A 71,931-nucleotide genomic window follows, 5' to 3' on the forward strand; every position below is an offset into this window, starting at 1 on the left:
ATTTGTAGTTTCCAGTGTGTGGCAGAAGTAGGTGTAGCATCTCTGATGCTTGACTCAACTACTCTTCAGTTCTGAGCATCAAAAATCACTTTCACCAGTCAAGCCATTGTCAAGAGCACAGCCCCTTCTGTGGCTAAGTGGGCATGTCCGGGAAGTCTTGCCCTTGGGGTTGATAGAGCAGGAATGGGGGGAGGATAAGAGAGCTGCTAAGTGAGAGGGCAGGACGGGGTTCCAGAGGAGGAGCAGCAGAACAGGGCAAATGCAGGGGAGAAGCTAGAGAAAGGCAGGTAGACATGTGGGCCAGTGATTGGCCTGTCTGTCAGCAACCCACAGCATTGATGCCCTGGTGTGAGCTCGAAGATACTGGGGTTTGAGATGCAGCTGCCCCCTGATCCCTTACAAGTCAGATGATGTGGTGGTTTGAATAGGAATGGACCCCATAGGCTCATATATTTCAATGCTTAGTCATCAGGGAATGGTACCATTTGATAAGGATTAGGAGGCATGGTCTTGCTAGAGTAGGTGTGGCCTTGTTAGAGAAAGAGTGTCACTAGAGGTGGGGTTTTGAGGTTTCAAAAGTCCTAACCAGGCCCAGTGGCTCTCTCTTCCTGCTGCCTGCAGATCAAAATGTGAACCACTCAACTACTTCTCCAGCACCATGTCTGCCTGCATACTGCCATGGTCCATGCCATGCTCCCCACCAAACTCCCCATCATGATAATAATGAACTAAACCTCTGAAACTGTAAGCCCAGTTAAATGCTTCCTCTCAGAAGAGTTGCCTTGGTTATAATATCTCTTCACAGCAATAGAACACTGACTAGGGCAGACAATATTGTACAGGGACAGCTGGTTCTTCTAGGTGACAGGTGAAAGGTAGGGAGACCTGAGCTGTTTCAGCCAGAGAGAAGGTGCTGGTCTAGGGGAGCCTTGCTCTAGACCTTTATCAAAAAGCCTCCTAACATCCTCTGAGGTCAGGATTATTTCACCACTTTTCAGGAGGGGAAATGGAAGCAGGAAACAAAGCCACTGCTCCCAAATTGCCTAGCCCTGATCTACTCAGATCCTGCCCAAGAGGCCCAAAGGCCATGCTTCTGGCCTGGACACCTGACTTCGTGGGCCCTCCAAGCTCTCCCAGCTCTGTGATGAGAGCCCCCAGCAACTGCCACCAAAAAAAAAAAAAAAAAAAAAAAAGATGTTTTTTGCATCTTGTATCTGAGGCTCACTGAGAATGAAATGGAGTGGGAACAAGGCTGTGACCAAGTCAGTCAAAGCCATGAGGCTGTTGAAGCAGCATCCACATGCACTGTATCTGGGGTGGGTTAGGAAGGAGGCTACAAGGCCAGGGGCAGAACTGCCTACATCAGAGAGGGAATGGGGAAGGAGAGGAAATGAGACTTCTCCAGTGAGGGAAACCGAGGCTGAATTCTCACTGGACTGTCTGTGTAGACATCTTCAGGGAGGCTGTGCCTTGTCTGCTGTCTTATCACACACCCTTGAAAGACACACTGTGGCACAGAGGCATAGAGAGCCCTGTCCCCCCTCAGATGCCGCATCACGTCACCAATGTCTGTCATCCATGTGACATCCAGGACACGAGCCTCGTTTGCTCACTTGAGTATTTTAAAATAAACTTGTATCTATTTTAAATTCGAGTATTTTAAACTAAAACAAACCAGGGGCCAGTGTGGAGATGCCCAAAGGAAGAGTTCTTCTCAAGGATTCCTGGGGGCTTAGGTTCCATCCTGGCACTGTTGTTAGCAGAACAATTTCCCACTCGTGAATTCAGGCTTCATTTCTATTCTACGAGCACATGCTACCTTTCCATTGCTACAGTCAATAGAATTACAGAAGAAACTTAGTTCCTTGTTATAATAACCAATCTACCTCCAAGTTTTCCTGACCAACTCCCCTGCTTCAGGGCCGTGACTGTGTTCAAACCCATGCAACCCTAACAGGACCCTCTTAATATTCTCAAAAAGCCTCAGCACGCCCCCAGGGAAATTGGCCTCTTCTGCTCTTGGCCTGAGCCGTAGAACCTCAAAGATGTCATGATCATCTAATCAGGTAGAGACTTTCTAAGAAGCCTCATTTTAATAATCTAAGGGAACTGCTACCTCAAAACAGCAAGATCCAGCCTCTCAGAGACCAGGAAGCTGTCATTCCTGCCTGGTAAATCTGCTCCAAGTGACCCCCAGCATGAGGACAGACCCAAAGCTGACCACCAGGGATGTGCCCTGGAATGTCTTCCAAAGGCACCAGCCAAGTGCAGTTAGCTAGAGGATGCCACAGAAGAGCCCGGCCTCCCGTAGACATGCTCAGGATGCTTCCCTCGTCTTTCCGCTGGGCAGACAGCATCCAGCGCAAAGCCTGTCTCAACAAGTGAGGCCTGCCTCATGAGATTTCTTGAGGTCTGTTCTGGAAGTGTGTGGTTTTGCTCCTTGTAAACTAAAAATATTATGAAGCCAAGCCGTGACAGTCAGACACTGACCCTAACTAGAAATCTAGATGTTTCCATTATATCTTCCGATTATAAAAATGGGCATTTAAAAAATTATGAGATTGTTTATGCCCAATAACACTCTTCAGCAGACTGAAATGTGTGTAAGCACTGGCTTACTTCTTTATATGAACATTAGCAAACTGAAGGAAATGCGTGTCACTGAAGGGGCTGGGGTCAATCAAGGAAAGCTAGCCCGTCCATCCATGTGGAATACTGGACAGAGATTCCTGCACACTCAACGATCACTGGGCTGTTTCCCGTCTTCAGTCTGGCAACAGATGATGCATAGGTCCCATGAGCCTTGCCCTTACCGCTGGCTTCCCTTCTTCTCCCTCACCCCATGGTCTCCCTGAGACCGCAGGGACCCTTTGACTGTTCACAGTGGAGGTCAGTCCACTGGCCAAAGGCCTGCCACAAGAGAACTACAAAAATCTTGTCCTGGCTAGCTTTGCCAAACCCTGTCTGGGTACAGGCCTGTCACAGTGTTTCTGATTTCACCCGTGACTGAAAGGTGGTTTGACCAGAAGCCTCTGAGGATCTTTATCAGAAGAGCCATCAAGGTCTTATTAGGTTTATGAACCCTGTGTGGGTTTGGTCTCTTCAGCAGACTGGAATCTTATAAATCTCCCTCGGCCCAATGTCTCAGGAAACTTCTCTCCACGTATTACGTATTTAGAGTCTGACTATGCCTTGCCCCCAGGATAGACTCCTTGCTCCACAATGATCCAGCCCTTCCCACTTGGCCTCACCCCTCCCTCTCACTATTATTGCCACTGTTAGGGGGCCGTCACCAAAGTGACCCCTTCCAGCACGGGCTCCCCTTCCTCTCTGCTCTCTCCCCTTCATTCTCTACCTTCCAACCCAAACACAGGCCCATCCAGCCTGCCCTGGCCCCATTCCCAGTCCACAAGCTGCTTTAGATAGACTTGTTTTAGTCGCTCGCTGCCTCTTTCCATCTGGTGACCTTGGCTGCCTTCACTTCCAGACAAGGTGGGACTTCAAATAAGCTTCTGTGACAGAGAAGCAGACAGTCGCCATGAGGCATGCCATCTGTGGGGGAGCCTCCACGTTCCTTACACAGCCCCGACTTCCACTTTCGTGCTCTCAGCTGAGTGCTGTGATATACTACTCAGAGACAGAAGCACAGCCTCAGAGAGGTCAGCGACTTTCCCAGCAACACAATGACGGCATTGCTAAGCCAATATCCCACACACATCAGGCAGCTGCCTTCCCACAACGCGGTGATGGTTCCCTGGGGAGGGTGAGATAATCCCCCTGGTACAGAGCAGGCAGCCCTGGGGACCACCCAAGATAGATTTAGGTCATCAGTGACATACATATAACTGATGCCCAGATGTCATGTAAACTTTTCTTTGATCGTGAAAAAGACACCTGTCACATGCTACCATCCCCACTCTCCACTGCCTTTCGAAAGCAGACCAGTCACCCTCTGGTCTTGCCCTCTGGGGCGTCAACGACATTGGCTGTGCATTTATTGTTAGGGTGATCTATGTGTGGGAGAGTGATTCTATCCATGCAGACGATGATCAAAAAATTTCTTTTGCAAAAATATTCAACCAATTCAAGGGGAAAATGTCAGATAAAAATATAGATGTGTTGTTTTATAAATTTGGCTAAGATTGTGATGGGGTTGAGGAGTGGAGGAGGCTTGAGAAACAGGGAGAGGGAGACAAGATGAATACAAGGTGAATTACAAGGTTGACTCTGACAGACATAACCAACTGTGTGACCTCCATCAAGGTACCTGGTTCCTCTGTGTCATTTTGCAAAATAGGGTGACAGTGGTATTCCTATTCAGTTCTCCTACAGGCCTCACATTGAGGTAATGGGTGTGGAGAGACTGGGGGAAAAGGATGACCTAAGATAACCAACAGGGTGAATGTTTTGGCAAGGGTTAGCTGTTTGCCTCTGATACCTCTAAAATGACCCAGCCGACTATAAAGCTTTTTCCTATACAACTAACCTGTACCCTGCCAGAAGGGCAAAATCTTCAAAGAATGAGCTTGGGGCAGAGAACAGAGAAGGAAAGACCCAGTCCCTGGGGAGATGGTGACAGGTGACAGTAACAATGACTGTGGTGATGACTGAGATGATGAGGGTGATGGCAGGGTGGGAGTGGTGTATCCATTTGGCAGACTTGAAGGCTGTGCAGAACAGAGATGCAAGAACCTGAAAGATACATAGTTTTGTAGCTCTGCCTGTAAGGAAGGACCTGGAGTCTCTCATGGACCTACAAAAAAATTTGCAAATTCACGTCCATGCATACAAAGTTACAGATCAAAAATACAGGAGAGAAAAACACTAACTGCCAGTGGCACCTTATAATCACACAGCCACATAGTGTTAGCCATCTGGTCACAACCACGATGTCCTTTCTGTGGAATGTGCCTAAACTGCAATGCTTTCTAGCCTGCACCCCGGGGAATATCGTTTTCAACAGAAAGTGTGCGAGGCCCTTGACAGTCTCTAAATGACTTATTGGAAAAAGTCTTGTAAGAAAGTTCTCTGTCATTAAAAGTATGTAAGGAGACGAAATGGCTGTCTCTTGGGGGTAAAAGGGCCTTCGTGAATATTAGGAGGTGGCTGTGTTTGGATTCTATCCACATCTCTTCTATTTTGTTATTTGGTAGACACATAATTCCTTCCTGCTTTCTTTCGTTCCTTCCTTCCTTCCTTCCTTCCTTCCTTCCTTTCTCCCTCCCCCCTTCCTTCTCTTCATGCATATAGAGTAGGGAGAACCTCAAGTCATTCTAAGCCTGCCTACTCATTTTTCTACCAAAGAAACCGAGGGTCTGAAACTTGTCAGATATAACCTGGAAAATCAGAGTCACACTAGGACTTAGCCTGAGAATCCAAATTTTCACTAGGTTACTCTCCTCACCCCAGTTCCTGCCCTGGGAGCTTTTGACCCCAAGGTGGTGGGGATTAGAGCTCCCAAAGCAGGGAGTCCTCTACTTTGCTTCCTTGAGAACCAGGGCAGGAGTTTGCCTTGGCTCAGTCTAGCCCCTGTCGATACACTCCTTCACCAGGCCTTCCCCACACCTGCATGCCAACCCTTGCTCAGGGTACACTTTGACCAAGATACTCCAATTCCTAATCTATAAAATAGATATGAGCAGTAGCTACAGAGCCACAGTGGAGATTAAATGAGATCTCGTGTGTAATAGGAGCTAGAATGTTCCCTGGTACTTCAAAGTGCCTGATAAATGGGGCATTACTATGTGATGGTCATTCAAGTCATATTTGGCCACTCTCCAGCTAACAACCGTTGATCTCCTATTGCCTGTCAGAAATCAAGATAAAGGGGCTCTTAGATCTTACACTAACCAGAGTTCACACTCCTACAGGGAGTGGCAACAAGCCAGGTGGGTGTAGGCAGGATGCTGAGGCAGGAGAATCAAGAATTCATGGTCACTCTCCCCTACCTAGTGAGTGCAAAGTCAGCTTAGCCATGAGATTCTGTCTCAAAAGAATTAAGTAATGCAAAATGTGCTATGTAAAAGGCCGGGTGGGGTGGTCGTGACAGTGGTGGGTGGTCGGGTGGATCCCCCTTCAGAGCTGATACCCGTGTTGAGCTACTGAATCTGTGCAGGCAGAGTATCACAGAGTTGGTGGCGCCAATAAAGAAGGTGGCAGCGAGAAGAGAGAAGACGGATATGGATTTTGGAGGCAGGACACATGGGGCTGGCTGGTGGTTGGGTGCTGGTGATGATGGAAGGGCAACACTAGAACATTTCACTGAGCAATGTTCATCTCTGAACAATGAAGTGTTTGAAGGTCGGGCAAGAACAGAATAGAAAAGAGACTCAGGGACCTATTGTCTGAAGTTTCTGTCCCAGCTGGTCCTGACGCCATTAAATCCCAAAGAATCACACAGAGGTCTACATTAATTATAAATTGATTGGCCCATTAGCTCAGGCTTCTTATTAACTAATTCTTATAATTTACATTAGCCCATAATTCTTGTCTGTGTTAGCCATGTGGCTTGGTACCTTTTTCAGCAAGGCAGTCACATCTTGCTTGCTCTGTGTCTGGCTTAGTCTGCAGCTGGGTGATGAATGCAGACTGAAACTTCCCTCTTCCCAGAATTTTATTGCCCCGCCTCTACTTTCTGCCTGGTCACCCCACCTCTACTTCCTGCCTGGCTAATCAGCATTTATTTAAAATACAAGTGACAGGGTATAGACCCCCCCTTTTTTTTAAACAAGAACTCTGAGCCGAATCTCCTTTGTTTAGCTTTTCTATTGACCATTATCCATAACAACTTGTAACCCAATTCTAAACAAAGACAAACATCCATAATCCATTTTTGGGGAATGTGGGCATAGTTTTCCAAGCTATTTCCTGCTGATTGGGGGTGTTGATAATCTTATGGGGACCTGAAGAAAATTTAGAATTATGATCAAGTCCTGACTGGAGTATCCTGTTAGGCTTGATCATCTCAGGCAGCAGTCTTGGAACTGTTCTGGATGTAGAACTCAGAATCTGGGCCATTCCTTCTATCAGAGATTCCTCAGGAGGTCTTCCTTGGTCAAACCTGACTTTTCTTAAGGCAGAATGAATCCACAGGGACCCACTTCCTGGTTTCTGAGTGGTGATACACGAGCAGACAGGTCTACAGACAGAAACTAAGCCGCTGGTCACCAGGGGCCGGAGGAGGGGACCGACAAGGGGAGGGTCTGCTTACGGAATGCTGTGTTTTGGAAGCCTGCTGAGGGGAGGGTTGTACAGTGTGGCCAAGATACTGAAAACTGCCGGACTCTGCACCGCCATAACAGCGACTTATGCAAATTCCAGTTCAGGTAGGGAAAAAAAGATGACTCAAGAATAATGGCTTTCTCAGACAAATACAAAACTAAGGGACCATGTCCCCAGAAGGGTCTTGGCCACCTCCATGCACTGCTGTCAGATGCTAAGCAGATGTCCCTGAAAGGGAGACATGACAGCCGAGCTGCCCAGATTCTAGATGTACATGGGAAGGCCATGAATGCTCCCAGACTCTGACCTGAACCTTGTTCAAAGTTCTGCCGGTCGCCTCACCAGCTGTGTGTCTTTAGACAAGTGACTTGCTCTCTCTGGGCCTCAGTTTTGCTACTCATCAGGTGGCAATAATGACCCCTGCAGTCGATGTGTTACCACCTGTATGTGCCTGGTCTGTGGAGGATGACTGGAGCATGGGGATGGTCACAGTCTAGGCTTCGAATCCAAGTCACCTTCTCTCTCTATGATCCATCCATACTAGAGAAGCCTCTGTGCCTCCAACATCCTGCTCTGAGCTGATGGGAACCTGCCTGGGAGGCAGCAAGGCTCTTACCAACCTGGGCCAAGAGCAGCAGCTACAGGCCTTTGCCCCAAATTCCAGATGACATTCAGATACGCTCACCTTTCAGCCTGTTTGTGTAGGGGGGTGGAGGGCACGATGTTTGGGACAAGGTGACAGGAGGAGAAACAAAAGCCGGCTCTCATTTTAGGTTCATGTGGCCAGAAGACACAAAGTGTGGCATGAAAACCTCTGTACGGCGAGGCCTTCCCACTAAGCAGCAGCCCTGGCGCGTCTCCCTTCGGTGACGGTTACGGCCAAACGTCCCATCCACCACGGATGAGGAAGCAGCTGCCGATCTCACTATCCAAAAAAACTGAAAGGCTCCCATGGCCATGCTTTTCAGGAAGTCGAAGAAGCCTGAGCTGCAAACGCAGGCAGTCAGGCCAAGCGGCCTTTGTCTGTTGAAAAGCTAAATGCAGAGTGGCTAAAAATAGGGCCTGTGGAGGCAGGCGGATCTGGGCTCAAATCCTGACTTGCCTTCTTCCCGGTTTTGAGACTCTGGGCAAGTGCCACAACTCCTAAACTTTGCTTTCCGCCTTTGTCAAGTGAAGAGAATAAAAGCCCCTCCCCTGACAAAACTCTGCAAAGATTAAAAAGAACAGCGCACAGCCCCAGGCCAGCCATGAGGTAAACCCTGTGGGCTAAGCTAGTTCCCCAGGGGACCAGCCTCACTGACTGCTCAGGGAGACCTAGCATTCTGTGTGTCATCCGCTCCCCAGATGGTCTTGAACTTGTTCTGTGAACCGTCACTGGCACCCTGTTGCTGTCAGAAGACTAAACATTAAACGCTCCATCCCTAGCTGCATTTGCCTCCCGACGACCAGCTGGGAAGACAGGCAGGCTCCGGACCTCGCAAGCAAGGCAGACACCGCCATTTCTACTCTAAGGGAACCTCTGGGGGACATGGCACAGTCACACACATGACCATTCAGCTGTGAACCTCTCGGAGGGAAGGAGAATGGCCCTGCGCTTAGGAGTCTGGAGGCAGTGGACTTACAAGGCAGCCCTTTCCCTAACCTAGAGCCCTTAACAACTCTGCCTCCACCCCTCTCGTTCTGACACACACCCTCACACATTCACTTACTCTGATACACACACTAAACATACACACTTACACACACTCAGAGATGCCCCCACTCCAGGGCTGGTTCCTCTGAGTCTCCTTACCTCTCACAGCCTTTATTGTCCACCCCTTGCTGTGCTGAGTTCCTGGAGAGCTGGGACCTGCCATGTTATTTCCATCTGTGTCCCTGGCCCCTGCCTCGTTCTTCTGCATATAACGCTAAGTCCCAAGTCTCAGTTCAAGACAGACCTCCATGTCAGCATTTCCTGGCAGCCCCAAGAGGACAGAGAGCACTCCTGAGAAGGCCTGACCTCGTTTCAGCCACGACCCTCTAAGTCCAAGTCACCTTGCCAGTCACCATATGAGGTGGCTGCTCTGAGGCCTCCGTGACTCTGTTCTTCCACAAAGAATGAAAGTCATGGTGCTTCAGTAGCTACCTGCTTGCTGCATTCATTTAGGGCTACTTCTTAGGAGTTGGTTCTGGGGCGCTTCTAACCCTCTCCGCCCGGGGGTACATGGGACACTGAAGTAAATGGGCTGCCCTCTGGAGACCCAGTGACATCAGCGTCTGATCACCTATGGTGATGGCTAGGGGCATCATCAGTGCCTGCTCATACAAACCCATCGGGGACCTCTGATGGGTGCAGGAAAACAAGGCCCAGGAGTCCTGCTCCTGCCTTCCCAGTTGGAGCATCCTCTACCACTCTCCCTGTCCCCTGCTAGAAGCTTCCCACGCATCGTAGGTTAAAGAACACCATCTCCTACCTCAAGCTCTTTGGGGGTCTGCTCTTCATGTGGGATCTGCTTGCTCCCCATTTTCACTGCCACCTCCTTTCCGTCTTCCGTGGCTCTCTCCACTCTCCCCTGTAGGGTACTTGGTACAACTGCTATTAAATCAGCAAGTCTAGCACAGCTTCCACGGTTCATTCCTGCACCACACTACGACCTCCATGTCTGTTGTGCTTGCTCCTCTGTCCCAAGAGCCCAGCACAGGGTCTGCACCTGGAAGGCTTTCAGGAAATGGATGGCGCATGCGTGCTGTTGGATGGCGCATGCGTGCTGTTGGGCCCTGACGAACGTGCCATCCCGGTGCAAGTGCCGTTTGGCGTGGGGTGTGCTCAGGGTTTCAGTTCCATTATTCTCACCATTTTGGTACCCACCAACTGAAGAAGGAAGTAGTCATTCTGGGACACCTTTGTCCCTCTGAAGAGAGCACATCAGAAGCAGAACTCACATCCATCAGGGTCAGAGCCCCTGACTTCGGCACGCCTCTATTTACCAGAATGCTTTTCTAGAATGAGAATCAGCCCACTTATGTCCCAGGAAGGATGCCTAGTGACCGCCATGTTCCTTACCTACTGTAAGTTGATGCTGGAGATACACACCATTGAGCCTTAACTGACCCCCACCCCACCCCCACTCTCTGGCTGCCTGTAGCCAAGCCTGGCTTCCCACAAGGTCATGTTTCCTAGTCATTTTTTCTAGATTAGTAGCAAGGAGGTAGAAGTTGGGGCATCAGACTAACCTAGATTTACCCCCCTACTTTCCAGAAATAGTGAAATGGTGTTCCAGACATCACCCCAATTCAGATCCTGAGGAGACAGTACAGACAGTGAATTACCCCAGAGTGCCCCGGGAGGAACATTTATTTTCACAAGGCCATGAAAACTCAGAACTCTGAACAAAAAGCATTAGCTATGGGCAGGTAAGGAAAAATAACGGGTTTGGAGGATGGAAAAACTACCTCCAAGAACCAGGAGATGACGGGGGAGAAGCCTTGGAAGAAGAGTAAGAACATCCAGGACAAGAAAGGGCTGGAGGGCATGTCAGGCAGCAGAAACAACACCTACAGTGGCTCAGGGTCAGAGGGGCCCTGGCATGTTCCAGAAGCAGGAAAAAGTGAATCCTGTCACAACTGTGATCCTCAGAATGCTGGGAGGCACAACGGGTGTGCAGCAGGCAGGAACTGACATTGACAGTAGGAGACTGGATCAGATCACAGAGTGTATTGAATACCCAGCCAAAGGCAGGTCATGGGAACCGACCAGCGCAGACCTCCCCACGCAGAGCCCAGCATGGCTGGGTGGGTGTAACAGGTACCCAAGAGATGCAATGGGGCCCCAGCCTATGGTTGCTTCTGAGCACTGCTTATGGGGGCCACCTGGGATGAAAGGCATACAATGAGTTTGTTAACAGGGTGGCAGTGCTTGGGGGCACCAATGGGTAAAATCGGAAGCTTTCCTCTGTGTACTGGGGACGTGCTCTGCATGGGTACATTCAGGAAGCCCCTTTTTCAAATGTGTTAAGGCAATTATGAGGAACCTTTGAAAGGTGATATATAAATGCACAGCTGAAGTATTTGTGGGCAACCCGTGAGATGGCAAAGGAAATGGCTGGTGAATAACAAACACATCTTTCTCATACACAGAGAGAGGTAGAGTCAAACTGCTTGAATTTGTATCAAAGATAAGATATCATGCATACTATTTTTTTTTCAGTTTTACACAACTGCTTTGGAATATTCAATATAAAACAAACATATTTCACCTGTCCATTCAGGCATAGTCACCAGGCCCAGTGAGCCCCAATGATGAGCATTCAGGTGGGGAAACGACCTATAAACACTCCACACTGTACACACTTCTCTTCATATGAGCAATGAGAAAGGATGTGGATGGATGGATGGATGGATGGATGGATGGATGGATGGATGGGTGGATGGATGGATGGATGGATGGATAGGTGGATGGATGGGTGGGTAGATGGGTGGGTGGATGGATGGATGGATGGGTGGGTGGGTGGATGGATGGATAGGTGGATGGATGGGTGGGTAGATGGGTGGGTGGAAGGATGGATGGATGGATGATGGATGGATGGATGGATGGATGGATGGATGGATGGATGGATAGACGGATGGATGGATGGATGGATGGATGGATGGATGGATGGGAGGGTGGATGGATGGATGTTTGGGTGGGTGGGTGGGTGGATGGATGGATAAATGTATGTATGGATGGATGTATGGATGGATGGATGGATGGATGGATGGATGGATGGATGGATGGATGGGTGGATGGATGGTGAGATCCAATTGGCAAGGCCAGTTGAAATCTAATCAGAGAATGGGCACTAAGGATGAACCACAGGCACTCGAACTATGGATATTAATCAGCTTTCCACACTGTGACAAAAACCTGAGGTAAACAAGGAAATAAGGTTTATTGGAGCTTGTAACTCTAGAGATTTAAGTTCATGGTCTCGACCCCGTGGCTTTGGGCTTGTGGCAACAAAGCACATTGTGGCAGAAAGTGCATGGCAGAGGGGTCTGTTTACCTCACGGCAGCCAGGAAGCAAAGATGGAGACAGGAGGGGTTGAAGGCCCCAATAACCCCTTCAGTCCTTTATTAGCTTATCCTCATGACCCCACTTCCTCCCTGCAGGCCCTGCCTTCTAAACCTTCTACCACCTCTAGCAGCACCACAGGCTGGTGACCAAGCCTTTGGAGGTCACTTATCCAAACTGTAGCACTGAATTTGAATCTAGGCTCTGCCAGTACTCAGAGAAACTACATCACTTGATTTTTTTTTGTCAAGATTGAATGCAGACGATCTCTCATTCCGGGGGCTGTCATTAGGATTTGAGGATGTTTATCTGCTATGAGCAACATCACACAGGCCAGGCCTGGTACACAGTGCAGAGTCACCACAGTGTATGATTTATCACCCTCTTCACTGTCCCCATATATGAACAGGAAGACAGTGAAGACGATCCTGGGGAGACTAACAAAGAAAGAATAACAACTGGTCACCTGTCCTTCTCTGGCACCTGGAACATTCCAGCATGTTCAAAGTCCCCAGAGAAGAGATTGTTTGAAGAAAACTAGAGGGAAGGAGAGAAGGAGGAAGGGAGGAAAAGAGAGAGGGAGGGAAGGAGAGGGAGGGAAGGATGGGATTTCTAATTATATTGAGAGCTGTTTCACTCAGCTTTGAAGAGTCTCCCAAATATTAACTTGAATATCAGCCCAATGCCAAAATGCCTACAGCCAGCTGTCAAGGAATTGAAGAGAAAATTATTATCAGAAATAGGGAGTCTCAAAAAAAAAAAGTCTATCCTTTTTGCTTCCCCTCCAAAGTTAATTAAGTGTGGTGGTAAGACCCGCGCTGTGTGGTCTCTTCATGTAATGAAGGGCTCCTCCAGAAATAATAGCCAGAGGCTCAGCTCACAGGGCTGAGAGGCTGAGGCAGCTGGAGCAGCAGAGGGTGTCTGGAACCTGCTCCAGCACAACCATTCCGACCAGAGGGGGCATTTGTATTCAGACTGCAGAGAGCTCCAGGCAAGAGCTGCAGAGAAGAGGCAGGATTTATTATCTCCCTTGGTGATCTGCTTGCTTCCAAGAGGGTTCCGCTGGCTGTCATTTAGATTTCCACAGTCTCAATCCTTAGGAGAGCCTGCTCGCTGCTCTCCCAAAACAAAACAAAACAAAAAAAAAGAGGGGCTTGTGTAAAAGGGGTCAGCCATGAAACAAGACCTGACCTTGTTTCTCATCAACTGGAAGTACAGGCTGTCACCACTGGAAGGGATGTGTGGAGGTGACCTGGTATCTGGGTGTTGTGAGTACAGCTATTGACTGAGTAGTCTTTGTGGGAGGGGGGAGAAGGAAGGAAGGAGAAGGGGGAGGGGGAGGGAGGGAGGGAGGGAGGAAGGAAGGAAGGGAAGGGAGACGGGAGGAAAGCAACATGGAGGGCAGAGAACACACTGAAATGCCTGACAAGGTGGTAGAGTGGTAGGAAAACCACTTCCAGCCATACCATGGACTGTTATAGCCTTTAGGGTCAAGTGATCTGTGTGCTGGCTGACCCAGAAGTGGAAGAGTGTACACTGCTAAATACAAACCACTAAGACTTGGGCATGAGTATTGAACCCTGAGCAAGGATGGAGTGGACGGATCATGGAGACAGCAGACGACGCTATGTCTAGCCCTCTGCCCGCTTTTGCACAGGAGACAGGATGCTTTGAAATCACTTGGGGTGGGGAAATCAAGATGACGTTGTTGCAGATGAAAGTAGCATGAAATTCACAGTTCCTTGTCCATCACAAAGCTTGACTGGACCACAGTCCATGCCTTCTTTGGCACATGGTCCTCTGCGGCCGCTCTTTTGCTACAGTGGCAGAGGCATCAGTTCAGCAGACATCCTGCAGGCTGGGCAAAGAAAAGAATACAAGCTGCCTGTTTCTTCCTCCGAAAACATTACTGGTCCCCAGTTTAGAGTGCTCCCCACACTTAATAATATTGAGTAAGTTTAAGCCAGTACTTTGTCCACTCAATGTATCATCTCATCTACAGATAACAAAGGCCTGCTGGTGAGGCCAAGCACCAGCAACCAGCTGGGAGCGAATGAGAGCAGTCCTATCCTAGACCCCCCCCCTTTCATTTATTTTTCTCCCCAGGGTATTCTAGCCCTTACATCCTGGTACCCTTCACCACCCCATCATATGCCCTGACCAGCTTGGTCCTTCCTAAGGAAGGGTACCTGGAAGAGTCTCATGCCTCCTAGTTTCTCACCAGGTGACGAAGTCTGGAAAGATTCACCTTGGAACTGGCCTTGCTGCTGGTCTAATGATGAAGGGCTAAACACTCAATCTTTGCGTTTTCAGCTCCTGTGACCCCAGAGTGGGAAGCTGATAGTCCTCAATCTTAGGCCATGGATGGAAGCGTGCCCCAGTCATGCAGAAGGACGTGACAGCCTATGTATATGAGCCCTTGCACATAAAGCAAAAGCCACCTCAAGACACAGCCATCAGCACCTCGGTCTCCATGAAGAATCTAGAAGGTAGACACATACTACCTGGAAGGAAGGTGACGTGGAAGACCAGCTGAGGACTGGGCTTTGAGCCTTGAAGACCCTGTCTTACTTAATTCTTATATACTTCACAAGGAACAGCTTGATCTATTCCCACAACATTAGGCTAGTCACTAGACCCTCCCCAACCTTCCTTTGGCTTGGCCGGGAACCCGAAGCCCAGTGGTTGGAGCTGGAAGAGAAGTAGCCAAGGCCCAGGGTGAGTGTCGAAGCTGCAGGGCCCGAGAATGGAGCCCAATGGCACTATCCATTCCTGTTGCTTAGACTCTACTGTATGGAAAGTCACCATCAGTTTGATCCTCACCACCCTCATCCTCATCACCATTGCTGGCAATGTGGTCGTCTGCCTGGCTGTCAGCCTGAACCGTCGGCTCCGCAGTCTGACCAATTGCTTCATTGTGTCCTTGGCAGCTACTGACCTGCTGCTTGGCCTCCTGGTGCTGCCCTTCTCTGCCATTTACCAGCTGTCTTTCAAGTGGACCTTTGGCCGGGTCTTCTGCAGCATCTACACCAGCCTGGATGTGATGCTCTGCACAGCCTCCATCCTCAACCTCTTCATGATCAGCTTGGACCGCTACTGTGCTGTCACGGACCCACTGAGGTACCCCGTGCTGGTCACCCCAGTTCGTGTTGCCATTTCTTTGGTCTTCATTTGGGTCATTTCCATCACCCTATCCTTCCTGTCTATTCACCTGGGGTGGAACAGCAGAAACGAGACCAGGGGAGACAATGACACCTCCAAGTGCAAAGTGCAGGTCAACGAGGTGTACGGGCTGGTGGATGGGCTGGTCACCTTCTACCTGCCTCTACTCATCATGTGTGTCACCTACTACAGAATCTTTAAGATCGCCAGAGAGCAGGCCAAAAGGATCAATCACATCGGCTCCTGGAAGGCAGCCACCATCAGAGAGCACAAAGCCACTGTGACGTTGGCTGCGGTCATGGGAGCGTTCATTATCTGCTGGTTTCCCTACTTCACGACGTTTGTTTATCGTGGGCTGAGAGGGGATGATGCCATCAACGAGGTGGTTGAAGGCATCGTTCTGTGGCTAGGCTACGCCAATTCAGCCCTGAACCCTATCCTGTACGCTGCCTTCAACAGAGACTTCCGCATGGCTTACCAACAGCTTTTCTGCTGCAAGCTTGCCAACCACAACCCCTACAAATCCTCCCTGAGGCTCAACAGTTCTCTGCTGTCCAGGAACCAAAGCCGAGAAGTCAGATGGCAGGAGGAGAAGCCCCTGAAGCTCCAAGTGTGGAGTGGGAAAGAAATCACACCTCCCCAGGGAACCCCAGACAGGTAAACCTTTGTGTGGGTTGGAGGTGCCGGGAGACACCCCCCCCCCCCTCTGTGTGGGTGACGCTGAGACCATTCCGTGAGCATTTTACAGAAATCATCTCTCATCCTCCAATGACTCTCTTAGGTAGAACATCTACCTGCAGTTTTAGAAGGCCACATTAAAGGTACAGGAGATCTTATCAAGGCCACTGAGCTGGGACCTGGACAATGTGCTACTCACCCCAGAGCTCAGAGGCCCTTCTTTCTAACTAAATTGCCTTTACACTCAGGTGGCCTAAGTAGAAGGCCCAACTCTGACACTTAGGCTTTGTGAGTGGCCAGTTAAAAACCCTCCAGAGGAACACTCAAAAGCCATGCGCAAATCAGCTCTTCCTTGAGGAGTGTTCAAGTTAGTAGGGAATGAAAATGGCAGAGGTTGGAAGGTGGGGCCTCAGTGGAAACTAAAGTGTGGGCCTTGTGTGTAGAGCGTGGGGAAAGACAGACACAGGGACTAGAGCAGGCTTTGGAAAGACGGGTGTGGTTAGCAGAACTGAGCCTTGGACAGAAGGCCACGACAGCCCCTTTGATGTGGGCAGGAGAGTGAGCCTGTAGATGTGTAAGAAGGAAGTTGCATTAACCCATGCATGGGGGGGAGAGAAAACAGCAAAGTCTTGTAGGCTACTTAAAAAACAAAAAGCCTGCAGAACATTGGGTATCCAGAGTGCAAATGATAGCTGGGACTGGGCGCGGGAGCACAGCGACAAAATTCCACCTCTGAGAGGTGTTCAAGCTGGGAAGAGAAAAGAATCAAAATGAAATTTCAGTAAATTCCCTGGGGACAAAGTCACGGCAGGGTACTGAGGGAATCTATGGCACTGTCCTGGGAGGCCCTCAATAAGGTCTCTGTGTACAGAGCCCTGTGGCACCGTCCTGGGACACACTCAGAAAGCTCACCATGTGCAGGCTCCATGGCACCGTCCTGGGGCACACTGAGGTCATTTGCTGTATGCAAAGCCAGCTCCTCCATGAGTCACGAACAGAGGATTGAAAAACACCTAACAGACAAGTTGTTACTTAATGTGGCTTTTCTCTCTCTTCCCCCAGACCATACCTCTGCCCCTACAGTGCTGGTCTGTGGAACAGACCCATTCATTCATTCATTAGTTAATTCATTCATTCGCAAGCCGCTGTGATAGGTTCTGAGTTCTGAGGAGCAACTGTGAGGGCCGAACTGCCTCATTCCATTCCTGGCCTTCATCTCTCTGTCCTCACAGGTGCCACCCCCTTCTAGGTGCCGAGGGTCCTCCCGTAGATGTCACACCTGTCCCCTCCCCTCCGTATCATTGAAAACCCCATTGCCCCTGCTCCTGAACTCTCGCTACAATGTCACTCCTGTCATCTGGGCCTCCGGACTCCCCTTCTCAAGTCCACCCTCCACGCCAGCCCAAGGTCACGCTGCAGGTGAAGACTCCCTTGTCCCAGCCTGATAGGTAAAATGCTCCCTCAGTCACGTCATTCTCCCTCTTCCATCCAGGGGACCACAGAGCTGATTTAGTTCACGGTGGAGGAAAAACAAAGATGCGGGGTTACAGACTAGACAGAAGAAAGTAGCCACTGTTTGGCTAGTGTATCAACTTGAATCCATCATCCCTGCTCGCTCCTTAGCTAATATTCACCTGTTGACCCTGCTCCTTAAACATTCTCTCAGTACATGCTTGGGGGGAATGGCTGGGTCACACCGGGCTCCCTCCACTTGCTTTCTACAGAGGCCAAAGGAGGGCATCCGATCCCCTGGAGCTAGCTATAGACAGTTGTGAGCCACCTGACATAGATGTTGGGAGTCAGCCTAGGTTTTCTGCAAGAGCAGCACACTCTCCAGACAGCTCTCTAGCTCCTAATCTCCACTTCACAGATGGGTGACCGAGGCTCAGGGTCCAGCAGGTTCCCCCAAGCAACACCAGCTGGAAGTTCCTAGCTGCTCCGCTAATGAGTACTTTCTGGATGCTGAGCACCTGGCAGGTCTGGATGTCCACATTTTATTCTGTCCCCAGAGTCACCCTGGGGAAAGTCAAGGACAGTTAAGAGGCGGTGCATGCCTGGCTCAATCATAGCTGTGGCAGTGAGTCCAGAGCTCAGGTCCTAGAGAGCTCAACTGTCGTCTGTCTTCAGCCTTTAGGAATGCAGACAGGCTTGGCGCTGGGGGGCGGGGGGGCAGAGGAGCCCACACACTTTAGAATTGCAGCAGACTAAGAACAGACAGCCGCTGGTTTTCTCTGTGCTGCCTGGTTGGCTGTGACCTTGAGCATCCCTCAGGAAGGTCAACTCACTGCTTTCCTGCTGACTGGCAGTTTGTCCTTTCTGTCTGAGGTCAGGAACAGAACTTACCAGTGCCTTTAACTCTACTCCTGAAGGGGACCAACCTAACTATCCTGAGTGAAGCCCGTGGAGACCTCAGGAGAGAGGTTAACCAAGCTGGCTGCTCCTACTTTCTCTGTGCCCGGGTAGCCAGCTCCCAGTTTGAGCCTCTGTCCGCCCCTTCCTCAGCCCTGCTGTGGGAGCACCTCGCCCGCCTGACCGCGTCACTACAAGTGAGCTTTTACCAAGTGTTTGTCAAGGCCTTTGTTAGATGCCTGAGCTGTCAGTACATAGCAGTGAACAGAACACAGACCCCGTTCTCAGGTGAGCAGTACTTCTCACTGAGCGGTCCTGAGCCACTAGCAGCTGCCCAGAGACAAGCCGACCAGCGGCAGGCTACCACTGCTTCAAATGTGGTAGAACTAAGATTCCCATCCATGCCTGTCTCTCCTCCAAGCCTGGCCTCTGGCCACCAACAAACACCTGGACTTGAACCTGGCTCTGCTTTTGACAAATACCCCAGACGCAGTCCTGCAGACACGGGAAGGGGAAGCTGAGGCATTGGAAGGCTTTGACCTATCTGTAATGCAGAGCAGGTGGAGAGGCTGGACCCTTTGGGTCTTATCCCCTCACTCGCTTGCTCCCATAATCTCTGGGGAGATAAGACTCCCAGGCGGGCACCTAGCCTATCACTACCTCTGAGAGTGCACTTCCTCATTCCAGCAGAGCCCCTGCGTTTCTGCTCCTGACTGGACAATGACCAGGTGCCGAAAGGGCTGGAGTACGAGCCAGGTACCTTCTCCTTTGCCTTTCATCACTCCCCTTGCCAGGGAGCCAAAATGTCCTCCAGTTTCTGAGTCTGCCTTCCTTACCTCCAAAGCCACACAAGACCTTTCTAAAAATGTCTTGATAATGGTCCAACCCTTCTGTTGGGAATGGAAGTCAAGGCTTACCCAGCCACCAAAGGTCTGTACTGCTTGTAACATACAGTTGCACTGATCTCCTCTTGTGCGCACAGGTTGACACCTCCCAGGCTACAAGACATTGTGCCACCTTCAACTAGTGCTATATTTGCTCCCCTACACCGTAAGTTCCCTGAGGCTAGGCCCTGCCCCTGTCACTCATTGCTGCATCCCCGACAGCCAGCCTTGTGCCTGGCATGCTGGCAGATGTCCAGATAAATTATTGTCCTACGTCTATGCAAACCCTGAGAAGTGATGAACGTTAGTTACTCCACTGTAGACATCAGAAAACCTAGCCTCAAAGAGGTAGTGCGGGAGCCTAGGAAAACTCAGAGAGCTTGTTCCCTTTTCTTATACATCAGGTCATAGGGGCCCTCCCTCGAGCCTTGACACCGGAGCCAGATCTCACAGTAGCATCCAGGGCCATCTCTGAGTCATAAAGCTTCAGATGGGAAACTTTTCCAGACCCACCCACCCCCACCAGCTCCCACAGATGACCCTGGAAGAGAGAAGGCACATGATAGTAGCAGAACATGTATCTCTAGCCAGGATAGCCATCCATAGACCCAAGCACAGCATGACCTTACTATGGGGTGGGGCTGCTTGGTTTCCTGTAAGTTCATTCTCTGGAGATGGGCTGCAAGGTCTGTGGACATGCCAAAGCGTCATGTCTGACAGTCACTTCCCCACAGGGGCTGTTACTAAGAGGAGTTTTGTGTATCGCCCTAAACTTGTTGGCTGGTTCCAAGAGCCCAAATGCATTTATTTCCATTTTCTGACTCTCCAACAAGACCTTGATTTTTGGAATGTTGATTTCATCATTTCTTAACGGCTCCTCCGCAAATATTAAAAGACAGTGACGCCCCCTGTCCCTGGGGTCCTGTTGGCTGCCTTGTATAGGTCAGGTCTCCCTCTCTGCGCTGATGTCAGCTGCTGCAGGTCAGGTAGACTCAGTATGAGTCATGGTGCCTCTACTCACTGGTCAGTGACAATCTGAGGTCCACTTTCCAGTCTATAAAGTGGTGACAAGTCTCACTGTCTTTTAAAGGTGCAGGCCCTTAGCATCCCCGGCATATGGCATGTGTGCGAACAAAGGGGATTCTTTACTTCATCAGTCATGTCTTCCTCTTCCCTGTCTACATCTCATTTCATCTTTCACATTTTCTCCCTCTCAGTCCAGAGACTGTCAACCCACCCATTTAAAGTGCACACACTAGTGTTTTCCAGAACCTTCACAGAAGAGTGTGGCCAATGTCATAGCCAATTTTGGAGCACTTATCTTCCCCCAAGGGAACCCTATTCCCTACTCTTGTCACCTCCCAATTCCTACAGCCCATTCCTGCATCCTCTAACTCAAAGGAAGTGCCCTGTCTATGTAGATTTCCTGATCCTGGATATTTTGTGCCTGGCTTCTTTCATTTAGCAAGATATTTCCAAAAATCCACTTTTCCTGTGTCTGTCTTCCTTTATCCATTTTTTTCGTCTTTGTTTTCCTCTTCTTCCTTCTTTCTAAGGCCCATTCATCTTTCACCAGGAACGATGGTGGAGGCACAGGGAGGTTCTGTGGGTCTTTGGACACAGATAGTTCTCCATGGGCTCAGCTGAAGACCCAGTGTAAGGTTGTGTCTGGGACCTAACTGGCTCAGATCCTACCCTCCTCTTTACACCCCTCCAGGTGGCCTCAAATGCCTAGATACTACAAACCTGCTCCGTGAGCACACAGCCATGGCCACAGATAACCACGGCCATAGACAGCCACAGCCACAGGCAGCATGGCCACAGACATAGCTTCATCTTCTTTCTCTGGAAAGAGTGTGGGATATGGGAGCCCCTTCTATCCTCAGTGGAAGTCAGGGGAAAGAGAATAAAAAGAGAAGTAGGGATCCCCGTCACAGTCTCAAAAGTCCAGAGGATAAATTAGAGCCCCAGAAGGAAACAGTGCGTCCAAGGATGGGTGCCTTTGGAGCCAGACGGAGGCTGAACCCGCTTCACCTTCTTCCCGGGACTATTCCTCTCCTCTGGTCTCTCTCCAAGGCAAGTCAGCAGGCGCTGCCTTCCTAGGGCCTGGGAGGAGAGGAAAGAGCCACTGCATTGCTGCCTTTTCACCCTTAAGATAAAAGACTTCACCCAGCTGAGAAGACAGGAAAAAACCCAAAGGCCCTTTCCCCGTGGGACCCAGCTCCTGGAAGCAAGCAGCTTGGGAGCACAAAGGAAGCACCCCTCTCCCTTCCCCCCTCCCAACCACCTGATGCCCTGGGCTAAACCAGGTTACAGACCTTCCCAGACCCACAGGAGACATCCCAGCAGGAAACAGATGGGAAACGCTTCTCTTCAGAGTGTCGAGCTCCGCATCTAAAATTGTAACAGGAAGAAAAGACCCTATTCCTTGTGCCTTTGAGGTGCTGTGTCTAGTTCAGATGCACAGATTCTTACTGCCATCCGGGAATTTTCCACCCTGCTCAGCCTAGGAATGGCAGGCTGTGCCATACAGATTAGGTCCATGGGAGGCCGGGATAGCCCAGAGCGTGGAAGTACAGACCGTGACATCTGTGCGGTCTATCTCCTAACAGTGAGTTTCTTGGATCATGTCAGTTGCTAAATAACACACACCTGTGCTCCGTCTGCCACCTTAGCTGAAAGGCAGCCATGAACAACAAGTAAATGCATGAAGGTGGCTGTGTCACAGTAAAGTATTGTTTATGGGCACTAAAATGTCAGTTGCATAACATTTTCATGGGTCATGAAGGGCTGCTTTACATTTTGATAGCCTTTTTTTTTTAATTAGAACAAGCAGTAGGTAAAATTGGACCCATGGACTGTAATTCACCAATGTTTGTACAGGGGTAAGATCTGAATACTAATTCCCAGCCACACTCTGTCTGGGACTTTACATATATGCTTTGCCCTCTCTAAGCCCCAGTTTGCCCATCTGAAAAAAACGGGAATTAAAATCATCTTCCTAAAAGGGTCAGGAGGAGGCTTCTCACCAGTTCACACATAGTGCCCGGCACAGCTATGCTCGAACCTGGAAAGCAGGAGATTTTATTCCCCAGTGGCAAAAGTTTGGGGCTTCAGTGATTTTGTCTTGGGCCAATCCTGGGTTACTCAGATTGGCTCCTGAACCTCTTGTCCTTCCTTCATCTGAAAGCTGAGAACTTGGATTAGTCATGGGGGACTCTTCCAACAATAACTACATATAAATGCTTAACGAGGGAGTGAAATTATGCCCACAACCCCAACTGTGATGTGTCAAGAATCTCTGGCAGCAGCCAGAGGAATATGGTTCTCATACTAATGAGTCACTTAGCGTGTGGAAGAGAATGCAACAAAATTTGTAAGAACAAGAGTCAGGATGAGCTACAGGATGAGCAGGGCCAGGTGAGGGCATTGGAGGCACCAGCCAGCTCTGCAGCAAGCTCTCCAGCCTTCGGAACAGGCAGCCTGGCTTCCTGGTGGCTCTGTCTTTACTGTAGGGGTGTCTGCTGGCTGCAACCCTGAAAAGCACGCATCCTTCTCTGAGACTCAATTTCCTCACCTGTAAAAGAGCTGGTCTGCCCCTGCAGAGACAGCAGGGAACCCCAGTTGGGGTGACACTGGTATTTATGTAATGCAGAAGCTGTTTACAGCAGAGTGTTGGGAGCCAGGGTGGGATAACGTTGGAGGTTGTCTACATCTGTGAATCCCCTGACAGGGAGGATGATGCCTCCCTGCCTAGAGATAAGGAGTGAATGGGGGCCCTGTAGCAAGTGCTGAAGAGTGAATGGCAGGTATTGATTACCACATAAGCATCAGTAGGTCTTCTTGTCCTGTATGTGACCCACGCAAAGCTGCAGGAGACAAAGCCAACTGCCTTACAGCCCACATAAGACAGTCCTGTGTTGGAGAACCACCCACGTCCCATCTCCACCCACCAACTGGAATTCAAGATAGGTGTCAAGGAAGTCCCTGACTCTATTACATTCAATTCATCCCAGATGAAGGGCAAAAACAGGCCAGAGACAAGTCCACCCAGGTCCAGCCAGGTAAGACGATGAATTTAAACTGGTGTGACAGAAGTGTGCACAATTCAGATGGCCGCAGCCTGGGAAGTCGCCCCCAGCTTGAATGAGACCTCTCAGATGCTACCCCACTGCAGCTCCCTGTGCAATCTGCAGGTGGCTGCACCACCCAAGGGTCTCCTTCTTCAAAGAGATTGTGCACTGCTGTATAAGCTCGGGAGGAAAGTCACTTGTAAGTCTTGCAACCTCCTGAGCCACTTTCCCCCTCTTGCGGGGAATGTTAATTTTTGTTTAAGTAGAATCTGCAGTTGAAAGTCAGAGAATCATCATTCTTCCTGCCACAGACTCCTGAAGTGATGACTCTGCACCGCCTTCCTCTCCCTGGCCAGGGGCACATGTGGTCCCCAAGTCACAGTGGAAAGATGGAAAGATGAGTCTTGTGCCCTGCCCCTGTGAGGGTTAGCCTCTAGCTAGCAACTTTGTTTTGCCTCTCTCTCTCTCTCTCTCTCTCTCTCACTCTCTCTCTCTCTCTCTCTCTCTCTCTCTCTCTCTCTCTCTCCTGGCTGCTGATATCTGCTCTGATTCATGAAGTCTTTGATTCATCGACGCCCACTTTTGCGAGTTTCACACTAATCCCCACCCATGAAGTTGACCATCTGAGGCCCCGTGGAAGCTGTCTCTCAGGGGCAGCCAGCTGACCTGGGCTTTACTTCCTTTCTCTAAAACTGCCCCAGTCTGTAAAGTGCTCTGACCCTGTTCGGTACCTCCCTCCGGGTGCAGGGCGAGGACTGTCAGCACATGCCTGGGTACCCCCTGGGGTAAGAGTCTTCCTCTTGTTCCGCACAGGGAGCAGGCAGACCCTGAGTTCACAGATGAAGGAAAACCTTAAGTTTCCAGTGTCAGACACCTCTGTCCCGTCCATCTGTGACCCTAGTGACTCTGGACGCGGAAGGCGGTCACCACAGGACTCATCCCACCTCCAGCCTCTGGGGTAAGTTTCCCAGGCTGTCTGGGCCCCTCTAGACCCGCCCTGTGCCACTTCTATGCAGGCACAAGTGGGATATCTAGCCTGGATCACAGCTGGCCAGCTGCCAAGCTCTTCTGGGCACTATCAAGAATCAGCCCTATCTGCAGGCCGTGGTGTCTGTTTGCTGTCGTAAGCAACTCCATGACAAGCACCATCAAACAGAGAACACCCAGGTTTCTTTCAGACTTTGCTAGAAACTGAATTTCTAGAAACAGAGTTCCACTCAGAGGGAAGGGATATTTTAGGCCTTTTGTTCCACTTTCTTGGTCTTTGGGACAGGCTATGTGGCCTTCCCTGATGCTAGCCACAACTGAGGGTATCACTTCCTCAAAGTCACGTCAGCAGCAGGATCCTGGAAGTGTTGCATGGATGTGTGGTCAGCTGATCAGAGCAGAGGGTAAAGCCAAACAGGAAGAAAGATTGCTGGCCTATAAAGATGTCAGTGGGAACAGAGGAAGGAGAAATAATTCTCTGAGGGATCTGAGGAGGAACCATGTGAAGGAAAACCCCTGCGCTAAACTCAAGGCTGACACCATTGAGACACTAGAGAACACAGTAGGGTCTCAGAACAAAGAGACCAGCATGGACATGCAGGCGCTGAACCCAGGCTTTGGAGTCCCGGAACTGAGTCAAATGAGAGGCTTTGCCAAGCTCCAGGTTCCCTATTGATGAAACGGGCAGGCTGCTTTGTCTGCCTCCTCAGGGTGAAGAGAAATGATACAAGGAAGTAAACTTCCAGAATTACATCAGATACCCTGGGGTCTTTTTCATAAGCATGAGGTGGGAGGGAGTCCCGGATCTCCTTTATCTTAAACAAACAATCCTGGGGCTGGCAGTAAGGCTCACTGACTGAGGTACATTCCACCAAGACAGATGACCTGCATTTAATCCCCAGGAACCACATGGTTCAGAGAGCTGACCATGGTGTACACATGTGCTTGTCTCTCATACGCACACACACACACACATACAAGCATGTGCATGAACGCTAATTTTTTAAAATCCAATTCCAGGAGAGGATTAGTTTGAACAACTAGGCTGGGTGGATAAAAGGCCAAGGCTAGGGAGGCCTGGGTGAGAGCCACATTCCAGAGAGAATGGAACCATGCATAGCTCCCAACCCCCAGCTCTGCTTCACACATCCTGAGGAGAGTGTGGCAAGGAGTGTAGTGCAGCGGGGCTCCCCAGAGGCTGCGTCCTTCATCTGCTTCATTCCATGGGAAAGTGACCCACGTACGTGGGCTCCAGGTCCTCATCTTCCAGAGATAATGTGACCAATGGATCCTCTTCCCAAAATGGGAGCCGTGATGTGAAGGAAGGCCTTGGAGAGTCTCACGGCTTCTTTTGCTTAGCACTCCAATATCAGGGTGGCAAAGAGACAGGGAGGGCTAAACCAGAAGCAGAGCTCCCCACACTGTCATTTCTCCTGCAAGCTACATCTCAGGTACGATAAGATAACCAGCCCCAGCCTGCTGGCTGTGCCACCTTAGGCAAGTGCCCCGACTTGTCTGGACCTTTGTAGCCCTGCTATAAGGAACCTACGGAAAACCATGTTTGGCATTAACTGGATGAGTCCACGAAATGCCTAGGGAAAGGAAAGCCTGGTGTGCATAACTGCTCAGCTAGCGGTGGCTTTTATATGGTTCCCATCTGCTCTGTGCCCAGAGTTCAGATGGAGCAGGTGTGTGGCACCTCCATCCCTGTCCTCATCAATTCCCTGTCCTGAGCTAGACCTTCATCTTTAGATACCCAAGCTGGTGCCCACCGAACAGGCTGCTGAGAGATCCCCAGCTCAGACATCCCAGCACAGGCTCAATATGAGTGTGGGATCACCCCTTCTCCTTTAGAGAGGACTCCTGTGAAAGCTGCCTGAACCCTCTTCCCTGCACCCTCCCAGTGGTGGGGGACTATTTCTTGGCAGGGGTTGGATTAGTCAGCCTTCTCTCACTGACACAGACTAGCTGAGGTAGCAATTTCAAAAGAGGTTCTTCTTGGGTTCACAAGTCTCAGTGTGTGGCAAGCTGGCTGGGCTGCTTTCAAGGCTGAGGCGCCAAGTGCATAAGAGAAGGTTGGGGAGAAAACAGCTCACCTAATCATGGCTGGGAGGCAGGGAGAGGGAAGGCAGCTGGGCTAAACCTCCCCTTCAAGAGCACACTACCAATGGCCAACTTTCCCTCCACTAAGCCCCTCCTTTCAAATACACATACACCCCACTAGACACCTGACTAACCACCAAGCCTTCAGCACATAGACCTTTGGGGGACAGTGAAGATGAAGACAACAGATGGGCAAGCTCCCTTCCCCCATGCCTGAGGTACTCACAAACCCCACACAGAGTCCTGGGGAAGGGCCAGTCTATTACCACAGGGAACTTGCCTGGGGTAGTGTGCCCAGTGGGCTGTGCCAGGAAAGACAATTTACTACACCCCTCTGCTCCAGTACCGTCAGCCGCCCCGGTGCCTGTAGGTCACACCTCAGGCAGAACCATCCTGCTGTGGCAAAAAGATGCCTTTCTGCCCCCTCTGCATCTCCCAGTCCTCCTCCAGCCCCACGCCCCCACACCCCCAAACATTTGGGGGTGCTGCTGCACTCCCAGTCATTGTACCAGGAGAAAACACAATGCCATGCACTTCTCACACCTCAGAGCAAGTAAAGGCTTCTGTTTCACACAACTCATGCCCGACCTGCTTCTCACTCCCAGGCTCTGGACACGCACATTTGTGTGCATGCATACCCAGCCACACATGAATGCACACTCTTAAGCTCGTGCCCTCTTCCTTTTTGCTCACTCGAAGGTCCACGTGTTGTGCTCGGTCTATACCTTAGCTGTCAATCAGTGTGTGCTGTCACTCAAAATCACTGGTGGTTGGCTACCCAGCTCAAACCATCTTGTTTCTTAGGCAGTCTTTGGGGACCATCCTATCATGCGTGTAGTCTGTCTCCTAGGGAGCAAAGCGTCGTCATAGGAAAGGGGTATGCTTTGGGGTCAGATGACATGGCTCACACTGGCCTCTGATGAGAGGACTTTGGGCATCTCCGCCTACCTGGAGCCTCAGTTTCATGATCTGTGAAAACTCAACGCCACCTTGCAGAGCCTGCCACTGTGATAATGAGGCAGAAAAACAGTGCAGCGACCAGCTACAGACTCAGGCCGTGCTGCTTCTTGTCAATCACTTCTGTGGGTTTTTAAGTCACATTATCTTTATTTTATTTGTGTGTGTTTGTGTGCATGTGTATGTGTGTGTACACCAAGGCATACACGTGGAAGTCAGAGGACAACCTGTGGGAGCTTGTTCTCTCCTTCTACCACGTGGGTCCCAGAGTCCAAAGCCAAGCATTGATCAAACAGAACACAGGAACCCTGCTGCTGGTTCTTCCATTGTCACCCAAGGGCACAGCTATCGCTCAGATGTCTGCTGAAACGGCAACAGCAGCACTCCCCACGCACATATACACGTACACACACACACATACATAGACACACATGCACACACACGTGCATACACACATCTCAGCTGCCACTGTCTGCTGGGGTTCCTGCTGACAAAGCTGTTGCAGAAAGGTGGGAGAGGTGAAGTAGACAGCATGCAGACGAGGACTGACCGCCAGAGTTACCCAGATGGGGCTCCCCCACACCGTCTGTCTAAGACTGACTGAAACATGTGTCATTTCACATGAACACCCACACTGACACTAGACAATGAATAGAAGATGAACAGTCAGGATGGCTCAGAGAGTCGAGGTGCTTGCTGCCAAGCCTGATGATCTGAGTTCGATCCCTGGGTCCCACACTGTAGAAGGAGCAACCAACTATTGCACATTGTCCCCTGACTTCCACATAAGCAGTATGGCACGTGCAACAATACACACATGAATAAATACATGTGATTGTTTGTTCAAATGTAAAAGGAAAGGATAATCTGGCACATGCTGTTATGACACTCTTAGCTTAGTGTGGGAGACAGGGAAGCAATGCAGTGGCGAGCTCAGGGGAACAAGTGCAGAAACAAGAAGTCAGTAATTCCGGGAGACCACAGAGACAGATGTACACAGGGGACAACTGGACAGCCTTGAGACAGGAGTAGAAGAAATGAAGGGCTGGGAACAGCACTCAGCAGCCCTGGGTTCCGGCCCCATCACCATGAAGGTGGAGAAATGAAGGACATGTCAAGTGTTAGGAAAACATATGCAGAGTTACAGACACAAGACAGGTAGTCCATGGTTCTGTCTGGCCATCTGGCCTGCAGACAGCAGATGGCAATGGAAGAGGGCCCTCTGCTGGGGTCCTGGGGTGTTGCTGTTACTATTATCACAGAGGGAACTCTAGGGTCTGGAGTGGAAGGGGGGGGCATCTCATGCGGGAGTGTTGATGCTGGGTTCTGACCCCTGGTGGCTGAATATATCCTAACGCCTTCAGTGTGAAAGTTTCTGATTCAAATAACATTTATTTGGGGGATATTCTCAGCCTCGACACGTATGCACCAGTAGCGGAAGTTCAGTGTAAAGGGACGGATTTCGGGTGGTAACTGACTCACAGACCATGAGGTCAAGGGTAGCTTGAGCACGGCTAGAACCAATGTTGAAGGTCGCTGCTGACAGGCTTCATTCTCACCCTCTCCCCACATGACCTGCAGCGGGCCCAAGCTCCTGCCCCACTGCCTGTTCACACCCAACAGAAAAGCGGCTCCCACCCTACTGCTCCAGCAAAAGCTTCAGGATTAAGTTTCATTGTTGAATTAGGTCTTGGTTCTTCTACCCTGAAACCCATCATCGTGAACCCAGTGAAGAAGCCAAAGCAACGGGGAGGAGGTCAGGTCACCTCTTCCACGTGGGCAGGAGTAGGGATCTCAGGGAAGAGCTAAAGTGCGGTTTCCAGGATGAGATAATGAAAAGGTGGAAGGGCAGATGCCACAACGACACCCATCCCTCTGTCCTCTCTTAGAGCCCAGTTAGTGTTCTTTTGCTCCATGTGTTGGGACTCAAAACAGAAACTGCCACGGGGCTCTGAAGGGGTTGAGGATGTAAAGCCTTCTAGTGAGTGTCTCTACAAACACAGGATGGCTTCTGCACACAACAAGGACAACATATAAACTTACAGAAGAAAAACATGGGATATTTTGATGACGTTGAGATGTCAAGGATTTCATAAGCAAACCCAAAAGGGGAAATAGATCAATGTGGCTATTAAAATTAAGAACTCTTGCTGCACAAGCATGCAGACCTGAGTTCGAATCCTCAGAACCCACATTAAGAAGCCAGGCATGGTCACATGTGCTTGCAATCCCAGCATTGAGGGGTGGAGACAAGTGGACCTCCAGAGTTTGCCAGCCAGTCAGCCTCCCCAAAAGGCTGCACTTCAGATTCAGTGAGAGCCCTCTCTCCGGGAATTGAGGCAAGAATAAAATGTCAGCTGCAGAGCAAAGCAATCATAAAACATGATAACATCTACATAAAAAAATGTAGGCAGAACAAAACAGAAATACTTGCTGAAGCGAATCAGGTGCTGGTGAAGTTAGAGTTCTTAATTTAAACATTCTTTAAACCATTATAGATATACTTTAAGTCGAATCCGTTTGGATGGTTGATGTATTTCATTCAAAAATACATAATAACTGAATTCTGTAGCAGCAAGATTTGCTGGAGGAGGGATTTATTTGAGCTGTTTATTTGTCTTTGGTTGCCTCTACCTTTGACACTTTACTGTGAATATGTAATGTCTCCCGAGCATCGTTACCTGGGTAATTAATTACTGACTCCACAGAGGACAATGCCTAGTTACCCTCAGTTTGAGGGAGCTTCTACGTAATTTCAGCAATAAGTGCTTCCTCGGAGCCACCAGAATATTCTTCCAAGGGCAGTTACCTCCCTGCTAGCTTGACCAAATATGTACATTGCTCACACGGTAGCAATACCCTCTAGAATGCGACAGACATGACCCGGCAATCTGGTTAGAGGTACAGTGTGCTGGGAGAGAGAGTCGGGGTCACCTGGAGGTTCCTAGCAGTAGCTCAGACAGAGTGTGCCACACATCAAAGGAGGCTGGGAACCAGCTGTGTCTTTGTTCCCAGAGCCTTGCAAAGCCAGGCAGCTACAGCCTCCACCACCATTGAGTGACAGGCAGAAGTGTGCAGGGAGGCACAATGTTCTTCCCCCTCCTCTGTATGGAAGGAGGCATAGAGAGCTTGGTTATCCCCACTGGATGGCAGCGAAACTTTGAGAGCCCTGGGCTCCATCCCCAGCACTGCAAGAATTTTGAAAAAGACACAAACACAGCTAGCACACATTACATGGGCCCCTACTCATAATGCGTTCATTCAGGTGTTTTGTTTTTTTATAGCACTGGGTTCTTGGGAGTTGGGGAATGTAGCTATGGGGAGCTCCATGTGAGATTCAGAGGCTCAGAACTGACCTTGTCAACACACATGCAGAAGCAGAGCTGGGATTTGAAGGCAAGGCTCCTGAGAGCTCCTCCTTGTTGCTGCCCATGAATGGCTCTAGGCAGGGAAGAGAATCCCTGCCGCCCCACACTACTTATTCCAGGTCCAGGCAGAGTGGACGCAGAGCAGACAGGCTCATTCCTAGTCCCGTGGACTTGTCTCATTGACTACCTGCTCTACATTGCTTTCTGATGCTTTGGAAGAAAACTCTATAACTAAAAGCAGCTTGGGGAGAAGAGGGTTCATTTTAGCTCACAGGTGACAGTCCACCATGATGGAAAGCCAAGGCTTTCCTTATAACTCAAGACAGGAGCTTCAAGCAGAAACCAACAAAGGACAGCTGCTAAATAGATTGCTCATTCTGGCTTGTTCCGCTAGCTTTTTAACAAAGCCCATGCCCTCCCGCCTAGAAATGATACCACCCACAGTGGGCTGTATCTTCTTATAGCAATTAGTAATCAAGAAAAATCTCCCACAGACTTACTCACAGGCCAATCTGATGGAGTCATTTTCTCATTGAGGGTTCCCCCTCCCATGTGTGCCACATTGGTAACCAAGATGACCCGTGATACCACCCCAGCTCTAACCTGTGCTTGTGTCTGCAGGAGACCAGCGCTGTCCTGCACCACCTGCTCCAATAACCTTCTAAGCTGCTGTAAGAGCCTATGGGGGCTTCGTTTTCTCCAGCAACACCCAGAAGGCGCCTCAGAGGAACAGTCGGGAGAGCTACAATCTGAGAAGACAGAAAGGATACCATCACAGGAAGAAATGAGGGCACTGCCCTGTGAAGTTGTCTAGACTCTGCCCAGGACACCAAGATCCTGGCCCTATCATCTGGACCTCCCTTCTGGAGCCTCTATGGACCAAGCCCTCAAACCACTGAGGACAAACTTCAGCCTGAGCCTGGGGCTTCACAGAGCACACAGACCAGTTTCCCTGAGAGCGGATTCCAGACAGGTGCTTGGGCTCTTCTAGGCTGAATTCCTTGGGTTCAAAGCTCACACTGGTGCTGGCTCTAAGAGACATGAGCAAATAGCTGGACAGATGTACACACATGCATGTATGGATGTGCTTCTGTAGAAAACACGCAGCTCTGCTGAGCAGAGCAAAGGATGTTGCTATAGAGCACTGGCCTCACTCCCTTGTGGAATCCCATCATGAGCAGAAAGAAGAGAAGAGAGTGGGAGTAAAGGATGAGGAGAGAAGCTGAACATGAACACCTAACTAAGTGCTAAGTACTTTGCCTACATGGATTCTCATCATTTCTATATATGTTATTAGGACCAGCAACACTGGCCAGACTTTACAGAGCTAGAAACCAAGAGTCAGGGAAGTATGGAATGTACCTCAGGCCACTCAGCTAGAAAATGTGCCTGGGATAGAGGTACTCAGAAAGTACTTGGTGAGTGGGTAGATGTGTGGAAAAATGGATGGATGGATGGATGGATGGATGGATGGATGGATGATAGATGATGGATAGATGGATGATCGGTAAATAGGTGGATGATGGATGAAGAGTGGATGATGAAGGATGGATGGATGGATGATGGGTGAATGGATGGATGAAGGATGGATGAGAGATGATGGGTAGATGGATGAAGTTCTTGAAACAACACTACACTGCCACTCAAAAGAGAAGTCAAGATAGTCCCTCAACTCAGCTAACCCTCCTCTAGCAAATCTTAGGCCTCCAGGAAGCCCTCCATGCTGAAATATAGCCATTGATGGTGCTTGTTATGAACAAGAAGCGGTGTGCAGTGGATTTGCAGGGCAAAATGTGCCTATTGCGTTCGGAAGGACAGGCAGAAGTCAGGAAAATGCAAAGGGTACAAATGTGTAGGCTGACCCAGTGCTGCCGTCTGCTGGCCACATGACCTGGACGTACTCTCCGCCACTCTGGGCTGCTCTTTACTCCTCTTTACAAATGGAAAAGCTAACCTTTCTGTAGTTAGAGATCTACTGAAGAGACTCAAGGAGGTGAAGTTGGTAAGCATTCCAAAGAGATGAGGATGTTTATGGGTTTCTCTACCCTAGGGCTTCTCAATGTATCGCCCTTCCTTGACTTCTCCTGATACCCATGCTACCTTGGGTTTCCAAGACCCTCTCCTGGCCCCCAACATCCCGTTAACTTTTCAGCTTTCTTTGTGACTCATTGACCTCCATACAACCATGAGATGTGACTGTTCCCTGGGGCTCCGGGCTGACACTGCTCACTCTGGCCCTCCCTTTGCAACCTCATCTACCTTCAGGACTCCAGTCACAAAACAGAAGAGATAATTCACTGACCTATAGCTGTAGGCAAGGCACCAGGCCATGCTACTCCTCTGCCCGGTTGCTTGAAAAGTACCTTACCTCTAACATGCCCACAACCACACTTTCCCTCACCTGCTTCTCTAAAGTCCTCCTTCTCGAGCAAAGGTCACATCCTGAGCTTCAAAACCTGAGGTCAGCCTCGGCCCCTCCTTTTGCCTTGCTTCTCATGGTGGACACTCTAGAGTCTTAGCCCCCACACGGGTCCGCCCAACTGGTAATCACCATCCCTGTTTCACCTGACCCAGCTGCTGAAGTCTCTAACAAAACAACTTGAGAAGCTGCTTAGGTCTCTTTCCTATACTCCCCACCTGCCCAGCCCCTTCCTCCAGTCAGCTCTCCTCACAACAGCCTTGACAAACTCGGAAAACACATGCCCTATTGTGTCAATTACAGGATAGGACCTTCTCTAGACTGACCCATTGGCCTGGCTTTGTCAGCTTCCATGTCCCTCCAGCTTCCCCCTGCACCGTCCTCCACCTCCTCTTAATTCTACCCCTATTTGCCTTGTCGTTTTGCTTAGAACTACCATTACTAGCAACCAAAGCACACAGAGTGCTATTTCCATGACCTTAACTGCTCTTTTGTCCTCTGGACAAAGTCAGCATCATGAGATCCCAGCTAAAATACCATTTCCTTGTCCCTTGGGACCCATCCTACACCAGGCCCTTGCCACACTGCGGGACTTTCTTTAGAGACTATTGGCTTGGTTGTAATGCAGCAGTTGACTGTGGTTTCTTAGACACTGTCTTACTCACCTACACATGAGTTCTTTTGGGTGACCTTCTCCTGCTGACCCCCTGGAGGAGTGTTCACACATAGCAGAAGTTAAGCGAAGACTCGCTGGGTGAATGTGCAAAGAATGTTCCACACTATTGTAAGAGCTAAGCTGCCAATAAACTTCAAGGCATCATTGGTTCTGATGACCACCAGAGACGACCATTGAATCTCGTGGTCAAATTTCCTCTGAACGCCCAAGAAAGCCATCTAGGTGCTCCTCAGGACTCTATGACAGGTGAGTCTCTTAAGTCACAGCGCAACTAACTGGAGACGGGAGAACTCCAGTGCAAAGGGACCTGGCCAACCACAGAAACAATCAGGGCTCAAGACCATGGTGCCCAGGGACAACGTGCCACTTCACAGGATTCCTGCAAATGTGAGCTCTCTGGAGCTTCTCAGGGAAGCAGAAATGGGTGCATGATGCCTAGAGGGGATCAGCTGCAGTGGGACTTCAAATCCATGCTCTGTGTTGCCATGTTCCAATAAAGCTATCAAAGCAAGCTCTGCCTTGGTATCTCCTTCCCTCCCCCTTCCTGCTCTCCCTCCCTGACAAGGGACTACTCACAAACTTTATCATGTGGTATCTTGATTTAGAAAGGGAAAGTACATGATTAGTGTTGGGGATCTGCTGAGGAGCCCAGACGCAGGGAATCAGTTTAGAGCCCTCCCTCAGCTGAGCTGGCAAAGAATGCGAACCTTTCAGAACACCCAGAGGCCCGTTTCCACTCAGCCCGCTGGCTGTGGTCCTTAGGACCAGCATTGGAGACAGCCAATCAGCATACAGATAAGGAGAGAGAGTTTATCACACTTGGGCTGTTTGCTCTGGGTCATTCAAGCAATAAATGACCGCCACAGACACACATCTCCCATGAGAATTTCAAGTATTCTAGTAAGAATTCATCAGCCCTCAACTGGTCGCTTCTTGGTTGCTGGAATGAATTCCCATCACCTCATTATTTAGAGGTCATTGCCGGTGTCAGCACCACATCCCCAATCTCCCTTTCAAGGCCATGGGACACAGTGGGCCTCTCACACCCTGTCCTGTGACTGCCCTCAGAAACTGGTCTGACTGCACCAGGGCTTCGCTCCCTGGGGCTTTGCTAAAATCTCACGTGCAACATAAGCCTGACTTGATTCCCAGAGAAACAGTGGCCCCCAAAGGACTTGCCTTCTGGGTTCTGTGGCTTCCAGATGAACCTGAACATTGTTTACAACCAACATCTTGGAGCCCTTTTCCACACCCAGGCTTGTTCTTCGAGAGACAGTCTGCATGAGAAAACCGCCAGTTAGCACCCACAAAATGGGGCCAAAAGAGGGAAATGTGACCCAGGGAACAACCCCAGAGAATGGTACAGTTGAACTCACAGCTCGGGCCTGCTTGTCAGCAGTCTGTCTTTTCTGATTTATAATTTGAAGTTGTTTTTAAGGTCGTAAGTGATTCCAGAGATAGGCTCTTAAAAACAGAAGTGGCTATGTAAACAGGATGGAGGACATGGCAATATCAATGGACAGATCAACATGGGAAGGGGGAAGTTCAGAGTCCCACCCTGTAGCAAACTTGCACAGAGTCCTCCTCATGGACAAAGAATTATAGGAAATTAATGGCTTCTGGGAAAAGAAGAACTAGCCTCTCCTGAGGATGAGCCCCCTTAGTGGTTGTCGATGTAGACTTGTCATTCTTGAAACTACATGTACACCACCAGCAGAAGCAGACTCAGCCGGCTGCATTTATCTGTATTTGTGCATGCACATACATACATATATTTCTATATTGTGTAACAATAATAATCAAAGTGAAAGAGGCTGTTCACTTGAGAGTGGGGGAGACTTAGGGTGGGAGGGAGGAAAGGGAGGGAAGTGATGTTCTTCTATTTCAATTAAAAACATGAGAAATAAAAGAACGTGTACACTAAAATATTATAGTACCATAAGGAAAAATGAGGCTCATTTAGCAAACCCCCACCCTCATCTTTTTCCCTAATAAATTTTTGATGAAGCGATAGCCTCAGAATTCAGCACGGCGTTTAATTAAATTTGGTTTTTTTCTGTTTTAATCACCAAAGCTGCAGCATATATAAGGATGTGAATTCAACACTACATCTTCGTAATTCAACCAGAACAGCAACACTAAGGTCTCCCTCATTATTCTTAGCCACGGGAGCTTGTCCCCTGGCTTATGCATCTGTCTGCCTACTCACGGACATTGAGTCACTGGGAATGACTTTTATGTGTAAGCAATGGGATGCTGATAATCTGTCAGTGTTTCCTTGTCAGGGTTGCGGTGCACACTTACCGCAGGACACGGACAGTCCCTGGCTTACATTGGCTCTACTTAGTTTTCTCTCTTCGTGGTGAGGGTGACACACATGTTGTAGTCATAACTGCCATCTTGCCGCAGGTTAGACAGATACAATGGGGTCCCTTCTGGTGATCCTGGGTGGCAGTCATGGGATGCAGCTCCTCCTCGGCCATCGGGTCACCAGGGTGAGCAGTCAGCTCTCTGCAGTGCACTGCCTTGCTTGGTGAGGGTATGGCTGTATTTGCAGTATGTGACAGTAAACACTGAATTGCTCCTGAGTCTGAAGGCTTGACTAACCGAGAAAGGATAGTCCGACTTCCCTCCATGTGTCTCTTAGCCTCTTCTAGGACCTACGGGTCCATCCAAGCAAACTGTCTTGAAAATGATAGGGCACAAAAGAACAACCCCAGAAGCAGGTGCACATTTCAAGGTTCTGAGCAAATACATTACTAACAAAAGCAAGTTCATGGTCAGTCCACAGACTGAGCAAATAAATCCATTCTCTGTGTGGAACTGAGATGGAGAGATGAACAATCAAATCAAAATAGCTCATTATTTCCCATCCTTCTGCATCCCTCCTTTACGAGGACAAATCAGACACGGCCCTGGCAGATTCGCACACCTACGGCGACCACCCACGTTCACTGGTATAGACTAAGAGGAAGGATGACATCAGCAATTTATGATCAAGGTCCCTGTTATTCATCCATGTCCCTGCCCTGCCCTCCACAATACACTAACAGCACTGCCGCTGCACCCAGAGATACTGCAGAAACTGCTGGACAGTGGAACAAGGCCGCTATGTGGAATGGTGGATCTAGATTTGTTTTTCAGGAGGGTATACAAATCTGGATTTTTATTAACAGCACTAAATTGAGTTCATATTTGTAAAGCTATCAGCACAATATCAGATATAGAATAAATGCTGTACAATTGGATGAAGACAGAAGGGACAAAGGGAGTGGAGGTGGGGGGCAGATGAAGGCTGAGAAAGAAGGATGACAAGTGAGAGAGAAAGGAGAGAGATCAGAGATTGACAGTGTGGGAATGAAACTATACAGCAACACGGACTTTCTCCACGCCACATCTGGCCAGATTCCTCCTGGCTCTTGGCTTCTGATTCATTGCTGTTGTTGCTGTCCTGGGAGCACCTCTAGCAGGAAATGGGGGGGGCGTTCACAGAGGAGCCCCCCATGCTTCTCTGCACTGGGGGTACGCCCGCTGCCTGATACCCTCTGTGTGCACTGGGGAAGGAGTGAGAGCACAGGATGCAAGTGATTCCATCCTGAGAAGGCTTTCTCTGGAGATCAAGTGCGAGCCACAGAGCTTCCTGGCCCTCTGACCTCTGTGGCCAGGGCCCTAAGTTGGGTCTGATCATGTGTCTTGTCACTTCTGCTCCTGTGATAAAATATCACGACGAAGGCAACTTAGATAAAAAGAGTTGATTTGGGTCTACAATTTCAGAGGTCAGGGTCCGTAATGGTGGGAACAACACAGCAGCAGGTAGACCTGTGGCTAAGCTGGAAGCTGAGAGCTGAGACCTCACATCTCAAACTGCAAGTATAAAGCAGAGAGAACAAACTGGAAATGGCACAAGGTTTTGAAACTTCAAAGCTAACCCCAGTAGCATACTTCCTCCAACAAAGCCACACCTCTTAAACTTACCCAAACAGAACCACCAACTGGGTCCAAGAATTCAAATGTTGGGCTGGAGAGATGGCTCAGAGGTTAAGAGCACTGACTATTCTTCCAGAGGTCCTGAGTTCAATCCCCAGCAACCACATGGTTTTTCACAAGCATCCATAATGGGATCTGGTGCCCTCTTCTGGCAGAACACTGTATACAGGAAGGAAGGAAGGAAGGAAGGAAGGAAGGAAGGAAGGAAGGAAGGAAGGAAGGAAGGAAGGAAGGAAGGAAGGAAGGGAGAATTCAAATGCCCAAGACTATGGGGGACATCTTATTCAAACTCCCTCATAAAGGCATCCATAGACCCCTAACTACCTAGCTCCCAATCCCCATTTTCTCCTCACTACGTCTCCCAAACATCCCAAAGTTGATGGGTTGTAGTGCACAGCTGGTATCAAACTCCAGATCCTCAACTGCTCAGCACATCAGGTTCCTCCAGTGTAAAATATGGATGATTACAATCTGTCAGAGAATCCTCAGAACTGAAATGAGACTGTGTCCACTTAGAACAGCAACCCAACAGAAGGGCCTGTGTGGCATTTGTTAGGGTTTGAATCTAAAAATGTCCCCTAAGGGCATGTTTGGCCACCAGCTGATGGGGCTTTGAAAAGTGATATGATCATGAGAATGCTAACTCCGTCGGGGATGAAGCCACAGATGAATATACTGTCCAGTGAGCAGCTCCGCCTCTACACCCCTTCCAGGAAGACACTCTGCCCCATCTCATGCCCAAAACAATAGACAAAAACCTCTAAATCCTGAGTCTAAACATAGCTTCACTTTCACAGCTTCACACAACAGCCTCTCTAGAGATGTCCTATGTGCAAGCCACGCCCAGTGAGACAAACCACTTCCTGTTGCCTGCAAGATGTATGACTCTTGGCCACCTCTCCAGCACTATGTCTGCCTGCATGGTGCCATGTCGTTATGTCAGATAATAATAGACTGAACCTCTGAAACTGTAGCTGCTATCTCAATTTAAATGTTTTCTTTATTGGAGTTACTGTGGTCATGGTGTCTCTTCACAGCAATAGAAATCCTAAGATGGTTTCCCTCAGGGGCAAGAAAGATGATCAGCTATCTGTTCAGGGAGAAGGGTACCACACAATGGGATAGTCTATCGTCTATGTGACACTAGCAAGTCAGCATCTAACTCAGCAAACAGAATCTCTAAATGGTATTTCATTCAGCCCTACTGTGAACTAGCCTGCTCCTGACTGTCCCCAGCAGAACAAGTTAGAAGTGTCACGTATAGACTTTACATTTGTATGAGTTACAGGTTAGATTTTGGACAGCAATCTTGGGTTCTAGGAACAGCTGGTAGATGGGGCGCCACCTGGTGGCCAGACCATTTATTCATTAGACACCATAAGTCCAAAAAATTTGGGGCATAGGAGCTTCCAAAGAATGAAAAAAAAATCCTAAGAACCAAAAGATACTTCTTTAGAACTCCCCAAAGTACATGATTTAATAACTACAAAACATAACTTGTCAAACATGGCTTAGTCCAGTTACATAAAAATCACTTTTACCTTTTAAAATGTGTAGGGGAGGATTCCACAGAGCTCCAGTGGGGACCAGAAGGCAGTTTGCAGACGTTAGTTCTCTCCTACCATGTTGTCAGACTGGGTGGTAAGTGCCTTGGCCACTGAGCCACCTCACCAACCTGCAAAAGTATTTTTAATATGAGATATTTTCAGTAGACACCTTTGCTCTGGTATGGTAGTGTGGATTGAACCCAGCGCCTCACATATACTAGACACGGGTTTAATATTGAACCTTTCCCCCACTGCTGCACTTCTGATATACGGAATCTCTCAGGTAGCAGGGGAGGCATGATCTGTGAGCCATTCTTATGGGATGTAAAATGGACACAAGGGTAGCCACATACCATTCTCTAGAACTGTTTCTAAGATGAGGTCAAACCCTGGCCCTGCAGCAACCCCATCTTGATACCCTAAAATCTTAAGGATGAAAATGAGTGTGATCCCTGCCTCCCCCAAATCTGTCACCACAGTCTGTGGCATCCCCTGTGGTCCCTTTCCTGTGATATAGTCACAGGATCCTGATAGTCCCCTTCTACTATCCTGGTGACAACAGGCTCTGAGGACCTGACAAGGAAATACTTAGGAGTTGAAGGTCCTAGTTTGTGTTGGGTTTTGTCTGTGCCCTGAGAAATCCCTTCACCCGTCAGTACCTGAGGTCATTCCAAGGTGCAAGGAATAGGGCCTGAGGAAAAATTCTCATTTCCACATCTACAAGGCCATGACCTCTTAAAACCCCTACTTTTCCTTACATCCTAATTTTCATTTTGATCATTTAGAGCTGCCAATTTAGTCAGCAGATGTAGGACAAAAAAGTATAACCAGCTTGTCGTCCTTAGCCAGAACCACCCCAAAAGCAGTCTCGGAGCCACAGGGGCAGGAGTTGAGAACACCCTCCTGACTGGGCAGCTGCGGTCAGGCTCAGAACATCACGGTTTACAGAGTCGACTTCCTCATGGGCTCGAGATAAAATATGCAAACCCCAGGACTGGAGTCACAGCCAAAGAGAATCCCACACCTCGCTACACCTCAAAACCCAGAGAAATGTGACTCCAGCCGAGGTTCTAAGAAAGCCTGGGAGACCTGTCACTTGTCTGTATGCATTTCAATTTCCCCATCTGGAAAGTAGGGGTGACCATTATTAACAAGATCAAAGACAGGATAAAACAGGCAAAGCATCCAACGTCTACCTGGTAAGCTTTGCTAGTAAATATTTACTTTCAAAATCACATCACGTTAAAGTCAATAATAGTTTCACATGTCACTAAACATAGTACATTTCCAGGTTTAAAAACTCCTGGGTCTGGACAGTTGGCAAGGATCCTGTCTTCAAGGACTTGCTGGCTTGGGAACGCTTACTTATCAACACAGGATAATGCTTCCTAACCCGTCTGAAATGACCTCCTCAGTTTTGAATTCAGTTGAACATCACCAGCTGGTAAAATATTGGTGTTTGCAGAGCACGTTTGAATATAAACATTGATTGAGTTTGATTTTGCAATTTTGTGGCCCTTTAAAAAAAAATTCTCTATCAGCGTCTTGTGTTCTCTCTTGGAAAACTAAAATTAAGATCCAGAAGGGAAGAGTAGCAGGAGAAAGAGCTGAGCTGAGACTCAGAACTGCTAAGCCAAAGCTTTGGATCTCAAGGTTGTCTAAATGTTTACCCGATTTAAATAGAATGTGAACCTGCCCCCAATGGGAGGAACTGAAAATCCTGGATTTCTCAGGATCCAGTCCACCCATCCTTCTTCCTCCAGGCCAGCATTGTCAGAAAACAAAGCTGGTATGTTGTTAGCAGAGAAGGCAATGTTCATGTTGTGTTGAGACTGCGGGTGTACAACTATTCTGTTCATTTCCTGATCTGGTGGCTAGTTTTCAGTCAGGTCTGCCCAACTAGCGAGCACCCTCTCACATTTTAACCCTGTCCTCTCCTGTGAAGCCCTCCTGCTCAGATCAGATGCAAATATCAAACACCTGCACCGCCCTCCCCGCCTCCAGGCCCTCCAGGTCTCCTGTGACCTGAGCTGCAGACACATGGCTTAGCCTTGCTCCACCTGAGGCTCAGAATAATTGTACCTTCTACACCAAAGGTGGGGGCTTAGATAGCAGTGGCTCTTTCTGGTTCAAGGTCATAGCCAGGCGTGGGCCCCAGCTTCCAGTCAGCCCAGCTCTGTAAACCATTCTGTGAACTTTTAATGATCCCGGTATTAATTGTCCCTCTTGGCTGAAAGCCCATACCTAATTGATGAAGTATGGGATGGCGTTCGATAGAATGAACATGCTATTAGGGAAAGACGGGCTCTCCTTTGAGGCTCATCTTCCTCACCAACTGAGAAGCCAAGAGCTGTGTCCTCGGACCTCCACAGGCAGTTGTCCCCTGTACGTCGAGCAGTTGGGAGCCTCTGTGTTAGCCACAGTCCACTGTACAGAGAAGGCTTCTCTGATGGAGTCTGAGAGCTGCACTAATCCATGAGTGCCGAGATATGTATTTAGAAGGCAGTTTTATTTGTCCATTTGGCAAAATAGTAATAACAGGTTCACCCCGAGGGTGTATCGCTCCCTAATCAGGGTTCTTGGCCAGATTTACAGTACCAAGCATGAGTTTCACCCAATAGAGATATCCTTAAATGCAAACAGAAGACAGTTGGTTACTCACATAATATTCAAGCCACTACTGCACCCATGGATGTATCTTGTCCTGTCGTTATGGGAGCTTGAAGGGTTCACATCTGGATAAGTCATTTGACTTTTCTCTTCCGCAGTCAGCAAAGCACATTCAGTGCTATGAAAGCAAGGCACTGGGGAGGAAGCTTCCAGATCATTTCCAGCTTAATTTCTTCAAGTCTTGTGATCAAAGTATATGGCATCTCTAGCAACAGGCTCCTACCATGACGTTCTTGTGAGCAACCTAGAGAAAATGGCAATAACCTGTATTTTTTGGAGTCTCTAGGACCTCCTTTGTCAAACAAAAACTGGAGGGAGGTATCCCACACCTGGAGGGGAGATGTCCCACACCTGGAGGGGAAGTGTCCCACACCTGGAGGAGAGGTGTCCCACACCTGGAAGGGAGGTGTCCCATACCTGGAGGGGAAGCATCCCACACCTGGAAGGAAGTGTCCCATACCTAACACTGGGCTTTTTATTTGGTACCTAAAGCTTCTGTGAGAAGTGTTATCCTCCATGTAAAATATGGACACATATGTATATATGAAATATACACAATAGTATGCTTTCTAATGACTTTTCTAAATATCTTTAATGTTAATTATCTCTCTCCACACTTCCTCCTCTTCTCTCCCCTCCCATTTCCCTCTCCACTTAATCCCCCCTCCTATTCCTCTTTCCCCTTCAGTCTTCCAGACATGACAGGACCATTGCACTAACTAACTTAGCCGCAGTTAAGGTTGCCAGCACAAGATCAAGACTGTCAACATTTCAGAAAGGATGGTGGAGGATCACAAGAGACCCTTGAGCAGCTGTCGACGCTTTATGGGCGCTAGGAGGAGGGCCACTTGTCTGTGGAGTGTGAATCCTGGTCGATTGGTCTAGTACATGGCCCCACACCCATGACTGTATGGACGCTAATGGGACTCAGTGGGTTACAGAGGAAGAAAAAGAAGTTGGGAGAAGAGAAATGAGGGTGGTCCAGGGAGAACTGGAGGGAGCAAGAGATGAATTTGATCTAGTGTGATCACCTCCTCTGAGCCCTGGCTGCCATGAAGTCAACCACATCTTCCCACTCACTCCATTGCCGTGATCCTCTTCCCTGACTCCTGACCCAAAAGCCATGAATCTAGCTGACTTTAGTCTGAAAATCATGAGTCAAAATTAACCCTTTATTCTTAAGACTATGTCTCTCGGGTATCTGTCACAATACCAACAGTCTCTCTGAGGCTGTTTTGTAAGGTATGTTTTTGTCTGGTATGTCACTGGGGGTACCTTATTCCTGACTCTAATGGTTAGAACAAGGGGCCCTCCATGGCCATCCTCAGACCCAAGTAAGAAGGATCCTGCTTTTCATCCTTGCCTCCAACTGCTCCTCATTGGTCAAATGTCCTTGGGATTCAGAGGATGTGTTCGCTTTACCCCTTTGTAAACCACACTTGCAGGAAATGGGGTGTAAGATTTCCTAAACCAAATGTTATTTACTAGTTGCCATGCTATTCTGATAACAAAATATCTGAGATAATCAATTCACTAAGGGTTTGTTTAGACTCACAATTTTGGAGACCCCAGTTCATGGTTGGTTGACCCCATTGCCAAGTTCATGACAAAGCAAAACCAATCACTTCATGTCCAGGAAGCAAAAGGGAACAGTCAGTGCCCCCATCTTTCCTTCACTGATTGCTCCTAATGACTTGACATTTTCTAACCAAACTCTATCTCTGTAAGTTCTCATTACTTTGCAGTGACATCACCTAGGAACCAAGTTGTCATCTCTTCCTAGTGACATTACTTAAGAACCAAGCTTCCAAAACTAGAGCTTTTGAATTCAAGAACAGTACTAAAACCCAAGTCTGGGGCTGTCCAGGCCTTTCCCCAGACCCAGCTCCACGATGAGCCATACAGATGATGTGCACATGGTTAGACCCAGGGACATGTGAAAGAAGTTTTCACTCTTAGACGTGTGTAAGACCTGAGATACATTGGATGGAGCCAAGATAGAAAGAGATGGGAGATAGCCTCATGCTGTGGTCCAGCTCCCCTCATCGTCTATGTTCTGGTGCAGAACCTAAGAAGCCCAATGATATTAAACATAAACCTGAATTTCCAGGTTAGTTTTTACAGTGCAATGGGGACCCCATATCTTGAGATTCTGCATCCAAGGATTCAACCAACCCATGATCAAAGCCTTTTAAAAACATATCTGAAAAAAGTATAATTTGTTTACTGAAAACATATAAACATTTTTATCATCACTATTCCCTAAGCAAGACAGTGTGACAGTTATTTGCATACACCTACATTGGATAGCAAATTATAAATTACATAAAGGCTACTTAAAGTATATGGAAGGATTAAAGAGATTATATGCAAACACGACACCATTTTATATAGGTAATTTGCATTTTTGGTTAGGGAGATTCTAAAACTAAACTTCCATGATGTTGAAGTACAGTTGTATATCTGTGAGGTCAGAGAATAGAGCACATTCAGTCACTTGGATGCCAGTTCTACGGTGCTGTCTGACCAACAGATTAGTCGCTGAAAGTGTAGCAGCTTAAACCAACACACGTGGCAATAGTCTTGCACCTGCTCAGGTGGCTTTTGTGCCCCGAGTTCTCGGAGGAGGCAGCTATAGTCAACCTCACCTCTGGGGCTACAGTCCCACCTCCCAGCTTGGTGAGGGCAGGGTTGCTTGGCTACCAAGCTCAGTTAATGGTTGTTGGTCGCCTTCTCAAAGGCTATGGCTGAGGGATTCTGCGTCTCAGTGACTCTCACTCAGGGACCATTCTTGTTTCCTTGGCAAAGATTCCTCCACATGGCAGCTTGTGTTATCAGAGGGGAAAGCAGAGCGATCATGAAGAGATGTCTAGAAAGGATGAAGGTTCCAAACTTAGAAACTGTGATGGTGACTGTTGGCTGTCGACTGGCAAGATCTAGAACCACTATGAGTCAGGTCCTCTGAGCACCCTTGGAAGGGAGCCTTGACTAGGTTTGTTGACATTATTGAAATGGGAAGACCCACTTTAAATGTGAATTTGTTTTTTTTTTTAAAAAAAATGTTGTTCTTTGCCTGCCTGTCTTTGTGTCTTGCTAGTTGAGTTCATACGCTCTGCTGTTGCTGCTGCCGCTGCCACTGCGGATGCTGCAGCTGCTATTGTCCTTTGCTGACTTCAGAATTGAATTTCTTTGGGCTTGCAACACAACCTGAAATACCAGTAGTTCTCCAGGATCCTCCAGGCCTTTGGTGCCAGATTGGCAGTGCTAAGGCATCCAGCCTTGTGGAGTGAGCTCCTGTCGTGTTCTCAGCTTCTACAGGGTATAGACAGCCTTTGTGGACCTGTTCTGGCTGTATTGTGGGAGCCAATCCGCTGAGCCCTCTTTGTATTTTCATCCTACGGGTCCCGCCCCACTGGAGAAGCCTGACTGTAAGCTACCGTGACATGGTGAAGTATGCATTTAACTTTTATCTGGTTCCTGACACAGAGCACCTAAAACCCATGGCTTTGGGGGATTAATAAGGATAGCTTTTGTATGCCAATAAATGACTGGTATCTAGAGGCCATGGCATGACTTCAGGATGGGTACTAGTCACTAAAAAGACTGAGCCATGACTTTCAGTCCCTTTCTCCAACCTCTGGCGAGGAAGGGAAAGAGACTGAAGGTTAAATTCTTTTCATTGATGGTTCATGATGCATGCAATCATGCCTGAGTAATGAAATCTCAAAAAAAAAAAAAAAAGACGTGGTTGTGGGGTTTCCAGATCCCTGAGTCTGTGTAGACGCCGAGGAGGGGACACCCGAAGCCCCCAGTCCCTCTCTTCACGCCTTGTCCTGCCCATCGCTCCATCTGCTGCTCACCAGCAGGTAACAAGCTAGCAAACATGTCTTCCTGAATTATGTAAGCCCCATTAACAAAGTCATCAAACGCAGAGGTGTGACCATGAAAATCCAGCCTGCAGCTAGTCTCTCAGGGGCTCAGGTCACAGACTGTGCCCAAGACTGGCATCTGAAGTGGGGGTTGGTCTCGGGGCCGAGAGCTCAGCCTGCAGTAGCTACCACTCCCTCGGAAAAAGACGGTGTCAGTCCTGAATTAAAGGCAGCTGCTCATGCCTGCTGCAGAATCTGCAGGAATGCTTGCTGGGAAGGGGGAAATCCCCACATTCCTATTGCCTAGCGTCACAGAAGTTTTCGATGTCTCTAAAAGTGGAATGAAATGGTGAGGAGCTCTTTCCTGCTCTGTAGCCTTTATCTCAATGATGCACTGCTGCATAGATAGGCAGTTCATGAAGAAGAGAAATATGTTTGGTCATGCTCAAAAGACTGGGAAGTCTAAGAAGCAGGACACTAGCCGACAGTGAGGACCCTGGCTGCATCCTAACATGACATCACACGGTATCACATGGCAAGAGCAAGCAAGCTTCCTAGCTCAGCCCCCCTCTCCTTAGAAAGCTGCAATAGGACCATGGAGGCCCCCCTCCTGCCCACTCTCCTGCCCGCCCTCCTACTTCACTCAACCCTTATTGCCTCCCAAATGTCCTGCCTCCAAAGATCATTGACACATGAACTTGGACATTAAGTTTCTAACACATAGACGCTGGGGACAAATATCACAACAACTTTGTCATGTTCTAATGATTCAAAGCAAGTCACTACACCACCCTACACTCAGAGAGAGGATTATACCAGGACACAAATACCGGAAGTATAGGCTATTGTAGAAGCTGCCTTCTTACACTGGCCTGCTTCATGACTTCTGGTTATTGAGGTGGCTGGAATGTTGTCTTTCCTAAGCCCAAGAGTAGATTTGCCCTCTGCTGAGAAGCTCGTGAAGCTACTGCTCACCATGACCTAGGTCCCAGTTTTGGGACTCAAGAGAATCTTCATACTTCCAACTGTGCCAAAGCCAAGGCTGTGCTCTCAGAGCTGCTCCCAAGAGTTGAGTGCTCCCTAGAGCACTACCCAGCATCCTAGGCAGATAAGTAAAGCCCAATTCAGAGGGAGCTTCCATGAAGGACAGAAATTACCACCTCCCTGTTCCAATTACCAGCTGAGCTAATTGCAAAAGTAATTGCAATTGAAGGGTCTAATTACAAGGCTGGGCCAAAGAAGCGTTTCCTTCCTCCTATCTCTTAGTACCCGGCCTGCTGCCTCCTGGGGGCTGAGACAGGGTAGGAACCTCATCCTGAGAGGACAGAAGGCCTGACGTGTATCCCAGGGGCCAGACTGATAAAGTGAAGCCCGATCCCTGTCTACCTGCATGGGAGGGGGGGGGGCTCTCCCTTTGGCTTCCTGTCCAAACCCTGCACCAGCTAGCCCACCCCCAGGCCACTGAGATCCAGGAGCTATGAGCACCAGGGTCTTCAGGCCCAACGCCCACACTTGGCCAATTCTTGCTCTGCTCTTCCCTATGAACACTGAGTGCTGTCTCTGCTGGGGTCCTGCTCTCAGAATGCTCCTCCATGCTGTGTGTGCTCCCCAACTGTCCTGATACCCATGGCCCACCTGGCCCTGAGTGAGCTCAACCCACACAGTGTTCATGAATAATTGGGGAGCACGAGGGTTAGCTAAGTATGGCCTAGAATCAGTAGACTTCCCTACCTGCTGGCAGTTCCATCTTCTCACTCCTCCCAGGAGGTCCCACCCTCTAAACTAGCTCTCCTTGGGTGCCACTCTGGTCACCATGGCCAGGAAAAGCCCTGGGTGCACCTGGTGTCAGGATTAGCACTGATTGTTCAATAGTGCCCTGAACTGGGGACCAAGCCTTTCCACATGGGTCTTTGGGGGGGACTCTACCTCCAAACTATAGCACCACTCCTGCTCCAGGATTGGCTAGTGGTGTTCAATCTCTTTACGTGGTGGCCATCTATCTATGGGTCTAACGATCCTATGAGGCTAGAGCAAGGACTGTGTCCATTCGTCATCATTTCAGCCAGGAAAATGTCTCTGTAGACAGTAGTAAGTGAATTAATAATGAGCACTTGTCCCACGAGTGAGCAAGAACGACGGCAGCTAAAGTGTCTCAGCAGGCTAGCATGGCCATTCCTCCCAAACCCAGAGGCATGCCCCCAGAATAGTCTTCAACATGCCCACAGCTAACCATCCTGGAAGCACCCATCTATCTGCCAGCACCCTGTGAGTCAGAGCATAGGTGTCCACCAGGGGGCAGTGCTGGACCATAGTACCCATCTGGCAAGTTTCTGCACCGCCTAAACCAGGAAAAACCCACCCCATGTGAGGGTAATAGACTCTTAGCTACTAGGTTAAAGTGAAGGAAACTGAGGCTGAGGAGCCAGGTAGACACAGCATCACACCTTACCTCTACCATTTCCATCCACACTGTAGGAGTGTAGGGAAATTCTTTCACCGTCAACCCTTGGCTTCTCCTTGTACGCCTTTTGGAATCTCCAGCGGCCATTCAGCTGCCAAATACAAGTTTGTCATTGGCTAATTTTTGGTTTGATTTCAAAAGATGCCACGTTAACCCAACTTAAGCTGAAGGGAGGGAAGTTGAAAATGCCTAGCCCAAAATCCGGTTAAGAAAAGCTCTGATTTATTGCCTTTTAACAATGGGCTGAGCTTCAGTCAGAAAAGATGGCCTAGGCCATTTCTCAATTTGATACGGAAGGAAAATGAGGGGATCCTAGAGCAAGGCATTTTGGGAGTCCATTGAATTAGCAGTTAGGAGTTTCTCACACAAGAACAAAGAGCACGGACTGGCTGAGGGTAGGTTTCTGTCTCTCCCCTGCCTCCCAGCAGCCCCAGGATTCCCACACACATACATGAGGGCCAGCACAGTCAGTGATCAGAAAGCGTGCCCTGCACCGTGGTGCTTGGAGGAAGGCTTTGAGAAATATCGTCCCACTATCTGCCTGAGTTTTTGTCTGCATCACCAGGAAACGCAGGCTGCAAGTCCTAAACGCTGCCTCGAGTTAAATTCGTCTATCAGAAATATGTCCAGCAGCTGAGAAAAACAAGGGGAGCCTGGAAGGTGAACTCAGTACATGCTGAAGCAGCCTGAGGCCGGGGCTTCCTCTATCATCTGGGTAACGGTGATGAATGATCTGTGGTAGGCTGTGAACAAAAGCCCTGGCGTCAGGTCACACCCAACCACAGCTGGCTAGCCGGAAGAACGCAGGGCATCCTGGTGAGCAGCCCCAGGACAATGTCACATGTAATGAAGAAAGGGTAAGTTCCAGGGACGGGATCTGGATAGCACACGGCCAGTCAAGCTTCATATCACAAGCCAATACAACCCGTCTGGGTTGAGAATCAAGACACACACACACACCCTCTCTGATCACTGGGTCTGACTCTGTCAACAAAGCACGGAGAGGTGGGCATGGGGAAGAAACAGGCAGCATTCTTCCTTGGGAGCATGCAGAGCTGACTGAGGCAAGGCTTGTGGAAAACTGAGTGAGCAAATGCATGAGTGGAAGAGAAAGAGCCCTCTGTACAAACACAGTCTCAGCGGCTGCTATTCCCATAGCTTGTCAGCTGTTTGCTGTGTGAACACTGGCAGGCCCTTGGCTCCTCTGATTCCAGCTGTATCACCAATGAAAATTGTCCTGAACAAACTCGTATGTCTTCAGCCTGTTCTCTGTCTAGCGGAGCTTCCCTTACATGGAACAAGAATGGAGACCATAGTCGTCATAACACCACCATGCAGCAATCATGAGTACGGTCACACATGTGCATCTCTCTCTCTCTCTCTCTCTCTCTCTCTCTCTCTCTCTCTCTCTCTCTCTCTCTCTCTCTCTCTCTGCAGGCTCTGGTGGAATGGGGGCCCTATGCACCACTGGCCATTAAATAAGTTTCTAGAAACTGGGCTGACTTCCCAGGAGCTGGCTCCTCCATTCATTAGCTGTGTGGTCCTGTGCAGGATGCAAATGTTAAAACTCACAGGAACCTGCTTCCCTCAAACCCAGCTCTTCACCTGCAGGCCCAGGCCATGGACTCCAGGATGAGACATTTAGGGAGAAGGTGACTCAGTGCAGCCCATTCCTGCCGCTGGAGACTCAGCCAACATGTGGGTCCAGAGTTCTATTTATATCCAAAGGTGGTATTTACCAAAATCATATGTTAGCACAGAGAGAACTGCTGTGAAATTAAACCCAGGGATACATGGGTATTCAAGCCCTATAGAAATCTCTGATTTGCTCACATAAGCATCCAAGGAAAAAAATTGCCCCAAAGAGAACTCATTTTTAATGATGTTCTTCCGTTTCTGCTCATATCCTGGACAGTTCTCTGGGCTCAAGGTGATTTTAGAATCTTCTAGAATCGTGCACTGTGGAGAGCACAGCACAGGTAGACAGCTACACATGAGATTTTAGGCTTCTCACCATCCCAGGGCCAATAGCCCTTGATCTTCCAAATTACTTGATGAGACAGATCATTAAGTATTCTGCAACTATACAGTGAGCCCCAGCTTCCCTACCCGAGATCTCTATGCCCTTTCCTCCCCCTGCCCATGCCCTGGGCCAGTCCCACATGATTTAGGTTTGTTGTTATGGCAACATTCTCACTCCCAGATGCTGTTTGCATTAATTATAGTAATGCAAGATGCTGAGATAAGTGAATCCAAAGTGCTCAAAACATCAGAACTTGGTTCCTTTCTCATGCGGCAGTTCGCGGGCCCTGTGGTCCCGATAAACGAAGGTTCTTAGGATGATCTGATCAGGCTCTCATCATTGCGGTCAGCTCCCCTTGAAGACAAGGGCTGTCTCTTTCTGGCTGTGGGAAAGAGAAAATGAGCAGGGATTCGTTTTAACGTCTCAGTGCCTACCACTTCCATCCACCAGGGCGGAGCTCAGAACACAGCTGTGACCACATTAATGCCAAGGAAGGCAGGAACTTGGAGAAAAGCAATCTGGGGAGACGCCAGCCATCAAGAGGGATTCCCAGTAGCTATCATTAGGAGTTTCCCCCTGACCCCCACTTCCTAGTGGTGGATCTGTTGTCACCAGTGCATTCATCTGGCAAGAGTTTGCTTGCTGTGCGTGTGCTTCATGCAGGCTTCACACCAAATGGACACCGTCCTTGTGCCTTTGGCTCCCAGTCACCACAGACCCCAGAGGAGCAGCTACTTATACCCCAGTGTGATGCATGCCAGTAGGAAGTGTGCAGAAAAGGAGCTGATAAAGTATCAAAGGGGAGTGTGTCAGACTTCTCCGGGAAGTGAGGAAACATCTTGACGGAGGAGGTCAAAGGAGATCCCAGGCAGTCACAGATGTCAGCTCATAGCCAGCCTGCCCAGCTGGGTGGGGCTGATGGTGGGAAAGGAGACCATTAGTGGGGACCCCTTGGGAGACAGTTCTATCTGTGGCTGATGAAGTCAGAGGTCATCATGGAGCACGGCATCAGTCACAGCAGTGTTTATTCCATTTCTTCTGCTCTAACAAATGACCACAGATGTGAGGGCTTTCAACAACACGGATGCCAGCTTAGTCAGGAGGCCGAGTGGGGACCCAAAGGGCTAAATCATGGTGCAGGCAGGGATGTGCCCCTTGAGGGGCTCCTGGCATCTAGAGACTGTCTACATCCTTGCTTCCAGACAGAATAACAGCATCCGTCCAACCTCTTCTGCCTGCCCCCACGTCTTCCTCCCCTACTTACATCACCATGTCACCCTCGCAGTGAGGACATCCTCTCAGAACAAAGCTAGAACAGCCCGGCACGACAGTGTGAACACTGTAGAGTGGTAAGGTCAAACAAACGTTTGCAGTAAATTCTACTTTTTCTTTTTTTTTTTAAATAATATTTATTTATTATGTATACAATATTCTGTCTACATGTATGCCTGCAGGCCAGTAGAGGGCACCAGACCTCATTACAGATGGTTGTGAGCCACCATGTGGTTGCTGGGAATTGAACTCAGGACCTTTGGAAGAGCAGGCAATGCTCTTAACCACTGAGCCATCTCTCCAGCCCCTACTTTTTCATAAGTATACAGAGTATACCCTAAAACAACAATCAATGTTGTCATATAGCAATATATAAACTGGGCCCCCTAGCTACTTCCATAACTATAAAGTTCTTGGCCCTGCCCATAGTCACGTATGCTGCACTTAGCAATGAATGACTAGCAATGCAATGGCTTATCTGTGCCAGCCTCACCATGAGTATAGCATTATGCTATGCTGTTAGGACAGCTAAGGAGACACAAAGTGATGGGCTTTGTAGCTTGCTTTTATCCTGTGATTAGTTATTAACCAAAACACCGCCATTGTGTAGCACAGGCCTGGTTTACATGGATAAACCAGGGCAGCCCCCTACTTCAGACTCCTAATTTACCCTTGCTGGTCCCCGTCACCATGGGAGGCCACGTGCTCACAGTGCCCAGAGATGAGATGAACAACATCTCCGGTGGTCGTTACTCAGCCTCCTGAAACTGTTCGCCTCTGCCAGCAGCCACCAAGGGCACTCAGACAGGACCAGGGGCATCTGTGCAGATGGCCACACTCAAGGACAGGGGAGCCCTCAGTTCTCAGTCAGAAGGAGAAACACCAGCGTGGAGCCTGGCAGCAAGTCCTGGCCCCTGCCGAGGACAGCTGTGCATCTTGTCCTAAATCCTTGTCACCTTTCTGGTAATTGCATTCCAATTTCCCTGAGGAACCCAGGCCTCCTAAGACAGCCACATCCTCTGTGGTACTGCCCTCAGTCCCCTCGACTTGTGTATTCTATCATCTCTGCCACCCTAGTCTTCTCTCTGGTCCCTGAGTTCCAAAGAGAAGCACAGCCTTCCCTAAGTCTGTCAGGACCAGATCTGAAGCTGCAGGAAGGCCAGCAGCTGCTGTCTGAGAGCAGGGGAAAAGAAGTGCCATTGGCTCCTTGCCAGAGGTTGCTATGACCTGTTCTTCACAGAACACAGAAAGCCAGGCAGGGCTTCTCATTCTGAAACCTCTGCAAGGCCATGACCATCCCCCAGAGAAGAAGCTGGGTCCCTGAGATTTGTCCCTAAGCACAGGAAATCAGGAAGCATCCTTGAGGGGCCCAGTGCCTGAACCCTTACCATCTCTGCCTCATACTCATGTCAACCTCCCATCTGGCCAATCACTCTCCTGATGATAGTGGGACCCAGTCTACCACCTAAACTTGCCTTTTCCCCATCCCCCAGAAAGCCTGGCTGGATACTGCCCCTCCCAGGCATTCGTGGGTCCCCAACCTATTGCCCCCACCTACATTTCTATGGAGCACATAACTCTGAGTATACTGATTTCTGAGGAACCCTCAACAAGAACTCTACATTATGCAGGCAAAGCCAGGATTCCAGGGCCTCCCAAGCTCTCGCTGAGTACCATGACCTCAGTCAAGGCCAAAGAGGAAAGAAACAGGGTGCCTTTTTCAGACCTGATGGGGGTAGGTGGGACTAACAGGAGGTAGGGTGCACATGGCGCAGTGGTCAGGCCAGGTGTCCATTTCTCTCCCATTGGGTCACCCATGCTAAGACCTCTGCTTACAGGAGGCTGAACAAGACACTCCTCACCATAAGGGCAGGTAGGTATACCTAGCCAGGGACACTGACCCTGGGATAAGTAACCTATTGGAGCCAGCGTTAGTCCTTGCTTCTCTTTGAATCCTCCAGTTCCTCAGGGCCTCAGGAGATCCTTGAGAGTCTGCAAAAGAAGGAAGTGAACTTCTGAACACCTCCCGGGTACCAGGCCCTTTCCTAAGATGCCTTGGACAGAGTCTAACGGCCACAGGTACCAGAGCTGGGATCGCAGCCCAGCCCACCCATGTTTTATATCTCTCAGGCCTTTTTTCTCAACACCGTCAGGCTCCTGAGGAGGATAGACCCGGTCACCACAGCCTCTTCCACAGGAAAGGCAAGCTCCTGTGAAGAGGGGTGGGAGCAGGAAACTCAGGGTGAAAGGCAGAGTCTGCTGCTCCTTTCCCCAGATTCTATGAGCCTGCTGCTTCTTAGAACCAGTGGAGCAAGCCTCCTGCCCTGTTCTGTTCCAGAAGCTACAGCCAGCCTGGGTGTCCAGGGCCCTTCATGGCCACTCATGTCTCAGTAACCTACAGGACCATTGCCCTTCTGAGCTTGTCAAACAATCAAGGGCAGTGTCTACACTGGCAGCCAGGGCTGTGCTGAGGCCAGGTGGCCCTTCCACACAGCTGTTGATGCTGCAATCACTTTTTACAGGTTGCCACTGTGCACGCTGTAGGTTTTGGCAGTACAGCATCTGGCAACCAGGAGTCTCAGTTTCCTAGGCATAAACTGATGGTTCTAGTATTGGCTTAAAAGACAGCTGCCAATGAGTAGGCTCTCGTTTGTCAAATAGTGTTGTTGTTAACCGACTGCTATTCCTCCAGCAACACGTGGGAGACGGTACTGTTCATCTCATTTCACGGAATTCAAAACCGAGGCTAAGGAGTTTCAGCATCATGCCCAAGGTCCAGGGTGGAAACATGGTAAGAGCACTCCAGGACACAGCGTCAGGGAGAGCCATCTTCACTCCCTCGTACAACAGGACCAAGGACAAGGAGCCACATCAGCCTGAGTCCCCTCCAGGGAGGGAAGACAGGCACTGGCCCAGAACTGTGACTCCAGGTGCTGAGAGGACTGGGGCTTTGCTGGGGTTTGCATGCGCACCTCCCAAAATTCAGTGTTGGAAACTTAATCCCCAAATTCAGATGCCGGTGTGTTTGGAGATGGGGCATTTGGGAAATAATTAGGAGGAAGGAAGACCATAAGGTAGGGCCCCCAAGATAGCATCAGTGGCTTGTTTTTGTTTCTGCTTTTCATTGTTTTGAGGGGTTTTGTTTCGTTTGAGACAGGGTTTCTCTGTTTAGCCTTGGCTGTCTGGAACTCACTCTGTAGATCATGCTGGTCTTGAACTCACAGAGATCAGCCTGCTCTGCCTCCTGAGTGCTGGGATTAAAGGCGTGAACCACCACCACCGCCCAGCTCCTTTAGTAGTTCTTTAAGAAGAGGGAAAGAGACACCTTCCCTGTCTCACCATACTCAAACCTCCATACTAGGAGGCAGCACAAGGTCCCCAGTACCCAGGACACTGTGCCAAATAAACTTCTGTTTTCTACGGATAACCCAGATCCAGATATTTTGTTACAGCCACATGAAACAGACTAAGACAACTTTGACTCAGCCAAGCGTTACAGGGAGACACTGTGAAAGCCAGCTTTCTAGCCACACCTTAAAAGACAAAGGGTATGCAGAAAGAGCTGGCTAGTACCTGAAAAGGACTGGGAGCTTGTGAACTCAGAGTTCAGTGCCAGACTCTGCTCTTAGCTGTGAGGTCCTGGAGGAGCAAGTTTGCTTCTCAGGGTGCCTGTTTTTTTCTAAACAGCTCAGCATTTAGTAATAGCAAGAATGGAAGAGGCCCTGGTGAAATGAGATTGCATGTCTTCTCTAACTCCATTTACTCAGTGCCCCTGCATGCCCCACCATGGGTGCCCATTGCATGCCTCGTCATGGGTGCAAAGTTGGTATCTCATTGCATACCAAGATTCCTGGTTCCAAAGAACAGACGAAACTTTCACAAGACCACACAGAGATCCACTAAGCTCTTTCTTCGTGTCCGTCAGTCATCCCATCGAGCACTCCAAACATTTCCACAGCGTCACTTACCTCACCTTGCACGTAAAGGACAGAAAGTCCCACCATTCTGGCCCGCGTGCTACTGTCAGGCTTAGTGTGCGTCTGGACAGGACACCTTGTTCCAAAGGGCTCCCTGGCCAATGTGATGCCTAGGCTCCACGTTCAAAGGAAGCGCTTGTAAGAAAAGGGTTGTGTTGTCTGCTAACTGAAGTGACAGGTGGTTTGGTCACCCGTACAACAAACACCTCACATCCTCTTTCTGGTTCTCTTATGTGAATAGCACAGCTTCCTGTTGACCCACTCTAGAATCTTCATCACACCCAAGGGGTTTCGAGGTGGGAGTGAAGCCCCCATCTCCAGGCACAGAGTTCACTGGGGTGGTGAGGATGTCACATTCTGCCCAGATGGGATTGGGGGCCAAATCCCAAACTCCCAGTGTCTCCTTTAGTAGGACTATGGAGAGGAGGACACCGAGGCAGAAGTCAGCTGTGCCCTCCCCTGCCTCCGAGTGAAAACAGCAGAGGAGGGAGGGGTGAGAACCAGAAGCCCTGTGCCACCTTTTGGTTCTCTGGAGCAACCTTGACTCAGGCTAGGGCAACCCTCTAGAACACTTCGAGAAATAAGCAAGTACCCTCTTTTCCTTGAGCCAGTTCGAATTAGAGCTCTGATACTCGCTACAGCCTTGATAAATGCAGTCTATAACCCAAAATGGAGCCAAACTATCACGTGCCACAAAAGACTTGGAGACAGTTATTAGCATTTTAATGGTAGTAATTAACCAAACAGGAAAACAGTCAAATTAAATAAGAACATTTTCCTTATCTAGAAGGCAGTACTTAAGGAGAAAATTATTTACTTAAGTTAAAACAGTCCAATTCAAATGCAAAGACTAGAATGACGGCCACCAGGGGCTGGAGGGGAGAGATGCTGAGTTACTGATCAATAGCTATAAAGGCAAGAGAATGGGAGCTGGGGGTGATTCCGTGGTAGAGTGCTCGTCTGCTGTGCTTGAGAGCCAGCCTTCTATATCCAGCACCATGACTTTTCAAAGAGATGAGCAGGTTCTAGGGATCTGTTGTGCACCACAGAGACCATAGGTAACCCATGGTAATCCCACACTGAAAATTCTGTTCATGCAGTAAGCTTCATACTGTGCTCCTACCACAAAAAGTTTAATTTTTAAAGGAACTAGAAAGTAATGGATGGACTGTGTCAGAGGATAAGGAAGACGATAGTGGAATCTTCTGAAGTAGCTGAGTCCCAAGAGGTAGCACTTACTCTAGGTTGAAGGCTGACTATGTGCAAGGAGCAACCTCTGTGGATTGAGTGCTGACTATGTGCATGATGGTTTAACCCTCAAACCCCCACGCATGCAGGGGCGTGAGGGAATTGTTGCTTAGAGGGAACAGACACTTAGCCATGCACACACACAGTTCACACCACTCACATCAAATGCAAGATTGTTGTTTAGAGGGATAGACACTTAGTCGAGCACACACAGTTCACACCACTCATGCCAAATGTGAGGTCATCTTTTCATCACATCATTCCCCAATTGTTTGTTAAGCATCTGTGACCACAAACCCTGTGATCAGCACAGGACATTACGGAGTGGGGAGGGCATCTCAAATGAGAAATCACTCCTGCAGCTGAAGACTAGCACAGGTGGAAACACCAAAGCCATCCCATCCCCAACCATTTTAGGGAGTCCAGGCCAAGGGTGAAAACCTAAGACTGCCTGGCTGCAAGGCCTGCGACTAGCCTACAAGGTCAGAAAAAAAAACTCTGTCTCCAGGGCTGAACTATGCTCTGCCCATAGAACCACCCATTCTTTCTCTGACTCAAAGGCCAGCATTCCCTCTGTGCCTAAGATCAGCAATACACCCTCTGTGTATGAACACTAGTGCATCTTCCTTCTGTCCTTCAGTGATGTACAGCCTCTGCCCCAGTCTTGGGGCACCTACACATGCTGCACCTACAGGACCAGCACTCCTGACATCCTCACAACCAACACACCCAACATCAGGACCAGCACACCATGACCAGCCCTTCCGACATCCCCATGGCCACCTGGCATCCCCATAACCAATACATCTGTCATCCCCAGGACCAACACACCTCTCTCCAGAGGTGAGCAGGGCTCCTGCACTTAGGATTGACACCACCTCTGCTCTATGACAAGCCCAAGTGCTGCCTGAAAACCCACCCACTCTTCCTTACTAGTCAAGAAACAGATAACTATTCAGTCTCCACCTGCTGGTTCAAGTGAAAGCAGACAACAACTCTGTAGACCATGACAGTGCCATCCAGAAACCTTGATCTTGATTAGAAGTGCAAAGAACTCAGAATCACATAGGGCCAACTGGACCCAGCTTAGCTGGAGCAGAGTGTCGGGCATCACTGTGTAGATATCAGGATTGAGTCCTACTCTTGGATTTCCCCTGGTCCCTAGGAGGGTGGTAATGCTGGGACTTATAAAACAGAGGAGCAAATAGTAGCCAGAGCGAATATAGAGAGAGCAAAGAAGAACCTTAACCCAGACTCCTGAACCTCCAGAGGCCTGGCAACCCTGGCCCCACCCTTGCCAACACACTAATGTTTACAAGCAGGAGCAGAGCCAGCTACAAACCAGTTGTTTGTTGTTGGTTTTTATTGCTGCGAAAAGAGAGACCAACCCCTCTTCCCAGATGCAGAGAAAGGGTCAACAGGGACTGCAGGGACCCAAGCTGTTCACACTCTCCCCTGGCACCCTCAGAATATATCGCCATGCTGTGGGAACAGGCTCCTCGGTGCCATAAATAATGGAGAACCCGTGTGTTCTGTGGCATTCTGCTGAAGTCATCACTCACCCACACACCCTGTGCTGCCTGCACAACCAAAGAGATTTCTTGACGAAGTTTTTTTTTTGTTTTTTTTTTTTTTTTTAGGAATGCAGCCTTTTCTTGAAGTTAGTGTTTGATTTTAGCATCCACCGAGCATGTACTCTGTGCCGCAAATTGTTTTAGGCAATGGAGACCCAGGGCAGCTCTTTACTCAGGAGAGAAGGGGGTATGGAAAGAAGGAGATGGATGGAGAGGGGGAAAAGGGAGGGAGAGCTGGGGAGAGGGAAGGAGAATGAATTAGAATTGCTACCCTGTAAATTATTCACTACAGTTCCCAGCAGATGGGAGGAGGGGATACTGGGGGGGGGGAGGTAGGTGAGTATAGAAGGGCCAGGCAAGTCTGGGCTTCGCAAGGGGAGGAGGCCAAAGGAGGAAGCAAGATGAGCAATTTCCCAAGATTAGGTCCAGTGAGAAGTCAAGGATGATCTTAAAATGGGTGAGGGGCAATGGGGACGACCCTAACGGTGGCAAAGCCTGCTGTGAGCCCTGAACACACCACAGGCAGGAGACTACCCCCATGCAACAAGCAAGACATGGGAACTGAGCCTCCAGACCCAGTGGAACCTGAAGAAAACCCTGATAGTCAAGTGCATGAGCTCTGGACCTGGGGAGGTTAGCCAAGTGCACCAACATCTTCCAACGGCCAGCAGGCACCTTCAGCAGAGTATGGTTTGAAGGAGTAGAGCGACAGAGACAGGAAAAAATTACTGTGGGGTAGAATGTGGGATCAGGAAAATGGGGTGATGCTAGAGGTGTCACCAGGAGATGGAGTGGGGCATTTCTACATAGAGAAAACGGCATTTCAGACAGAGGAACCCTCGAGAGCGGGAGCCATTTGTTGTCTTAGTTCCCAGCTGCTGTTCCTCAATATATTTGATAGCCAAATCCTGCTTTTCTTTGGGGAATCCCTAGTCATGGTCCTTATGGTGTGAGTGACCTCCTAAATGCAAGGGCCAATTCCACTTAACCAACATACTCCATCTCCCATAGACATAGGTTTTTTGATGGACACATGACCTAAATCAACCAATGAGTGGCTGCCCTGGGACTTTTGCCGGAATACCTAGGAAACAGGTGTTTTCTTTTTCCTGGACTTGCTAGTTGTTACGTGAATGTCTATCTAAGAATGGAGCCAGAGTGGAAAGACATTCTTTAAGTACCTCGCATGTCTGATGCTCCCTCTGCCTTTGGATATTCCATTACAGAAGTCAGCAATTTCTCCCTTATGTGTAGCAGCATTTGAGATGGCTTATCACACCCATGACCTCTAGGACCATAACTGAGTGAAAATACCTAAGTGTGGAAGATGATGATGTGTGGGGGATGGGGGGGGGATGTGGTGTCCACCGTGAGCAGGACACGGCAGGAAACAAAGATGTTTAGGCAGAATGTGACCAGCACACACAAGGTAGAGACAGGTGTATTATGTCTGCATCACTGTGACCAAACTGCCCCCACAGGAGCAATGGACAGAAGGAAATGTTCACAGTTTCGAGAAGATTTCAACCCATCATTGGCAGAGAGCCACAGAGGGGTTCATGGTGGAGGACGCGAGCGTTGGGGTCTCCTCACGTGATGGCAGATTAGGAACCAGAGAAAGCAACCAGCTCAAAGATGGTTGTAATCCTTTGGAGGGTCACCATGGAGTTTTACTTACCTCCAGCCAGGCACCACCTCCCACAGCCTCCAAAATAGTGCAAGCTGGGCCCCTCACCAATGGGGACATTCTGATGCAAACCGGCCAGGGATAGGCTGCCGAAGCCTGGCAAGGACTGCACAGCAGAGGAATGGCGCCTTCTATTATATGTATGTAGAATCACTCTGTTTATTCAAATGTGTTTAAAACCTAGAAAGAATTCCCAAGCGTGAGCCAGACATTTTTCTTCTCAGGCGTTGCGGAACGAAGGTGCTATCCAAGGTACTGAGAGCCCCAAGGGGCTGTTCCAGGAAAGGGAGCAGGCTGAGCCTAGTGGGTGGAGATTGGCATGCTGGCTGGCACATTGAAATGCCACCAAGCTCTACCCTCTTCGCCTCTGCACAAGTGTAATCCATCCTGTGCCATGTCCCTGTTTCCACAGAAGGTGAGGAAAGTCTGTTTCTGCTCCCATCTTCTTGGAAACCAAACCCAGGACACCCCAAAACCTTTTTAAAGCAACGAGTAATGCAGTCTTTCAGGGTGAGCAGTAGGTAGCATTACATAGCCCAGTTTTTTACTTCTTCCTATATTCTTTGTGGTGTGATTGTAGAGTTCTTCTCATTAAATGACTCGGGCAAATCCCCTTCTCTTGACCTCAGTCACAGCTGCATGACTTGCTTTGGCCAACTCGATGTCATCAGAAATGGCAGTGAACCTGTTCCTGGCCTAGACCATCAGAGAGTTGATACTTAGTCTTGCCTCCTTGAGTTCCGCCATCACTGTGAGGACAGCAGGCATGGGGGGAACTACTACTGGGAGGTCACTCCCGTCTCTACCCATCCTGTGAGCAGAGGTGGATAACTTCTGCACAACGCTACTACAGGGTCAAGACACCTAGAGCAGGTCACTACACCCAGCAAGGCCCTTTCTTTGTTCAGCTTCTTGGATCAAACACCCAGAAAGCCTACCCTGGCGGAGGCAGTGAAAGCTGTTGTTTTAGTCAGGTTGCCAGCAAACATGAATCCTGAAGTAAAGGCCAGGTCACCACCTGGCTTTGGACACATTATCCTAAAGCTACCAATGATTTCTATTTTCAAATAGTTATAGGATACCAAAAGAATTCCATCATTTGGCAACATTTTTAAAGATATGCATGTTCAAAAATAAAGTTCTATTGAAGCTTGGTCATGCTTTGTTATTGACATCTTCTCTTCCTGCAGCTGCAACAACTAGAAGACTACACTGCACTAGAACAGCTTAGCAGAGCTGTCATGGCAAAGCCTGTATAGCTTACACCTGAGATATTTACCTTCAGACCTTTTATAGAAACAGTTGACTACATAGGAGTCCCCAGTGAATCCCAGCTCAGGTCGACAGCATCAGGTAACACCAAGACGTCTTAGGGAACGTGCGTATTGGAGTGCTATGCACCTGAGGCCACATGTGGTACAGAACACAGCAGGACCTTCCTCATCCAAAGAAGCCTAAGTTAATATTTGACAAAGATCCACATTTGGAGAGTCTGAAATGAGGGTGACAGAGATGTAAAGGACAGGATACTATCAGCAGTTGATGCAAGGGTAGTTTCTTCCCCAAATGGCTAGCTTTACCACAAAGGAAGCAAACTCCATATGGCGGTTCTTTAATGCCCATCATCCTTTTATGACGTAGAAGGGTGCTGCCAGGAACAGATGTGTCTCACTGCTATGAAAAACCTCAGGTTACTAAACATCTTAAAAGCTGTATTCTGTAGGCCTTTGAAGTATTTGAACATCACCCATCTATCTATCTAAATTATATTTGCTTAACCTTGAAAATATATGTAACATGATAGTAAGAGATGACTATTAACCTGTATTTATTATCTTAAATAGCTTTCAAAGATTAAACAACTTTAAATAACCTTTTAAAATAAGCCTCATAGGTACAATACCTTAAAAGTATTAAACAAGAAATATATATACAGTGTAACAAAAATAACCTTAAATTTGTATCATATACATAAATCCATACCAATGTAAAATATTTAAGAGTAATGGGTTGTTCAAAAGTTATTCAACAATACACCCTTTTATTCCATCATTTCCACACTATATCCACCTTTTTCCCTTCAGAAAGAAATTCCTGAGCCTAATCTCCTTTTTTTTTTAGCTTTTCTCCTGACCATGACCAAATATAACTTGTAACCAACCCCCTTAAATGATGACAAACATCTATAACACATTGAATGGCCAAACATCCACCCCACCTCTTTGTAATGTGAGCATCACATTCTCTATACTGCTTCTTGCTGTCTGGGGGCACTGGCATCTATAGGAGACCCTGGGAAAATTGGGATAATGGTCAAGTCCTGGAAGAGTTAGCTGTATTATTTTTAGTCCAGTCTCTGTGCAATGGGAAAGTGCAAGGCTTATCTGAAGTCCTGACTGGAGTAGTATGGGAGGCTGGGCCATCTCAGCCAGCAGCCTTGAAGCTGTCCTGGATGCAGAACTCTGAGGAAATTGCAACAGGCATTCTGAGAGACCACCCACTTTCATTGGTGTCTGATCCCCTTGCTCTGAAAACACATAAACTTTCAAAGGTAACATAATATCTGCATTAATATAAGAATGGACTGTGTGGCATGCACAAGCCAGCCAAAGATGACTTTTTGTTTTATTTTGAGCAGGTAAAATATACATCATAAAAATATGTAGGTTTTTAGACTTATCTCTTTATATCTGTAGCTGGGATTTTCAGGGAATCTCCCCTGCACAAATCTGATCCATCTTGACCTTGAATGAATCCATAATCTTTCGCTTCCTGTGGAACCAAAAGCATAACCTATTCTGCAAAGCAAAACTGACTTCCATCTTCAAGTTAAGGCACCCCTAAAATATCTAGGCTGGCTTAATTCAGCAGTCCCTTTTGCAATCCCATGTCTCTCAGCAGCTGTCATGTGCTCATCGGCATTCAAAAAACTCAGAGACAACACAATAACAGGAATTCAGACTCCCTGGGTATTTTCCATTTCTGTGGGACTTACTCTTTTTTATTAATTTATTCTCCCTTTAAAGACTTTATTATTTTAAACTATTTTTTCTGTGACTGTCTATACCCATTTTTTGAGTGTATGCACATTGTTAAACACTGTAACCTGTCTATAGAGTTTTTCTGTCTGGATCTTCTTTACTTCATACCTGTAACCTTTCCTGTCAGTGTGAAAACCCCACCACACATCTTAGCTCATGGTGCACTGTCAGTTCAAGCATCCAGGCAGCTGGAGACTAGGAATCTGCATTTGGCTCTGGTGTTTTTTTTTTTTTATTGTTTTCACTGAGCTATATATTTTTCTTCACTCCCCTCCCCTTTGTCTCTGTTTTTTAGAACCATTTTTAAAGCTTTCTCAGGTCTTATGTGGATATACATGGTCCCACACTGGACACCATTTGTAGTCAGACTTTTTCTGTCATGTCAGTCAGCTCCCAAATAACCACATAGAGACTTCTTATTAATTATGAAAACTCAGCCGATAGCTTAGGCTTGTTTCCAACTAGTTCTTATAACCTAACCCATAATTTTATTAATCTATGTGCTGCCCCAAGGCTTGTTCACCTCATCTACATACTGCCCATCCCGCTCACTCTGTTTCTCATGGTGTCTCCGCCCTTCTTCTTTCCAGAGTCCGCTGTACCTGGAAATTCTGCCTACCTATTGGTCATTCAGATTTTTATTAAACCAATCATGGTGACATATCTTCACATGGTGTAAAGGAATATCCCACAACAGCTGAGCCATCTTGTCAGCCCTGAAATAAATTATTAAATTAATTTTAATAATAATATTGAGCTTAGCATTGAACAGATGCAAGACAATCATGAGAAAAAATTACAGTGACAGCGGTCAAGATGCTAACATTTGGCAAACACCGAAAGGCGACATCCAAGCTCCCCCCCCCCCCCGTGACTTCAGGACACGATACTAAACACATTTATCAAGAGACAATGTGATTCTAGCTCTTCCTCTGCCAGTTACTGACTGCGTAACCCCAGACAAGTTATTTGTCCTCTCTAGGTCTCAATCTCTTTGCTGTAGAATGGAGCTAACCTTTGTCCCCACCGCTAGGACGTATGGTGAGGTCAGGTCGGCCACCACACACTGTCTCCTTCTCTCCCTCATAGCCACAGCCCTGCTTTTGCTTGTGTCTACCTCTCCGCATGTAGCCAGGAACGTCTTAGGAAACTTAGATAGAAGCTGTTTAACTGCCTTTGATTTTGCCAGTATCTTGTCCAGGAGTGGGGTGTGATCTCATACCACCCACAGGCATGAGGGACTTGGAGAACATCGTTTAGCACCTGAGAGAGGGTCACTGGAAATAACACTCTCTTCTCTGCCAGGGTATTACTGAGTCTTTGTGTGGATCCTAAGACCAGTCTAACCATTTACCTCCAGTCTGAGGATGATGCCCTGTTTGGGAGGGCAGTGGTTGAGAGGTTGGGCAGTCTGGGCTGGGTGAGACTGTGTAGTAGCTCACTCAGTCAGCCTGACTCAGCTTCCTCGAGACATCAAGTCTGAGGGCTAAAGCTACAGACCTTGTTCATGTTTTGGGTTCAGCATCCCTTACCTAGAATGCTTCAGACCACAAGCATTTGGATTTTGGATTTGTTTGGGTTTTTTTTTTTCAGAACTGTGAATATGTTCATTTACAAAATGAGAACCCTTAGGGAAGGCCCCATGTCTAACCATGAAACCCATTCCTATTTCATATGCACCTTTCACCCAGCCTGCAAGGTCATAGAGCGTTTTTAACAACTTGTCTGTCAAATTTCATGCTGTGGAATTTTCCTCTTGTTGGAGTTGCTAGACTTCTGAATTTTGAAACATTTTGTTTTCAGGATTTCCAGAGTAGGGGCGCTTGGCCAACATTTGCAGCTAAAAGAATCCTGACACAGATTTGTGCAGTAGCCACGCCCCTCCCCCTCCATGTGTCACTGCCCTCTGCCATTCTCCTCGTGATGATACAGCACCAAGTCCCTCAGCAAACAAGGATCTCCAAACTTTGAAAGTCCTGGCCTTCAGGACTATAAGAAATAAACCTCCATTTTTTTGTTTGTTGTTTTGTTTTGTTTGTTTTTCGAGACAGAGTTTCTCTGTGTAACTTTGGAACCTGTCCTGGAACTTGCTCTGTAGACCAGGCTGACCTCAAGCTCACAGAGATTTGCCTACCTCTGCCTCCTGAGTGCTGAGATTAAGGGAGTGCTTCACCGCCTGGCTCCCTCGTTCTTTATAAGCTACCCACTGTCAAGCCTTCCCTCACGGCAGCACCAGTCTAAGCTCGTGTTTATGAGCCATCTCTTTCTTTCTCCAGGTTCTCTGCTGTCTTCCATCCAATTTTCCTATCTCTTGTAGCAGAGGTGAGAGCCTTGTGGCATCAGGGTAACTGGCATAGCCCTGGAAAGGTATGAACCTAAATGGAAGACTGATTGGAAGTCTCCAGGTGTCTGCGTACTTCCCACTGGAGGGGATGCTACCCATAGAGGTTCGTCAGTTTCTGGTACTGGCATGAAGGCAGCCAGCTTGCCTGCAGCTGATGAATTTTAAAAGAAGCATAAAATAATTTTTAATAACCTTGAAGCTGAAAGAGTAATAAATATTTCAAAGCTTGGCTCGTCTGAAGCCTATCTCTGCAGTAGATTAGCTCGTTCACCAATGACCATCTGAAGCCACTCTTTGCCGTGGCTTAGCGCCTTCACCGATGACAGATTTGGCGGCTGGGAAGGGGGATGAAAAGATTAACAGATTTCGAAAGACATGCTGGACATGAAAGTGTCTCTGACCATTTAATTCTTAGAGACCCCCATAAAGCAGGAACTGCTAACTCCCCAAACCCAGCCACAGCTAAGGAACCAGCTTCAAGCCTGGCTTATCTTCTGACCCAGGTATGACCTAGCCTTCCTACTCCAGCCCTGAGACTCAACCAATCCAGCCTACCCAGGCTTAAACACCTATGAGTGCTCGTCATCTGTCAGGCCTCCCAGCCTAGACAAGGAGTGAGGGCTATGAGGCAGGGGCATGTATCTCCCACCCATGCCAGTTCTCGGTGGGTTAGAGGAAGAACAAAGCTGCTACACCCTTAAAACACACAAGAGAATGTGGCTCTGGGGACCCCAAGACGGAGCAAGAGACCCCAGAGAAGCCACAGGGAGACAAGTTTGAAATCCATAGAAGTCCGGTGTCTTATACAGATACCCAGCTCGGCAGGAGTGAGCTTTCTTTCCTAGAGGTATGTAAACAGAGGCCAAACTGTCACCTCCTGGAATAAGGTGTGGGGACTCCTGCCTTGGTGGACAATAGACTGGTGGGATTGAAATGACCTTAGTTCTTAGAGAATTTCTCTGAGCCAGAGGGCAATGCATTATACTCTAAGCACCTGCTTTGACCAACTCTGCCTTTCCCCACAACTCTGAAATAAAGAATTATTAGTCTGATTTTACAGGTGCTCAAAGAAAGTAAGTGGCTTCTCCGGGGTTACAAACCTTGCCACCGTGTCCACATGTCTCCGGTGCCAGTGAACTTGTCCTTCTGCATGCTCCTTGCAGTCAGTCCCGCTTGTGGGAAGCAAGCCAGTGTGGTCTCGCTCCAACTGGCGGTCAGTAGTCACTTCCGTGAATTGAGTTTGCCCCCCAGGTTCCTTCCAGCATGTCACAGTGTTATCTCCTCTGGTCCATCCAAGCCATCTTTCTCACTGATGAGGAAACTGACCCTCAAAACCAATGTACCTTGCCTGAGGCCACAGCCAGTCTGGCGGAGCTAGTCTGGTACAGAAAGCCAGGTACGTGATCACCCGAATTTCTGCAAGGGCACTGACTGCAAGGCACCCTAGACAACCCCAGAGACAAGGAGAAGCAGAGTGGAATAGGGGGACCCAGGACAGTAAAAAGGGGGCACTGATAGAGGTGGTGAGAGGCTGACAAAGACCTTCAGGCCTGGAACATGACTACAGAAAGGAAGAGGTCAGCCCACGACCCAGTGGTTTGTGTGGGTGGCCTGCGGCTTGAGAGAAGGCCTTGCTCCTCCCTGAGCTTGGGATAAGCTGTGGCTTAAAGTGAAGCTCACGCCTTAGCAGGACAAGAGGACGATTGGGAAGTGAGACAAACAGAGTCAACAAATGCTCACAGCACCATAAACCCAGCGCCACCTAGGCTGGGAACACGGTCCTTTACCCTCTCTGTGCCAGTGAGGCTTGCAGCTGGGCACTCCCAACTTTTGCCAAGAATGAGGTCCCAACTCCTCAGAGAAAAACCTGAGGAGGCAGGAAATGAGGGCCTCCTTCCCTTCCTGTGTCCCCTTAACTTTTGTCCTGTCTCTCTACCCTGCCTCAGCGCTACCTTCCAGGCGGTGGATGTGCTAGGCCCTCCTGATCCAATGCTCGCTTACCCAACATGTAGTGTCCTACATGCACCCAGCCCCTCAGACCTCATTTATGTCTTTTGCCTTTTTCCAGACAGATGCTTCACAGAGCCCGCTTTCCAAACATGAGCGGTGGCAGAAAGAGAGAGCACCCCCCACTGCCTGCCCTAGCCTGAGACACCCCCCCTTTAGCTTTTAAGTGCCTCCACCCAGGTCAAGTCAGATGCTTCTCCATGGGGAAGAGTTTCAAGGCGAGCCAGTATGAATCAGAGCTGGAGTTAATTGCTTGATTTTAATTCGACATAGATCTTAAGCACTGGAGATACTCAGGGAGCAAGAGATAAATCCACCTGTGGATATGAGCTTCCCAAGGGAGAGTCCCATTGAAGTGTCTGAGTGGTGATTGTACATAGGATTTTGGAAGCTCTCAAAACCTCATTGTTGAATGGGTTTCTACGGGACTCTCCCCCGACTCTGTCTGTGTTCCCCTCTTCAATTGCTGAGAGTATAGGGAGACTCCGGAGGTTCCTTAGATAGAATTACAATCAGATAGCATAAAACCAGGAGCCACTAAGGTTGTGCAGCGTCAGAACCTGTCCTGCTGCTGCAAAGGAATTTCTGGGGAGACTCCTGGGGAACTTCAGGCTTACAGCTCGGATGGGAGAAAAGCCTTAAACAAATGTGATCATATTGGAACTCTGATTGGCAAGAGGCTTCAGTCAGATTCCAGGATGGGGTTTCTATTTCCTTCCCCTGGCCCCAAAACTTTTTCACTGCCTAACCTGCCTCCTGACCACCTTCCAGGTAGTTGATGCTCCAGTTCCCTTTGATCATGTGGTCGTTTTGTGGGACACCATGTGCCTATCCCCACATCAGGCACTTTCCAATCCAGAACCCTTGCTGCTCTGAACCAGAATCCATAGGTCCCTTGAGTCCAGAGTCAGGAAGCAATTCAGTCATGTTTGCACAGCTAGGAAGAGGCAGGGGCAGTCCTCAAGTCCGGTGTCCTTGATGTCACACTGCTCTTGAGCCGTGTGTTCCCATGCGTCTGCAGGTCCTGGTTTCCAACCGTCCTGGCACCTGTCACAGTTTAGCAGGTTACCATGGTATCGCTACCCAGCACCGGGGCAGCAGGGACCACCATCTGTTTACACTGCTGTCAGAGGAATTGATGTCATGTGAAACTGTCAGCTCAGCAGGGAGGGAGGAGGAAGAGTGGGCGGCTACAGAAGCTTCCAAGCCATCTAAACCCATCTCCATCAAGAGCCACTGCTCCCCGAGGAAAATGGAGAAGGGGGGCTGTGAGAGCACTTCCCGAGGGGCAGAAGTGAGTGGCTATTGTATTATTCTTCCCATTTGCTACGACCACAATTCACAAGCTCTTGTCGCTCTCACAGCCCCGGGGGTGGCTGCCACCAGCCGCTCCTCTTTACAGATGTTCCAAGGGATAAAGCAAAGGCTGGAGACAAGAGGAGCTCTTTCAAGGTCAGAGGAGGTTGGGTCCACTGGGAATAGCTCCCCAGTTCTCAGACAGCCAGGTCCAGGGAAGCACCAGGAAACTTGCTGTTGGCCACGCATGTGGAAAGAGGGAGAGGACAGGCCAGGAGAAAGACTGGCCATGAGCCGTGACGCTGGATTCCACAGTTCAGCCATAACCAACACTTCAATAAGGAGAAAGCAACTCCAGGACACCCTTTCCAAGGGACTGTTCCAGAAGCATAACCAGAAGTAGGATTTGCCGCTTTCCTGCTCAGCATCTACCCATTGCTCCTCAGTCACAGCCTCTCATTCTCCTGGGGGAAATTGTTGGTCTCACCCATCTGACCTTAACAAGGCTGATAATCCAGCTCTAACCCAGCTGACAGATCTCAACCCCTGCCCGTGACGACTGGCTCAGGCAGTTATGTGATCTGAAACAAAGCAATGAAAATCAGGAATCAGGAGAAGGACCCTCTCCTCTGCTGGACGACTAACAAGGGGACATACAGGCTAGCAGTGTGCAGCCATCTTGACTCTGTACAGAAAAAGCTAGCCTGAGCAAGCAACCGGCAGCAGCATGAAAGCAAGGGCAGGAAGCAGAGAACAGCAGGTTTTTCTCTCTGAACCCAATCAATCCGAAGCACAGTCTTGTCCTGAAGAAATAGCTGGGTTTTCAGACACTTCTTCCTGGGATAGGTTGACGCCATTCATTTCAGGAACAGAGCCCTGTGGAATTGGGAATAATTAGTAAAAAAAAAAAAAAAAAATCTGGGTGGGGCCAGGTGGAGATCCCCAATAACAAGTTCAGCAACAAGAGTGGCTGCTTCCTTCAAAGAGAGCCGAGAGTAAGTGGTGGGTTTAAACGAGCAGAGACTAGAAGTGAGTTGCCAGAGGAGAGGAGCTCAGGCTGCCCCAGAACCCCCTCTTCACCTCACCTCTGCAGTACCAGCCACACTCCCAGGCTTTCCCAGAACCCCTCTTCACCTCACCTCTGCAGCACCAGCCACATCCCAGGCTGCCCCAGAGGCCCCCTCTTTACCTCATCTCTGCAGCACCAGTCACATCCCAGGTTGCCCCAGAGCCCCCTCTTCACCTCACCTCTGCAGCGCCAGCCACATTTCTACAAATGAGATGACCAGGCATTTAGAAATATTGCTCAGAAAAGACTCTGGCCTGCCTCAGTGACCCTCTGGTCCTGAGTTAGTCTCAATACTTCAAGAAAATTCTTTCCCTTCCTAGAAGGATGTAAGTTGTCTCTTCTATAAAGTGGAAATGCTTTTTTGCATAGTGTTGGAGACAAGGGAAGAGGAGAGCAAACAAGACACACGCACCCTCGGGGACAGGAAGAACTTGACCTGCCATAGCCCTCCGTGGGACACCAGTCTTCTACAAAGTAAGGAAAGATTTCAGGTAGAAAGCGCTTCCTTTGCAAGTATATCTGCCGCTGGTTTCTAAAGATACAGATTGAAATACGAATGGGTCCGACCGTCTGATGCTTCAAAGTGATACAGAAGGGGAGAGTGTGGGGGGGAGACACAGAAGCTGAGAAGCTGTAATAAATGTCAGGGAGGTCACTGCTGCTTTTACTAATAGTGTCTCATTTGCAATTTTTAAAATAAAATATCAAAAACCAAATAAGTAAAAAGCCCTGCCTGATACCAGGGTGGGCTGCTCCAGTGCACGTAGCTGGGCAAAGGGAACAAAAAGAAGTGACTGGAATAACCACTTGGGCTTTCTGGTTACCAGGGAGGCTAAGGCAGAGCCGAAACCAACAGTTACTTGAGTCTTCATTGACGAGAGGGAAGAGTGTTATAGAAGTTCTCAGGAGACAAGTGGAGAAGTTTCCCAATGGGCAGAGGAAGTGTCCCACCTTGACTAAATTCCTCAGGTATCAAGAGCAGCAAAGAAGCCACAGAACCATCAGTCCTGCAGCATCCCAGAGCTGTTGGAGTGAGACGGGGAGCATCACCATGGTAACCAGTGGGTACCAATGTCCAGAGACAAGGTGACCCTCAGGAAAGATTCAGCAAGGTCTAAGAATGTGAAACGCCATACCTTAAACCAGGGGTGAGATGCTCCACGGGGACTGCCACTGACCTTCTGGTCTGTCAGAGATGATTGGGTTTTAAATTGATTTTAAAAAATTAAGAGCTGTGGGCTGGTGAGCACAAGGCAGGGAGCCATGGCAACGCTCGCCATTGTGGGGTCCAAAGAGAAGGGTTCTGACCTTGTGAGTGAGACCCTAGACGTGTCCTCTGTCTCCTCAAGACACAGCTGCTTCATCTATAAAAACAAGAATTGCAGGACCTGGGAGGGTGGGACCCGCTGGAAAGGTTCCAGCAGTGGGGCGGGGAGGGCTGCCTAGCACAAGGCCCAGGGCAATCCTGGCTCCTTTGTCCTCCTCCACACAGGGCAATCCTGGCTCCTTCCTCCTCCACACAGGGCAATCCTGGCTTTCACTTCCTCCTCCTCTCCACTCCCTGCATCTAAGAAGCCGGCGCATAAACGGAACTGTAATTAATATGCAGTCAGCAAAGGCTAATTAAGAATTCATTTTGTTCCTTGACTAATGACAGTTTGAAGTCTTTTTTCGTTTTCCTGGTTGGCGACACAGAGTCCCCAAAGTCCTCTGTCGTGAGTCAGGAGGCCCTGGTTGGAGCTGCAAACAGAAATTAGTCATCCAAGAGCCAACTGCATGTCCCCGGGTCATCTGTGTCCACAGGCAGCAAAGACAAACTCACACAGGCAGCTCCCAGCTTCCTCTCAGCTCGCTCCTTTCCTGGTCTTCTCCACCTCGAGCACTGAGACGCCGACGTCTTCCAGAACTATCTTAGATTACCTCCCTTGCCCACACCTCCCCGTCCCAGCCCG

At 48.8% G+C, this 71,931-nt stretch overlaps 1 protein-coding gene across 1 annotated transcript; it reads left to right on the forward strand.

Moving 5' to 3' along the window:
• Positions 1-14,957: 14,957 nt before the first annotated feature.
• Hrh2 (histamine receptor H2) lies at positions 14,958-32,232 on the forward strand. Its single transcript, XM_057787906.1, has 2 exons — positions 14,958-16,070; positions 31,434-32,232. Exons 1-2 carry the CDS (start codon positions 14,998-15,000, stop codon positions 31,624-31,626), a joined length of 1,266 nt encoding a protein of 421 aa, XP_057643889.1. The 5' UTR covers positions 14,958-14,997; the 3' UTR covers positions 31,627-32,232.
• The last annotated feature ends 39,699 nt before the right edge of the window (positions 32,233-71,931 follow it).

The sequence above is a fragment of the Chionomys nivalis genome, chromosome 13, assembly GCF_950005125.1.
Source record: "Chionomys nivalis chromosome 13, mChiNiv1.1, whole genome shotgun sequence".
Lineage (NCBI taxonomy): Eukaryota > Metazoa > Chordata > Mammalia > Rodentia > Cricetidae > Chionomys > Chionomys nivalis.

Excerpts from the sequence above, each read along its gene's own strand:
- Hrh2 (XM_057787906.1), top strand. The coding sequence starts at position 14,998 with ATGGAGCCCAATGGCACTATCCATTCCTGTTGCTTAGACTCTACTGTA. Across the intron at positions 16,071-31,433 it reads CCCCAGGGAACCCCAGACAG|GAGACCAGCGCTGTCCTGCA; the intron begins GTAAACCTTTGT and ends TTGTGTCTGCAG.